The sequence below is a fragment of the Zingiber officinale genome, chromosome 1B (genome assembly GCF_018446385.1).
Source record: "Zingiber officinale cultivar Zhangliang chromosome 1B, Zo_v1.1, whole genome shotgun sequence".
In the NCBI taxonomy this organism is placed as follows: domain Eukaryota; kingdom Viridiplantae; phylum Streptophyta; class Magnoliopsida; order Zingiberales; family Zingiberaceae; genus Zingiber; species Zingiber officinale.
In genome coordinates this window covers 52,238,068-52,310,156 of record NC_055986.1, presented here as the reverse complement: position 1 = coordinate 52,310,156, position 72,089 = coordinate 52,238,068, and positions in this window count along the sequence as shown.

Sequence of the window (72,089 nt, the reverse complement as noted above, 5' to 3'; positions counted from 1 at the left end):
ATCTATAGATCTACTCTATAGCAAAGGGATTTACAATTAAAGATGATAAGTAAAGCAATCTATAACTCAATACATGAAGATAGAGAGAAGAGAAAGCTTATCCTTGAACCATGACATCTTTAGAGGCGTTCCCTTACTCCGGAGGTGGACGGATCGGCAAATATAAGGCTTCTAGGGTTCCCCCAAGGGGAAGAACCCTTCTCCAAGGAATGAGGATCAACCCCAAGCTAAAGATCCATGAAAAGAGGAGAAAAACTCCTATAGCACTTAGCACAACCCTCGCACTGGTCGTAACATGGCCATGTGAATCTACACGACCTCCTTCTTTCTACTATCTGCTAGGGTGACACGACCGTGTGGGTCACACGGTCGTATTCTGCTTTGGCTCTGGATGGGATACACGACCGTGTAAATTCACATGGTCATGCTCTTCTTCTCTTCTGCTTTGGTCACACGACCGTGTGGGTCACACGGCCGAGGTCTTCTTACTTTTGGAAATGTTGCACGACCATGTGGATCTACATGACTATGCTCCAGATGCTGCTGATGGGGGTGACATGACCGTGTGGGTCACACGACCAAAGTCTTCTTTTTCTCTGGAAATGTGACATGGTCGTGTGGTCCACATGGCCATGACTCGACCCTTGCTTCATTTTCGCTCCAAATCACGTCCTATCAATCAAAAACAAGCAAAGAGCAGATCTCCAAATAAAAGAAGTAGAAATATGACATTACAATGGAATATGGTGCAATAAATATAGATTATGCTCATGAAATACAGGTAGATGTGTGTCAAAACATGCATAAAAGTGTATATAATCTACGCACATTATGTCCACACACAACATGCAAATAGACAGTCAACAAGGCGACTGCTATAATTCATACCCAACAAGATATGCATAAACAACATGTTAATATAGTCAACAAAATATCCCCTACTATACATACTCTACATGTATAAACACAACAGAGTATAGACATCCAAAAGTCAAGACTGTATGTGAAATAACTAGATCATCTCTAAGATCAAGTAGATAAGTCTTAAGCAGGATAATAAAATGAAAAGATTTAAGGTAAAGCAACCTAATCAATCAAACAAATTAACCATGTACTAAGTTTAATAAACTAAAGAGGCCAAGGAAAAAATGTTGGGACCGAAATGTAGCTAGGGGGGGTGAATAGCTCGTCGCGTGCTAGGTGCTCGTTGTAGCTTGTTTCTTCAGAAATACGCAGCGGAAAATACAGAAACAAACTACACAATGCTAACAAGGAGAGTTTACTTGGTATCCACCTCACAAGAGGTGACTAGTCCAAGAATCCACACCCACTCACGCACCCTCCACTAAGAAATCACTCCTTTTCGGTAACTACCGAAGGTGGAGAAGCCCTACAAGACTCTCAATACAGAAAGAAAGGAAAGGGAACAAACGTATAAGCAACGCTTACAATGAATACAAGAAACCCTAACCCTAGCTTTCTTCTTCTTGCTTTTGATCCGCCTCTTGACTTGGAAGAGCCTCCAAGAACCTTCAAGAACTGGCGATCTGGAGCTTAGAGAGAGCTATGGAGTTGCTGTCAAGGAGCTGAGATGAATCGGTGAAGTTCTTACCGAAGGAATCGAACACCTGCGGCTTAAATCGACGCTAACGGTCGGATCCCGATCGATTGGATTGCTCCCAATCGATCGGGGAGGCTTTGGATCGATCGACTGATCAATCCAGAGCGCCTCTGTGCTCTCTGGTATAGCCTGGATCGATCGGCTGATCGATCTAGCCTTTATCGCGTAAAAACGCGCCACCCCAATCGATCCACTCATCAATTGGGGTCTCTGGATCGATCCACTGATCAATTGGGGTCTCTGGATCGATCCACTGATCGATCCAGAGGCGTTCTGTGTGCTCTACGACTTACCCACTCAAGGCTTGTCATGGGGACCTTCCCAATCGATCGGTCGATCGATTGGGCATCAGCCAATCGATCGGCTGATCGATCCAGACATTGGTTTTTGCCCAAAACCAAGTCCCAAGCCCCCAAACCAACATCCAGTCAATCCATGACCTGTTGGTTCATCATGCCTATCATCCGGTCACCCTTGACCTGCTAGGACTCCCTCACCAAGTGTCCGGTCAATCCCTTTGACCCACTTGGACTTTTCCTCATCATGCCAAGTATCCGATCACTCCCTTGACCTACTTGGACTTTTCTTCCTCGTGCCAAGTATCTGGTCAATCCCTTTGACCTACTTGGACTTTTGCCAGATGTCTGGTCAACCTTGACCCATCTGGATTTCCCCGTGCCTGGCTTCACTCACCAGGACTTTCACTTGGCTTCACTCACCAAGATTTCCAACTGCTTAGCTTCACTCATTAGAACTTTCACCTGACTTCACTCACCAGGATTTTCTCACTGCCTAGCTTCACTCACTAGGTCTTTCACCTGGCTTCACTCACCAGGATTTCCTTCTGCCTAGCTTCACTCACTAGGACTTTCCATCTGCCTGGCTTCACTCACCAGGGCTTTCACTTGGCTTCACTCACCAAGATTTTCATACTGCCTAGCTTCACTTACTAGGACTTTCACCTGGCTTCACTCACCAGGATTTTCTCTCTGCCTAGCTTCACTCACTAGGATTTTCTCTCTGCCTAGCTTCACTCACTAGGTCTTTCACCTGACTTCACTCACTAGGAGTTTCTCTCTGCCTAGCTTCACTCACTAAGTCTTTCACCTGGCTTCACTCACCAGGATTTTCCTTCTGCCCAACATCCCAGTTAGGACTTCCCAGTCAAGTATCCGGTCAACCTTGACCTACTTGACTCTTCTTCAACCAACCTGATCAGACCCTGATCAGTGGAGAGTTGCATCAACAATCTCCCCACATGAACAACTGCACCTGCATTGTTCATGTGTCGTCTGCATGTATTGGCAAACATCGAAACCATGACCAAGACTCAAGCTTGGTCAACCAGGTCAACCTTGACCTAAGGGATATTGCTCCAACAATCTCTCCCTTTTTGATGTTTGACAATACCTTTAAGTTAGGCTAGTCCCATAGCCTCAAACTTCTTTCTCATGCCACTAGGTACTGAGGGCGTAAGTTACAACCTACATTCTCCCTCTAAGAATGTAGACTCCCTCTTAGATAATGAAGGCCTAACTTAAATCCTACATTCTCCCCCTATTGGCACACGTCAACAAATTTACTTGTTGAAAAACTCTCCCCTTTGGGACTCTCCCCTTGAAGAGTTGCTCATTGCTGTTCACAACTTCACTCGTTGTGATCAACATGATAATGAAGGTCCCATACCCTTCATTTATCCTTAACCCTACATTCTCCCCCAATGTAGACAAATGCCCAACCTTGAGCATTTACAACTTAAACAATGAAGACATCCACTCTCCATTGTAATCCAATGCTCAACCTTGAGCATTTTTACTAAAGAAGGTTAACCACCTTCCAAGGTGTATGAAAAATAGTTTTCATGTCTTTAAAGAGTACCTCTCCCTAAAGACATGGTCGTACCTTCTGTCATTGCACCAACAATGACTTGGAATCCCTAAACCTTTAGGAAACCTAGATTTATAAGTTTTGAGGTTCAAAAGTTCAAAATTTGAATCAAACCTCAACCTAAACTTCAATTTAGTCTTCCTTAACCAATTCATCCTTGTTTTCAACATGAAAACACCTTTTTTATGTATACAGATGTATTTTGAGGGATTGTGAATGGTTACCTAGATTAAAATAGGTTCAAAATGCTGAAAATAAGCTTTCCCAGCCAAAATCAGCATCTTCGATCGATTGGAGTTGGGTTCCAATCGATTGAACCAGCTTGAATCGATCCACTGATCGATTCAGAAGGGCTGGATCGATCGGTGGATCGATCCAAAAGGCTTCTATTCGCGAGAAGCCTACTCTCAATCGATCGCCCGATCGATTGAGACCCTTCAATCGATCGAGTGATCGATTGAAGTATGATAGTTGCTGAAATTTCATTTCAGTCAACTTCAGAAACCCCTAGAAAATTCTATAAAATTTCAAAAATCATGAAAATCATTGTAGACATTATTTAGGGCATATATTATCATAGAAAAATAGTTTTCTATGAAAATACATCATATTTTCAAAGATTGACACAAACTTGAAAACTTGTAAAATTTTTTAGTGTTTTCTTCCAAGTTTGTGCTCAACTATTCAATGATGATTACTATCAAAAGATAGTCTTCATCAAGGTTTTCCAAAGGCATTTTAAAAACATTTTCAAAACCAATATCCCACCATGTTCCTTGGGCTTAATGCACATGACTTGTACATTAGCTTTCCCAATGATGGGAAAACACATAACTATGTGTTTTGATGAACTTAAAACTCAAGGAAATGCACTAAATCAGCATATTAAGTTTTGTTCATCATCCTAACATCCCACTTGTATCTAATGTACACTAAAACACATACAAGTCACCTTATGGGTCTTTGTGAGATGTAAAATTTTATTTTGCCCTAATTTAGGGATTATGCATATCTATCTAGACATTTTGTGGATATTGAACATCCACCTAAGATGCCACTTGTTGATAGTTGTTGATAAATGTCATTTGTCCTTAATTTTAAGGAAATAAACATAATGCATGATAATGTTATGACATACATCAAAAAGAAATAATTTTCAAAAGAAAATTTCCTATAACTACATTATGCATGTATGTCATGACATGGTATTTTTTGTGTTTTTCATCATAAGGTATGAATGCAAAAATAATCATGATGTCATGGCATATAATGAGCAAACAATCATGACAAAGTTTAGCATAAGTAAAATACCTAGATTACCTATCTAAGTGTCCTTAAACCTTAGCTAAATTAAAAATTAAACCTAAATTGCCCTCTAAACATTCCAAGAAAATGCCAAAACCTAAATTGGCATTTCTAGTTCTCTTGATTAACTTATGCCAATTTAAATTAAACTCATTCCTCAAATGTTGGCATATTTCGTTCTTCCACAAGAGTATCACTAAGAAAATACTAAAATCCTAACTTGGTATTTCCTTATGTTTTTCCCAATATGTGCCATTTTAAAATAAAATCAATACTTCTCAAATTTGGCACATTTTACTCTTTCAAAGAGTAAATCATAAATCTATTTCATTTTCAAAGGTTAATAATAACCTTGAAAATGCTCCTTGAGTGTCAATTTCTTCAAAGTTGGGTTAACTACCCTTTTTCTTAGAGTTGACGCTCTCTAACCCATCTATGGGGTAGAGAAAATGCTCCTAGGAACCCAAAACCTATTGGTGCTCCTTGGATGCTCTAGGTATTATTCACTAGGGATAACTTCCCTAGATACCTTTCTAGTGACCTTGTTTGGCTTATTAGAAGCCTTGGTCATATTTTCTAGGTCAACCCTAGGGATTGCTTCCCTTGTGATCTTCTTTGTGGCTTTCTTGGACTTCTTAGAAGTCTTAGTCACATTTGTTGTAAAAATACTCTTAGGGATGACCTCCCTAGTATTTTTGCCTTGCCCACTAGGCCTAGTGTTAGTTCCATAGCTATATGGAACTCTATGATAAGAAATTACATCCTTCTTGGTTTTAGGTTTGTATCCCAAACCCTTATGACCATTGGATGACCTTGATACTTCTAGACCTAGGTTTTGACTCTTGGACCCTTGTGTCATATTTGTGATTTTTCTAAGAGTCCTCTCTAATTTATCAAGTCTTGACCTCAAGACTTGATTTTCCTTCCATAATTCTTCAACCTTAGGTTTTTCACTAAAATCTTGATTTTTCTTCTTCTTAGGCAAATACCTAGAATCCTTAGGGTTCTTGCCTAAATTCCTATCTACCTTTCTAAACCTAGGTTGAGAGGTTTTAGCATGATAAGCTACATGATTTTCCTTAACTTTATCATGCCTCCTATTTCCATGGTAAATAGCATTGAAATGATATAAATTAGAATTATCATGCTTTTTACCATAATTTAAAGGGATAGGCTCAATGAATGATACCTTCCTTTCTACCTTGGAGGCTCCCCCTTGAGTTGTGCTTCCTCCTTTGGCTTTGACCACCTTCTTCCCCTTAGGGCATTGACTTCGGTAATGCCCCTTTTGATTGCAAGAGAAACACACAATGTGCTCCTTGCTCTTCTTTGTTCCGGGGATGATCTCCTTGGGCTTCTCCTTGCCCTTGGGTGCCACTTGGCCCTTCTTCTTGGCCAAGTTGGAACACTTGCTCTTGTAGTGCCCATTCTCCCTACACTCAAAACATATAATATGATTTTTATTATTAATTGAGATATTTTTACCTTCACATGTAGGGATGACACTTGGTCCTCCATGTGATGTGGATGTAGAGGCTTCCTCTTGATCCAATAGTGATGCTCCTCCATTTGATTTAGCTTGACTTGTGGAGGTGGAAGCTTCTTCATCCTCTTCTTCTTTTGACCCAGATGTGGAGACTTCTTCTTGCTCCAGGGTCAATGATCTACACTCCCCCTCAATCCTAGAGGTGGAGGCTTCATCATCTTGTACATGGAACAAGGAGTATGATCCCTTCTTGTTCCCTTCATTGCATTCCCTCGAAGATGAAGCTTCTTCTTGAACTTCTTCTTCGGAAGTTGAGCATCTCTCAACTTCGGAGTCCTCCTCTTGGTCTTTCTCCAATGATTCGCCCTCTTTGGATTCCTCTTGATTTGGTACAGTGGAGGGTTCTTCATGGAGCTTAGCCAACTTGCTCCAAAGCTCCTTGGCATCTTCATATTGTCCAATTTTACATAGAATTGTGCTAGGCAATAAATTAACCAATAATTTGGTTACCTTGTCATTTGCTTCGCACCTTTGGACTTGCTCCGGGCTCCATTTACTTTTCTTGAGAACTTTGCCCTTTGAATTCGTTGGAGCTTCGAAGCCTTCCATAAGAGCAAACCATTACTCTATCTCCATCATTAAGAAGTTTTCGATCCTTGATTTCCAAAGATCGAAGCTTGTAGATGTGTACGGTGGAGCCACCCTTGTGTCAAATCCAAGTCCATCTTGGAATTGCATCTTGAAGTTGAGCTTCTTGAATTCTTTGACTTTGGTAATTTTGCTCCAACTTCTTCACCCTCTAGCTCTTCTTATTATGTTTGCCCCTTCCGGCGATGATTCCGGTGAAGAGTGACCTCACTCTGATACCACTTGTTGGGACCGAAATGTAGCTAGAGGGGGGGGGGGGTGAATAGCTCGTCGCATGCTAGGTGCTCGTTGTAGCTTGTTTCTTCAGAAATACGCAGCGGAAAATACAGAAACAAACTACACAATGCTAACAAGGAGGGTTTACTTGGTATCCACCTCACAAGAGGTGACTAGTCCAAGGATCCACACCCACTCACGCACCATCCACTAAGAAATCACTCCTTTTCGGTAACTACCGAATGCGGAGAAGCCCTACAAGACTCTCAATACAGAAAGAAAGGAAAGGGAACAAACGTATAAGCAACGCTTACAATGAATACAAGAAACCCTAACCCTAGCTTTCTTCTTCTTGCTTTTGATCCGCCTCTTGACTTGGAAGAGCCTCCAAGAACCTTCAAGAACTGGCGATCTGGAGCTTAGAGAGAGCTGTGGAGTTGCTGTCAAGGAGCTGAGATGAATCGGTGAAGTTCTTACCGAAGGAATCGAACGCCTGCGGCTTAAATCGACGCTAACGATCGGATCCCGATCGATTGGATTGCTCCCAATCGATCGGGGAGGCTTTAGATTGATCGGCTGATCGATCTAGAGCACCTCTGTGCTCTCTAGTATAGCCTGGATCGATCGGCTGATCGATCCAGCCTTTATCGTGTAAAAACCCGCCACCCCAATCGATCCACTGATCGATTGGGGTCTCTGGATCGATCCACTGATCGATCCAGAGGCGTTCTGTGCGCTTTGCGACTTGCCCACTCGAGGCTTATCGTGGGGACCTTCCCAATCGATCGACCGATCGATTGGGCATCAGCCAATCGATCGGTTGATCGATCCAGACATTGGTTTTTGCCCAAAACCAAGTCTCAAGCCCCCAAACCAACATCCGGTCAATCCATGACTTGTTGGTTCATCATGCCTAGCATCCGGTCACCCTTGACCTACTAGGACTCCCTCACCAAGTGTCCAGTCAATCCCTTTGACCCACTTATAATTTTCCTCATCATGCCAAGTATCCGGTCACTCCCTTGACCTACTTGGACTTTTCTTCCTCGTGCCAAGTATCCGGTCAATCCCTTTGACTTACTTGGACTTTTACCAGATGTCTGGTCAACCTTGACCCATCTGGATTTCCCCGTGCCTGGCTTCACTCACCAGGACTTTCACTTGGCTTCACTCACCAAGATTTCCAACTGCCTAGCTTCATTCACTAGGACTTTCACCTGGCTTCACTTACCAGGATTTTCTCACTGCCTAGCTTCACTCACTAGGTCTTTCACCTGGCTTCACTCACCAAGATTTCCTTCTGCCTAGCTTCACTCACTAGGACTTTCCATCTGCCTGGCTTCACTCACCAGGGCTTTCACTTGGCTTCACTCACCAAGATTTTCATACTGCCTAGCTTCACTCACTAGGTCTTTCACCTGACTTCATTCACCAGGAGTTTCATTCTGCCTAGCTTCACTCACTAAGTCTTTCACCTTGCTTCACTTACCAGGATTTTCCTTCTGCCCAACATCCTAGTTAGGACTTCCCAGTCAAGTATCCAGTCAACCTTGACCTACTTAACTCTTCTTCAACCAACCTGATCAGACCATGATCAGTGGAGAGTTGCACCAACAATCTCCCCACATGAACAACTATACCTACATTGTTCATGTGTCGTCTGCATGTATTGGCAAACATCGAAACCATGACCAAGACTCAAGCTTGGTCAACCAGGTCAACCTTGACCTAAGGGATATTTCTCCAACAAAAAATACCCGTCTTTATCTATCGATCGTCTTAAATAATCCCACGTTGAAACGCTCATCTTGAATCAAAGTTTTGCATCAGGGAAAACCTTAATCGAACAATCAGTGGAGAAGATGAAGATGAAGTAGCAATACCGAGCCTGACGGAGTTGGCGTTGGTGACTGAGTAGTGGAGAAGATGAAGAAAGGTAGCCTAGCTCATCGTCGACGGTGGTTGGCTCGCAATGCCGGTTGCACACACTAGAGGAGGAGAAGTCAACTGCTATAGTGCCGAGCTGGGACAGGGGAGGGACTGCGACGGGCATCGACGAAGGGGTGATGCAATGGTGCTTGTGGCAATCAAAATGATGGAGTGGCAGTGATAGCATCATCAACAATCGGACGTAGGTGATTTCTAGGGCACAATAAAAGTTGCGCGAGAGGGCAGGGAGAGGAGGTGACTCTAGCTGCTTGTTATCAGAGAGTTATGCTGAGAGATGTCGAGGGTGGTGCCTGGGTGCTTGCAAAGGTGGCCCAACTAGTGGCGTAGGTAGAGTCAACGGTGGAGAAGAAAAATTGGGGAGGTGAGGAGAGGGATTGGGGATGGGGATAGGGCTAAGGAGATAAACTTAGGTATTTATATAAATACTTAAGTTGATTAATCACAATCTTAGCTTAATTAAATCAATCAACTCCCAATTTAATGATATTTCAAATAGGCTTTCTTTAAGCCTATTAATTCATCCCTTAAGCGTATCATATGCACTCTATTTATATCCCAATTTTTTAAAAAAAAATTCTCAAAAAAATCCAATAAGGTTATTCATCTAATAACACTTACTATTTAATTTGTCATATCTTACAGACATATCCTGATTCTGACTCCCGAGTCAAAAGTTATGACTTTTTGAAGTTCAAGGGGTCATGATCATGTAAAACAGAGTTAGATAATAATATGAATATGGTGAGTACGACAGTTAGGACTGTCTTAATCTCAACTTAGAAACCTAAGTTGGTTTCTTTAATCAGATCAACGCCTAAAGTTTATCCCAACTGGGACATGACCTCACTATACTCCACTCTACTCTAGGTTTGTACCTTAATTTACCCGCCAAACATTTAGTCCTCCAGACCTATTTGGACTTCATCTGTCCACTTGGTGTCTGATCGACCCAATAAATTAAGACTTTCTTGTAACACTAAATTAGCATGATAGATATAAAATAGTAAAGTAATATTAGCAGCATTCGAGATTCAATGGTCCAGTCGATCGTGCATGATCGACCGGAAGCCTTTTAGTCACACTTGCTTAGAGTTTACTCCTCCAAGACTTTTCATCTGCCTAACCTCTAGTTAGAACTAGTTACTCAGTAGACTTCTCACCACTACCTAACCTTTAGTTAAGACTTTTACTTATCTAACCTCCAGTTATAACTAGTCACTCGATAGACTTCTCACCATTGTCTAACCTCTAGTTAGGACATTCTCTTTTCTAACTTCCAATTAGGATGAATCACTTGTAGACTTCTCACCACTACCAAGCCTTTAGTCACCTTTGTTGGTGCAACCTTAGGTCAAGGTTGACCTGGTTGACCCGACTCGAGTTGACTTGACTCGAGTTGTATTTTGATGTTTGACTTGGGAAGATTGTTGATGCAACCTTAGGTCAAGATTGACCTAGTTGAGTTGCATGCTGATGTTTGACACTCGTAAGAGAGTTCTATTCTTGATATGGGACAAGAATAGATGTTTGGGAGATTATTGGTGCAACCATAGGTCAAGGTTGACCTGGTTGACCTGATTCGGGAAAAAGTCCAAGTATGGAGACTTGGCAACGGAAAAGTCCAAGCAGGGAGCTTGGCACTGGAAAAGTCCAAGTATGGAGACTTGGCACGGGAAAAGTCCAAGTATGGAGACTTGGCAACGGAAAAGTCCAAGCAGGGAGCTTGGCACTGGAAAAGTCCAAGTATGGAGACTTGGCACGGGAAAAGTCCAAGTATGGAGACTTGGCACTGGAAAAGTCCTGGTGAGTGAAGCCAGGCAGTGGAAAGTCCTAACTGGGATGTTAGGCAGTTGGAAAGTCCTGGTGAGTGAAGCCAGGCAGTGGAAAGTCCTAACTAGGATGTTAGGCAGTTGGAAAGTCCTGGTGAGTGAAGCCAGGCAGTGGGAAAGTCCTAACTGGGATGTTAGGCAGTTGGAAAGTCCTGGTGAGTGAAACCAGGCAAGGGAAAATCCAGATGGATCAGGAATGATCGGACTTCTGGTGTTGGAAAGTCCAAGTAGGTCAAGGGAGTGATCGGATACTTGGCACGAAGAAGAAAATCCAGATGGATCAGGGATGATCGGACATCTGGTGTGGAAAAGTCCAAGTAGGTCAGAGGGATTGACCGGACACTTGGTGGAGAGTCTTAGCAGGTCAAGGGAGTGACCGGATGCTAAGCATGATATACCAACAGGTCAAGGTTGACCGGATGTTAGCTTGGGAGACTTGGGACTTGGTTTGGGCAAAAACCAAGCTCTGGATCGGTCTGCAGACCGATCCAAAGATTAGTATCGATCGGTGACCGATCGATAACCAAGGGACGATCATGCAGGAAGCTCGATCGGTCCCCGGGACCGATCGGACGCTGAGGTGGGATCGGTCCAGGACCGATCAGATTCCACGCAGAGTTGGGCAACTCTGGAAGCCTTTGGGACCGATCAGCATAGAGCCCGATCGGTCCCCACGACCGATCAGAGCACGATAGCGGAGTTCGGGAGAAAGCGCTGATCGATCTGTGGACCGATCAGGCACACTCCTGATCGGTCCACAGACCGATCGGTGACGATCCACTTCCTCCCTGACCGATCAGGGTTCTAGCCGTTGCATCGCAACGGCTAGTTTCCTCGCTGTCCTCTTCGCAGGTATAAAAGGATCGAGGGCTGCGATAAGAGTTTTGTTGAGTTCCTTCCAAAGCTTCGCGTGAGCTTCCCCGACTGGAACAGCTGCTGCTGTTAGAGTTTTTGAAGCTGCTGCTTCATCCGGACTCCAGTCGACGAGAAAGCAAGATTGGTAGAGTGCTTGTGTATTCTTATTGTATTTCTTGCTTACTCTTTGTTCTTGTACTCTTTGTTTGCTGTTGCAAACGTTTGTGGCGAGGTTTCTCCACCCACAAGGAGTATATTGTATTAGCCGGTTCTCCGGGGACTCATCCACCGACGGATTGACTGGACTCGTCCACCTTACGGACACGCCGAGGAGTAGGAGCCCTAATCTCCGAACCTCGTTACATCCTTGTGTTAAGGTTTGGTTTTCTTCTCTTTCGTTTCTTTGTTGTATTTTCCGCTGCGCTAACTTTGATTTGCTATTCACACCCCCTCTCTAGCCGGTCTGAAGGATCCCAACAAGTGGTATCGGAGCGAGGCCGCTCTTCATCGGATCAACACCCGTGGGAGCAAAGCTAGAGAATGGATCTCTATGGAGAAGATGTCACCATTCCACCCTTCTACGAATGCGGCGACTTCGCGTATTGGAAGGTAAGGATGAAGTATTTTCTTATGACTAACATAATGAATTGGTTTTGTGTACAAGAAGGATTTACTCCTCCGGTGGATAAGGAAGGAAAACCACTTGAGAAGAAGGAGTGGACAAGAGAACAAATTCACAAATCCGAAATCAACAAAGAGGTAACGAAAATAATTGAATTTTCATTGCCTACTAACATCTTGTGTAAGATAGGTTACAACAATGCCAAGGAATTATGGGATAACTTGGCCAAGTACCATGAAGAGAGCTCCACTTCAAGCCATGAAGAGGAGCCTAGTGAGCCAAGTAGCTCACATCATGAAGAGAGCAAATTGGAAGTTGAGGGTTACTCAACATCTAAAGAAGAAGAGGAAGTGAGTTCTTCTTCTTCAAGATCGGAGCACGAAGAAGAAGCTTCTACCTCCGGGAGGGATGAAGAAGAGAGCATCCATTCATCCTCAACCCTAGGTAACTCAAACACTTTAAGTTCAAGTAAATTACATATAATGTGTTTTGAGTGTAGGGAATTTGGGCACTACAAGAGTAAGTGTCCAAAGAGGGTAAGGAAGACTCCACCGGCGCCAAAGGTCAAGGTAGCCGGAGTCCCGACACGCAAGGGCAAGGAGCACGTGGTGTGCTTCCAATGCAAGCAAAGGGGACATTATCGGAGTCATTGTCCGAGGGGGAGGCAACCTCACAAGGGCAAGAGACCGAGCATTTCTATAAGGGGAGCTAAGGCAAACCCTAAGGTATCATTTAAGTCTCATTCGTGCAATACTAGTAAGATGCATGCTAGAAATTTTATTGCACTAGTCAATAATGATAAGCATGATAACATTAGAAATCGATACACATGCTTAGGTGCCAAACATGTGAGCCTAGATAAGGATAACACTAGGAAAGCCAACCCTAGAATTACCTCATCTAAGGTTAAGGAGAACCTAGGTAGGAATCCCAAATCAACTAGACACATGCCTAGGAATGCCTCAAAGAAAAATGACAAATCAAAAATTGAGGTACTAGAGAAGGAGAATCAAGTCTTGAGGTCAAGACTTGATACTTTGGAAAATGCTCTTAAGAACTTGGAGAAGTCATCTCTAGGGTTTAAGGGTCAAAAACCAATGTCCAAGGACAAAAAGGGTTTGGGTCACAAACTTAAGTCCCAAGTGGTCAAGCCCACTTATCATAATGTTCCATTCGATTATGGAACAAAACCTAGGGCTAGGAAGACCACTACCAAGGTCACAAGGAGTCGCCCCTATAGTTGACCTTGATGAGACCCAAATGACCAAGGCTTCAAAGCCTAAGAGGGTCATTAGGAGGGTTGCTAGGGAAGTTATCCCTAGTGAATATTTAGTGAACCCAATGAGCTCTAATAGGTATTGGGTTCCTAGGAGCATCTTCTCTACCCTATAGATGGGTTAGAGAGTGTCAACTCCAATTAGAAGGGTAGTTAACCCAACTTTGAGGAAATTGACACTCAAGGAGCATTTTCAAGGTTTTGATAACCTTTGAAAATGAAAAAGAATTATTATTTACTCCTTAAAGAGTAAATTGTGCCATATTTGAAAAATATCGATTTCAATCTTATTTGGCACAATTTAAGAAAACTTAGAGAAATACCATAATTGGGATTTTGGTTTTCTCTTAGGGATATATGGGCAATCTGGGGTTAGATTTTAAGTTAGCAAAGTGGTTAAGGATACTTAGATAGGTAATCTAGGTATATTTATCTATGCTAAATCTTGCCATGATTGTTTGCCCTCACATGTCATGACATCATATTTAGTCTTATTATCATTTGAAATGTCATGATAATACTTAGGCTAGTTTATATGTCATGTGTTAGTTTAGTTTCAAACTTTATGCCATGACATCATGACATTGGCACATGTTCTCATTTATGATACCATTTTATGCCATGTCATCATCTCTTGCATTAATAATCAATTGAATTGATTTAAGGATGAAAAACACATTTTGATATTGAGATCAAATTTGTGTTTAGAAAATGCATGAGACCTTAGCCTAAGATACCTAAACTCATATCTCACATCAAAATTGACATGGATGTGCTTGATACACTCTAGATGTGTGTGAGATATTAGGATCATGAATTAGGATCAAGGTGCATAGCTCTTGTACCTAGATGAGCCTAATTCAAGATACGGGGGATCATAGGGAAAGCTTGTGTACAAGTCATGTACATATAGCCCTAAGATTGTGGTCCCAAATTAAAGGGTTTGAAATCATTTCAAAATTATTTTGAAAAACCTTGATGAAGCTTTCCTAGTGATAGCATTCATCATTGAACATTGTGATACAAAGTTGACTTAATTTTGAACTATTTCAAAGTTTTTGAATTTTGTATCAAGATTTGAAAATGGAAGTTATTCTCATAGAAAACTATTTTTCCATGATAGTATATGTTATGAGGAATGTATCCTCAAAATTTCACATTTTTTCGAATTTTCTGGAATTTTTTAGGAGTTTCTGAATTTCCGGGAAGGGAAATCAGAAATCTCTGATTTCAGAGTGTGGATCGGTCACCGGACCGATCCAGGGAAGTTCTGATCGGTCTGGTGACCGATCAGTGACGATCCAGTGCGATCAGTGAAGCGTGGATCGGTCTGGGGACCGATCCAGGGGGATTCTGATCGGTTTGGGGACCGATCAGTGCGTGCCAGTTTCTGATTTTTCAGCTGTTGGTCTGAAATTTCAGCTGGAAGTTGGGTTTTGTGGATTTCTAAAGGTTTGAAACTCTCCAAGACATTGTTGGTGCAATGGTCAAGGGGGAGTTGACCTTTAGGGGGAGTTTTTACCTAATTGTCAAGGGGAGTTGACTTTTAGGGGGAGTTTTTACTCCTAAAGACTTGAGTGATATGGAATTATCACTAAGTTGGTTGTTGAGTTTAGTATCAAGGGGGAAATTAAGAGTTTCAATGAAAGGTATGGGACTTTCATTAGGAAGAAACTCTTGACCTTGATATCCTCCTTTTTCTTTTTGATGTGTGTCAAAAAGGGGAGAGTGTTCATTGGAGAATTATTGGAGAACCCAAGTTAGGTTATCGGGTTAACCTAAGCTAAGGGAAGAATGTCAAGGAATGTTCGAGGAAGAACATTGGAATACTTTTTGATGTGTGTCAAAAAGGGGGAGAATTATTGGAGAACCCAAGTTAGGTTATCGGGTTAACCTAAGGGGAGAATGTCCAGAGAATGTTCAAGGAAAGAACATTGGACATTGGAAGATGGTTGGAAAACCTAAGTTAGGTTATCGGGTTAACCTAACTTGATTATGGTTTTGTCAAACATCAAAAAGGGGGAGATTGTTGGTGCAACCTTAGGTCAAGGTTGACCTGGTTGACCCGACTCGAGTTGACTTGACTCGAGTTGTATTTTGATGTTTGACTTGGGAAGATTGTTGATGCAACCTTAGGTCAAGATTGACCTAGTTGAGTTGCATGCTGATGTTTGACACTCGTAAGAGAGTTCTATTCTTGATATGGGACAAGAATAGATGTTTGGGAGATTATTGGTGCAACCATAGGTCAAGGTTGACCTGGTTGACCTGATACGGGAAAAGTCCAAGTATGGAGACTTGGCAACGGAAAAGTCCAAGCAGGGAGCTTGGCACTGGAAAAGTCCAAGTATGGAGACTTGGCACGGGAAAAGTCCAAGTATGGAGACTTGGCAACGGAAAAGTCCAAGCAGGGAGCTTGGCACTGGAAAAGTCCAAGTATGGAGACTTGGCACGGGAAAAGTCCAAGTATGGAGACTTGGCACCGGAAAAGTCCCAGTGAGTGGAGGGGAAAGTCCTAACTGGGATGTTAGGCAGTCGGAAAGTCCTGGTGAGTGAAGCCAGGCAGTGGAAAGTCCTAACTAGGATGTTAGGCAGTTGGAAAGTCCTGGTGAGTGAAGCCAGGCAGTGGGAAAGTCCTAACTGGGATGTTAGGCAGTTGGAAAGTCCTGGTGAGTGAAACCAGGCAAGGGAAAATCCAGATGGATCAGGAATGATCGGACTTCTGGTGTTGGAAAGTCCAAGTAGGTCAAGGGAGTGATCGGATACTTGGCACGAAGAAGAAAATCCAGATGGATCAGGGATGATCGGACATCTGGTGTGGAAAAGTCCAAGTAGGTCAGAGGGATTGACCGGACACTTGGTGGAGAGTCTTAGCAGGTCAAGGGAGTGACCGGATGCTAAGCATGATATACCAACAGGTCAAGGTTGACCGGATGTTGGCTTGGGAGACTTGGGACTTGGTTTGGGCAAAATCCAAGCTCTGGATCGATCGATCTGATTGGTATCCGATCGGTCCGGTGACCGATCGATAACCAACGAAGGCGATCATGCAGGTAGCCCGATCGGTCCGGGACCGATCAGGACGCTGAGGTGGGATCGGTCCAGGACCGATCAGATTCCACAGAGTTGGGCAACTCGTGAAGCCTTCGATCGGCGGGACCGATCGGCCTCGATCGGTCCCCGACCGATCGAGCACGATAGCGGAGTTCGGGAGAAAGCGCCGATCGATCGTGGACCGATCAGACACTCTGATCGGTCCACGCACCCATCGACGATCCATTTCCTCCGATCGGTCCGCATCGATCAGGGTTCTAGCTGCGACGCAACGGCTAGTTTCTTCGCCGTCTTCGCAGGTATAAAAGGATCGAGGGCATCTTCGGTGCAACCTCTCTTTCCTGTTCTAAGTGCTGCTGTGCTTGAGTTTTGTTGAGCTCGTCCAAAGCTTCGCGTGAGCTTCCTGCTGTTAGAGTTTTTGAAGCTGCTGCTTCATCCGGACTCCAGTCGACGAGAAAGCAAGATTGGTAGAGTGCTTGTGTATTCTTATTGTATTTCTTGCTTACTCTTTGTTCTTGTACTCTTTGTTTGCTGTTGCAAATGTTTGTGGCGAGGTTTCTCCACCCACAAGGAGTATATTGTATTAGCCGGTTCTCCGGGGACTCATCCACCGACGGATTGACTGGACTCGTCCACCTTACGGACACGCCGAGGAGTAGGAGCCCTAATCTCCGAACCTCGTTACATCCTCGTGTTAAGGTTTGGTTTTCTTCTCTTTCGTTTCTTTGTATTTTCCGCTGCGCTAACGAATTGTAGGAAGAAACGCGAGAGATTTGGGGTCGGCTATTCACACCCCCCTCTCTAGCCGTACGAAGGATCCCAACAAGTGGTATCAGAGCGAGGCCGCTCTTCATCGGATCAACACCCGTGGGAGCAAAGCTAGAGAATGGATCTCTATGGAGAAGATGTCACCATTCCACCCTTCTACGAATGCGGCGACTTCGCGTATTGGAAGGTAAGGATGAAGTATTTTCTTATGACTAACATAATGAATTGGTTTTGTGTACAAGAAGGATTTACTCCTCCGGTGGATAAGGAAGGAAAACCACTTGAGAAGAAGGAGTGGACAAGAGAACAAATTCACAAATCCGAAATCAACAAAGAGGTAACGAAAATAATTGAATCTTCATTGCCTACTAACATCTTGTGTAAGATAGGTTACAACAATGCCAAGGAATTATGGGATAACTTGGCCAAGTACCATGAAGAGAGCTCCACTTCAAGCCATGAAGAGGAGCCTAGTGAGCCAAGTAGCTCACATCATGAAGAGAGCAAATTGGAAGTTGAGGGTTACTCAACATCTAAAGAAGAAGAGGAAGTGAGTTCTTCTTCTTCAAGATCGGAGCACGAAGAAGAAGCTTCTACCTCCGGGAGGGATGAAGAAGAGAGCATCCATTCATCCTCAACCCTAGGTAACTCAAACACTTTAAGTTCAAGTAAATTACATATAATGTGTTTTGAGTGTAGGGAATTTGGGCACTACAAGAGTAAGTGTCCAAAGAGGGTAAGGAAGACTCCACCGGCGCCAAAGGTCAAGGTAGCCGGAGTCCCGACACGCAAGGGCAAGGAGCACGTGGTGTGCTTCCAATGCAAGCAAAGGGGACATTATCGGAGTCATTGTCCGAGGGGGAGGCAACCTCACAAGGGCAAGAGACCGAGCATTTCTATAGGGGGAGCTAAGGCAAACCCTAAGGTATCATTTAAGTCTCATTCGTGCAATACTAGTAAGATGCATGCTAGAAATTTTATTGCACTAGTCAATAATGATAAGCATGATAACATTAGAAATCGATACACATGCTTAGGTGCCAAACATGTGAGCCTAGATAAGGATAACACTAGGAAAGCCAACCCTAGAATTACCTCATCTAAGGTTAAGGAGAACCTAGGTAGGAATCCCAAATCAACTAGACACATGCCTAGGAATGCCTCAAAGAAAAATGACAAATCAAAAATTGAGGTACTAGAGAGGAGAATCAAGTCTTGAGGTCAAGACTTGATACTTTGGAAAATGCTCTTAAGAACTTGGAGAAGTCATCTCTAGGGTTTAAGGGTCAAAAACCAATGTCCAAGGACAAAAAGGGTTTGGGTCACAAACTTAAGTCCCAAGTGGTCAAGCCCACTTATTATAATGTTCCATTCGATTATGGAACAAAACCTAGGGCTAGGAAGACCACTACCAAGGTCACAAGGGGAGTCGCCCCTATAGTTGACCTTGATGAGACCCAAATGACCAAGGCTTCAAAGCCTAAGAGGGTCATTAGGAGGGTTGCTAGGGAAGTTATCCCTAGTGAATATTTAGTGAACCCAATGAGCTCTAATAGGTATTGGGTTCCTAGGAGCATCTTCTCTACCCTATAGATGGGTTAGAGAGTGTCAACTCCAATTAGAAGGGTAGTTAACCCAACTTTGAGGAAATTGACACTCAAGGAGCATTTTCAAGGTTTTGATAACCTTTGAAAATGAAAAAGAATTATTATTTACTCCTTAAAGAGTAAATTGTGCCATATTTGAAAAATATCGATTTCAATCTTATTTGGCACAATTTAAGAAAACTTAGAGAAATACCATAATTGGGATTTTGGTTTTCTCTTAGGGATATATGGGCAATCTGGGGTTAGATTTTAAGTTAGCAAAGTGGTTAAGGATACTTAGATAGGTAATCTAGGTATATTTATCTATGCTAAATCTTGCCATGATTGTTTGCCCTCACATGTCATGACATCATATTTAGTCTTATTATCATTTGAAATGTCATGATAATACTTAGGCTAGTTTATATGTCATGTGTTAGTTTAGTTTCAAACTTTATGCCATGACATCATGACATTGGCACATGTTCTCATTTATGATACCATTTTATGCCATGTCATCATCTCTTGCATTAATAATCAATTGAATTGATTTAAGGATGAAAAACACATTTTGATATTGAGATCAAATTTGTGTTTAGAAAATGCATGAGACCTTAGCCTAAGATACCTAAACTCATATCTCACATCAAAATTGACATGGATGTGCTTGATACACTCTAGATGTGTGTGAGATATTAGGATCATGAATTAGGATCAAGGTGCATAGCTCTTGTACCTAGATGAGCCTAATTCAAGATATGGGGGATCATAGGGAAAGCTTGTGTACAAGTCATGTACATATAGCCCTAAGATTGTGGTCCCAAATTAAAGGGTTTGAAATCATTTCAAAATTGTTTTGAAAAACCTTGATGAAGCTTTCCTAGTGATAGCATTCATCATTGAACATTGTGATACAAAGTTGACTTAATTTTGAACTATTTCAAAGTTTTTGAATTTTGTATCAAGATTTGAAAATGGAAGTTATTCTCATAGAAAACTATTTTTCCATGATAGTATATGTTATGAGGAATGTATCCTCAAAATTTCACAATTTTTCGAATTTTCTGGAATTTTCTAGGAGTTTCTGAATTTCCGGGAAGGAAATCTAAATCTCTGATTTCAGAGTGGATCGGTCACCGGACCGATCCAGGGAAGTTCTGATCGGTCCGGTGACCAGTAGCACGAGTGCGATCGGTGAAGGGATGATCGGTTTGGGGACCGATCAGTGCGTGCCAGTTTCTGATTTTTCAGCTGTTGGTCTGAAATTTCAGCTGGAAGTTGGGTTTTGTGGATTTCTAAAGGTTTGAAACTCTCCAAGACATTGTTGGTGCAATGGTCAAGGGGGAGTTGACCTTTAGGGGGAGTTTTTACCTAATTGTCAAGGGGAGTTGACTTTTAGGGGGAGTTTTTACTCCTAAAGACTTGAGTGATATGGAATTATCACTAAGTTGGTTGTTGAGTTTAGTATCAAGGGGGAAATTAAGAGTTTCAATGAAAGGTATGGGACTTTCATTAGGAAGAAACTCTTGACCTTGATATCCTCCTTTTCTTTTTGATGTGTGTCAAAAAGGGGAGAGTGTTCATTGGAGAATTATTGGAGAACCCAAGTTAGGTTATCGGGTTAACCTAAGCTAAGGGAAGAATGTCAAGGAATGTTCGAGGAAGAACATTGGAATACTTTTTGATGTGTGTCAAAAAGGGGGAGAATTATTGGAGAACCCAAGTTAGGTTATCGGGTTAACCTAAGGGGAGAATGTCCAGAGAATGTTCAAGGAAAGAACATTGGACATTGGAAGATGGTTGAAAACCTAAGTTAGGTTATCGGGTTAACCTAACTTGATTATGGTTTTGTCAAACATCAAAAAGGGGGAGATTGTTGGTGCAACCTTAGGTCAAGGTTGACCTGGTTGACCCGACTCGAGTTGACTTGACTCGAGTTGTATTTTGATGTTTGACTTGGGAAGATTGTTGATGCAACCTTAGGTCAAGATTGACCTAGTTGAGTTGCATATTGATGTTTGACACTCGTGAGAGAGTTCTATTCTTGATATGGGACGAGAATAGATGTTTGGGAGATTATTGGTGCAACCATAGGTCAAGGTTGACCTGGTTGACCTGATTCGGGAAAAAGTCCAAGTATGGAGACTTGGCACTAGAAAAGTCCAAGCAGGGAGCTTGGCACTGGAAAAGTCCAAGTATGGAGACTTGGCACGGGAAAAGTCCAAGTATGGAGACTTGGCACGGAAAATTGACAAGCGAAAAGTCCAAGTATGGAGACTTGGCACGGAAAAGTCCAAGTATGGAGACTTGGCACTGAAAAGTCCAAGCAGTGAGGCAAAGGGAAAGTCCTAACTGGATGTTAGGCGTTTGGAAAGTCCCGTGAGGCAGTGGGAAAGTCCTAACTAGGATGTTAGGCGATTTGAAAGTCCCTTGGCACGTGGGAAAGTCCTAACTGGGATGTTAGGCAGTTGGAAAGTCCTGGTGAGTGAAACCAGGCAAGGGAAAATCCAGATGGATCAGGAATGATCGGACTTCTGGTGTTGGAAAGTCCAAGTAGGTCAAGGGAGTGATCGGATACTTGGCACGAAGAAGAAAATCCAGATGGATCAGGGATGATCGGACATCTGGTGTGGAAAAGTCCAAGTAGGTCAGAGGGATTGACCGGACACTTGGTGGAGAGTCTTAGCAGGTCAAGGGAGTGACCGGATGCTAAGCATGATATACCAACAGGTCAAGGTTGACCGGATGTTGGCTTGGGAGACTTGGGACTTGGTTTGGGCAAAAACCAAGCTCTGGATCGGTCTGCAGACCGATCCAGTGATACGGTTGGGTATCTGATCGGTCTGGTGACCGATCAGATAACCAACAGAAGGCGATCATGGTTCTGTGGGCTTACTGATCGGTCCCCGGGACCGATCAGGGACGCTGAGGTGGGATCGGTCCAGGGACCGATCAGATTCCACACAGAGAGTTGGGCAACTCTCTGTGAAGCCTTCTGATCGGTCTGGGGACCGATCAGCACAGGGCCTGATCGGTCCCCACGACCGATCAGAGCACGATAGCGGAGTTCGGGAGAAAGCGCTGATCGATCTGTGGACCGATCAGGCACACTCCTGATCGGTCCACAGACCGATCAGGGCACTATCCGTTGCGACGCATCGGTTCTAGCCGTTGCGACGCAACGGCTAGTTTCTTCGCTGTCCTCTTCGCAGGTATAAAAGGATCGAGGGCATCTTCTGTGGCACAACACTTCTTCCTCTTTCCTGTTGCTAAGTGCTGCTGTGCTTGAGTTTTGTTGAGCTCGTCCAAAGCTTCGCGTGAGCTTCCCCGACTGGAACAGCTGCTGCTGTTAGAGTTTTTGAAGCTGCTGCTTCATCCGGACTCCAGTCGACGAGAAAGCAAGATTGGTAGAGTGCTTGTGTATTCTTATTGTATTTCTTGCTTACTCTTTGTTCTTGTACTCTTTGTTTGCTGTTGCAAACGTTTGTGGCGAGGTTTCTCCACCCACAAGGAGTATATTGTATTAGCCGGTTCTCCGGGGACTCATCCACCGACGGATTGACTGGACTCGTCCACCTTACGGACACGCCGAGGAGTAGGAGCCCTAATCTCCGAACCTCGTTACATCCTCGTGTTAAGGTTTGGTTTTCTTCTCTTTCGTTTCTTTGTATTTTCCGCTGCGCTAACGAATTGTAGGAAGAAACGCGAGAGATTTGGGGTCGGCTATTCACACCCCCCTCTCTAGCCGTACGAAGGATCCCAACAACCTTGACCACTTGGACTTGCTAGTCACTCGGTAGACTATTCACCGCTGCGAAGTCTCTAATTACCTTGACCACATGGACTTTTCCCTTTTCTAGTAATTCGGTCAAATTTGACCAAACTAGACTCCATTAAATATATTGTTAAATAAATATTAAAATTTTAGAGGTTGATTGCACTAACATAAATAAGTCTTACAGTTGCCTAACTATCCGATCTCAACTTCAAAATTTGAGTGAAACCCTTAGTCAGATCGTCGCCTAAGGCTATTGATAACGATGTCTGTCACACTCATAAATCAAATTAACAATGTATATTCCATGAACCCCTTAACTACACAATTATGTTGTAATAATGAGTCCAGGATCGATCTCTCGAGGAACTACGGTAGGATGTAATCTAGGATTGTCATTTATTCCTATTTTTGGGGTTTTTAATATGAAAATGGGGGGTTTAACTTAAATTTAAATCTAACAAAAGTAAAGCACAACAATAAAGAAATTAATCTAAAGTAATAGTGAAACCTAACTAGGTGCCAATGATCAAACCATAACGCATTGTCACCCTACGTCATAATTAAACCATCAACACACTTAAACTAAATATGAAATGACGATACACAATTAAATCTGATCTAAAGCAAGATGTAAACCCAAACTTAGAACTTAAACACTAAACAATTAACCAAGCATCAAACAAGAATTAAATTAAATTGTTTCAACAAAATTACAACTACTAAACATGAATTAAACTTCAACAAAACAAAGAAATGCTAAATTACTTGCATAAAAACATAATAAACATAAAAGGAATCTATTCTAAGCTATAAAATAGTAATAAAAGGAAATAAAATGGTAAACCAATCCATTCTCACAATCAATCCAACAATCCTCACACTCTTGTCGTCACACAAGAGTGTCGAAGTCGAGAACACCCAACTCCGGTCCTCAATGGAGAACCTCAGCTGCGTCTCAGTTCGAGGTATGCTCAACAATGCCGGCGGACCACCTCCAACGAGCTAGAACAACCCTAAACCCAAGAATGGCCCGAAAATCTGCAAATCTAAGCTCTGGATCTGGGATGAAGTTGCGGATGATGGTTTGCTGTCGGATGGAGCTTAGGAACACCGGAGGACCACCTCCAAATGTCATTGATGGGAATCAGAGTCGCTGATTGGAGGAACACCTCCAAATCTGCGCTGGAACAGGGGATTGCCGAGAGCCAAATTCCACCGAAGGGAACACCCTTCGATGGCTCCAGAAGATCGGGATGAGCTACCGTGAAACTCTCCACCGAGGTTGAAGCTTGAGAGGATGATCGGAGAAAGAATCAGGATCGAAATCCACTGGAAGAAGAACGTGAGATGCCAAGAACAGTGGAGGAGATCGACGAAGAGAAGTCTACTGTAGCTTCTGGGTTTAAATCTGACCCAGATCTGAACGGACGGCTATGAGCGATTTAGAGCTTGATTTACGGTGAAAATCTCTAAAAATCCAATATGAAGGTGCTGAACTTGATCAAGGGTCTGGATCTACTCTCCCTTAGGTCGGATCGACCAGATCTTTACTGGATGGTTCAGATCTGTCCAATCTTCGATGAATGGTCCATAATGCTCCACAGCTTGATCTTCACGTTTCAACTTCGATTCGAGCACAAATTCGGTCCAAATAGATCCAAATCTAAGATCCTTTGATACCTACAAAATAAGAATCAATTATTAGCATCAAATAACACGAAAATAAAATAATTTGTAATTAAGTCCAAAATCGATACAATGCATAAAATGTGATGTAATCATGATTTAAACCTATGAAATCAACATCAAACCATGCATATATGAATCAAAATAATACAGTAAAACCATGGTTATCAAATCCCCACACTTAATCTTGAGCTTCCCGTGAAAGTAAAGAAAACTAAAAATCATCTCCATAAAAATTCCCTAGCAATACCTAGAAGATAGCAAAAGGAATTTAATTAAGACCATCTAAAGATCACAAACAATCATGAATACAATCCAAACAATAATCAGTAGGTATGGTAGTTTCAATCCAATCGAAAAATTAAGCAAGTTGCAATCTCACAAGGGATTTACCTAATCTATCTCTCACACTCAAACATGTGTATAAGTGGAGCTCACTCAATGCAACTCACAACATTTCACTACCATAAGCTTGCTTATTTTCTAATTCTCCACCACCATAGAACATAGCATACATGAATCAAAAGGATTTATCAACAAGAATTGAAATGCAAGCAAGAAGAACAATAAAAGTGAATGAAATAGGCAAAAGAAAAGAATTTAGTGAAAAATTGAGAAGATGAAAGAATTGGAGGAATATACTTGATGAGTTGACCAATTTTGATGTGTAAAAGATGAATACCATTTGTCATTACCAATTCAAAGTATCAAGCTAACCTCTCCTTCAATTTGATGGCTAACATAGAATCTTGATATACTTGATATACTCTTGATTTGCCATTTTTCTCTTTTCTATTTTTTTTTCACACTTCAATTTCAGAATCTTGAAATTCAAATACTCTCACTTCAATTAATGAAGAAGAGTCCCCTCCCCCACACTTGAAACATTGGCCGTCTCGGACAATGAAACATCTCCAATCCAAGTTTATACCTCTAGCCATTTCTTTCCCTTTTCATTTTGCAAGGTTTTTTTTTTCCTTCTCCGTTTCTTTGTCAATCTAAACATATCCTGCAGTTAACTTTTCTTGCTCTGTACTCATGAATAATAGCTTCATTGATCATCTACAGCAATCACTTTTAAGGAATCATTAATTCTTATTTATCAGAAATGAATTTGATGGCTAATTCTAGTTTTCAAATTCCAGCTGTTCCTAACTGTCTCTATGCTTCTTTCACCAGTGCAGAATTCAGCAGCAGATTTATACATGATCCATTATATTTTTTAACAGATTTACATAGATTATACAGCTGTGAGCAAAACTATGTGAAGAATTAACATGCAATAGATTAGCTCCAGTTATTTCATTTTCTTCAACCAATCAGATGTGCAGCTACACATTTAAGAATTAAGTTCACTAAGTTTACAGAAATCTGATACATGCTTTAACAAATAAAAGTCCTGCTCAAATAACTAACCCGAAACATGGCATGCTTAAACATACACTCGATACACTATCTTTGTGCCACTGCTTCAGTAATCAAAACTGAGCTGAATTTGATTTCTAAGTTTCCAAACCAGAAAACCAGGATTTCTAAAATTCTTGCTTCTAAAATTCGATTCAGGAAATCATGGTTATAATTCCAATCAAATTCCAACTTCTTCCAATTCTTTGAGATCCCTCTATTGTCATACTGATACAAAGGTTATAATTCAAACTGCATACAACTGCTGTACTTCAATTTTCGAAATCAACTCCTATTCTGTGCAAATTGATTTCTATCCAGATAATGTATCAGTTCTTTTAGAAGATTCCTAAAAAATGTTGCAATTCAGCAACTGTTTTCAATTTCTGCAGCTTTGTCCATCTATGAAGTCAAATTTCATAGTGCAGCTGTAAGGGCTGTTGGTTGCTACTCGGAAAACCTAGAGGTTCCACTGTACAAAAATTTTGTACAAAGATCTGAACCTTTTCCTAGCTACCATGTGTTCTTTTAAATTAAATTTTGGATCGCCTGCGGAACTTAACACGTTTGATCCAAAACTTAATCTATTTGTTCTTTTAGGTTTTGACTTGGATCTCCTGCGGAACTTAACACGTTCGACCCAAATCACCTTAAGTTATTAATTCCATTAAATATTAATTTCCATAATTGGTTCCCAGTACTGACGTGGCGAGGCACACAGCCTTCTTGGATATGGGAGCAACCACCACCGACTAGACAAAACCTTTTATAGAAATCTAATATTTAATTTCCTAAAATAACTTTAGGTTAACCAAAAAGAACAATCAAATCACAAGGAAAAGAAAAAAAATAAAAGAACACAACATCGAAAAATATATTCGAAATTCTAGAACGTAAGCCTCTTGTATTTGGTATTATTTCCATAAATAACTAGCATGATGCGGAAAGAAAAATTACTAGTTATACCTTGTAGAAAAACCTCTTGATCTTCTATCGTATTCCTCTTCTAACCTCAGACGTTGTGTGGGCAACGATCTTCCGAGATGAGAAATCACCAACCACCTTCTTCTCCTCCTAGCTAGGTTCGGCCACAAAGAAAGAAGCTTCACCAAGGAAGAAAATCAAAACACTAACCAAGCTCCAAGAGATGCTAGCTTCCTCTCCTTCTTCTTCTTCTTCTCCAAGTAGTATCCGGCCACCACAAGAGCTCCAAGCCTTTGAAAGAGGTTCGGCCACCACAAGAGGAAGAGAGGGAGATGATGATGATAGCCGGCCACACCAAGGAACAAAAGAGGGAGAGAAAATAATATAGGTTGTGTCTCATGAAGGCACCTCTACCCCTTCTTTTATATTCCTTGGCCTAGGCAAATTAGGAAATTTAATTATAATAAAATTTCCTTAATTTCCTTGACATGATTTAATTGAGAAAAATAAAATAAAATTTCCCAAATCAAACTTCAATGGCCGGCCACATCAATGAAGGAAAAAATTAGACAAGTTTTAATCAACAATTAAAACTTCCTAATTTGTTTCCGGAAATTTTAAAAAATAAAATTTCTCTTTAAAAATCTCTTCATGGTTGATAAAAGGAAATTTCTATAATTTTAATTTTATCAACATATGGATAATTTTAAAGAGAAAATAAAATATCTCACCAATCTACAAATAAGGAAAGAGATCTAATCTCTTTCTTTAATCTTTTGTAGATCTTTTACAAGAGAGATATTTTAATTTTAATTCTCTTTAATAAATTATTTCTTCCACCTAATAAAAATTAAAATTAAAATCCCTTTTTAATTTAATTTGGCCGGCCCCCACTAGCTTGGGTTCAAGCTAGGGCCGGCCACACAATTTTATACCTAGGCCGGCCCTAGCTTGGTTCCCAAGGTAGCTTGGCCGGCCCCCAATTGGTGGGTATAGAAGGTGGGTATAGTACTCTATAAATAAGAGGCTACGATAGGGACCGAGAGGAGGAATTGATTTTGGTCTCCTGATAAAATTAAGCATCCCGTGTTCGCCCCGAACACACAACTTAATTTTATCAATAATAATTCATTCCATTAGAGAACTATTATTGAACCACCGCACCAATCCCAAATTACATTTTTGGGCTCCTTCTTATTATGAGTGTGTTAGTCTCCCTGTGTTTAAGATATCGAATGTCCACTAATTAAGTGAGTTACTGACAACTCATTTAATTAATATCTAAATCCAAGAGTAGTACCACTAAACCTTATCATCATGTCGGACTAAGTCCACCTGCAGGGTTTAACATGACAATCCTTATGAGCTCCTCTTGGGGACATTATCAACCTAGTATCTCTAGGACACAGTTTCCTTCTATAATCAACAACGCACACTATAAGTGATATCATTTCCCAACTTATCGGGCTTATTGATTCATCGAACTAAATCTCACCCATTGATAAATTAAAGAAATAAATATCAAATATATATGCTTGTTATTATATTAGGATTAAGAGTACACACTTCCATAATAACCGAGGTCTTTGTTCCTTTATAAAGTCAGTATAAAAGAAACGACCTCAAATGGTCTTACTCAATACACTCTGAGTGTACTAGTGTAATTATATAGTCAAGATAAACTAATACCTAATTACACTACGACCTTCTAATGGTTTGTTCCTTTCCATTTTGGTCGTGAGCTACTGTTTATAATTTATAAGGTACTGATAACATTATCTTCTGCATGTGACACCACATGCTATGTTATCTACAATATAAATTAATTGAACAACTACAAACAAATGTAGATAATTTGACCAAATGTGATTCTTTATTCAAAACAAATGTTCACAAAAGCTTAGACTTTCAGTATACACTCCAACAATCTCCCACTTATACTAATGACTATGCTGCCATATCTTCTACCATACATCTGATTCCCATTCCTTCCACATGCCGATCGAAAGCTTTCGCCGAAAGGGCCTTAGTGAAACGATCTGCCAGGTTATCCGCTGATGCAATCTTGGCGATGACAACTTCTCCTCGCTTCACGATATCTCGTATCAGGTGGTACTTGCGCTCTATATGTTTACTTGCCTTATGAGTTAGTGGTTCCTTCGAGTTTGCAACTGTACCGCTATTATCACAATAAATTGTGATGATTTTGGGCAAACCAGGAATCACATCTAAGTCCATTAGAAAGTTCCTGAGCCATACTGCTTCTTTAGCTGCCTCAGAGGCTGCTACATACTCAGCTTCCATGGTTGAGTCCGAAACGCATTTCTGCTTAACACTCCTCCATGAAATGGCTCCACCTCCTAAAGTAAACACATAGCCTGATGTAGACTTACTGTTATCCTTATCTGATTGGAAATCTGAATCCGTGTAACCCACAGGGAGCAGATCGTCTGCTTGGTAAACTAGCATATAATCTCTAGTCCTTCTTAGGTACTTTAATATATGCTTTACCGCAGTCCAATGTCCTTGTCCAGGGTTACTCTGATATCTGCTGACCATGTCCACGGCAAAACAGATATCAGGTCTCGTACATAGCATTGCATACATTAGGCTTCCTACAGCCGAAGCATAAGGAACTGCTTTCATGTCCTCTATCACTTTCGATGTCTTTGGAGACATCTCTTTAGATAGAGCTACTTGTTCGCTCTCCGCAAGTGTACGGAAATGTCGCAAGTAATATAAAAGATTATCGTATCCACAGGGACTGGAATAAGCACTAGAAATGTCTCAATGCGAATTAGCCAAACAACTATCCAATCGTTTCAAAAGCAAAGTAAGGTAAACAAATCTAATCTTAAAGATCAACAAACAAGAGTTTAGTGTTTTGGGTTATGATAAAGGGAGATTCTAGGAGTTTCGGTTTCTTTGTAGGATTTCTCGAATGTAAATGGTTCACCAATTCTTATCCCTCAATTGCCAAACATGTAGAAAGTTGCCGGTTCTCTCTTTCAATAGACAACCGGCTAAGGACTGAGAAATGTATCTAAATAGGATTAATTAGACATGAACCTATGTTGTCCTTACACAGAAGTGCACCTATTACTATGCCTTCCTCGGATATCAACGTAGAAGCCCACGACTTATCAATCTATCAAGATACAAGAAACTAATCAAAAAATCCATCCTACTCTCTTGAATATTCCTATTTCCTCTTCAAGATTGTCTCTCAAACGTCCTTACACGGGCTTGCACCTGTCACGTGGATCCCTCGGATGATCGAGTGAGAGTTTATCTTTACCAAGTCCATAAGAAATTCAAACAATTAATCAAGAATGAGAATTAAGCACGAATCATCTTTAATCATTCAAGATCTAATTGATACAAGCAAGATAATGTCATTGAAACAAGAGAATGGCAAATCCATAAGAGATTACATCAATCCATCATACAAATACTCCCTTCATCCTAGAATACAAGATCTACTCCATGAATCGAGGAAGAAAACCCGAAGAAATAGAGAATACAAGCATTCTTTAAATCCCCAATCCAAGAAACCAAGAAAAGGGGGAAAGAGAAAACTTATCTACGTAGATCCACACGGCCATGTAAGGCTTCTTCTCTGGTTGGCTTCAAATCTTGACACGGCCGTGTGAAGTTCACACGACCATGTCATTCTCCACTTCTGTTGGTGCCAAACTCCACACGGCCCGAGCCGTGTGAGGTACACGGCCCGGTGCTTTCTCCCTTTGTTTCCTCCAATGCTTGCCCAAGGATGTAGATTCTTCACCAAATCGACTCCTGTGTACAGAAAATGCACAAAAAGCAGATCTCCGAACCAAAAGAGTAAATATGCTAAAAGGAAAGCTGGAAGTATAAAAATGCATAGATCAAGCATGCTCAAAGTATGTAAATGTGTGTAAAAACATGCATAAAAGAGTATATAATCTACGCACATCACACCCCCAGACTTAAACCTTTGCTTGTCCTCAAGCAAAATGCCGCAGTCTAAATTCATATGTTCTACAACACATTCATAAAACCTAGTGCACTTTCCTAACTCTATCAAAAAGTTTCATTAGAAAGCATGATCATAGAAACAAGTAAAGTATGGTTCAAGCATAAGAATCTTGTGCACAGAGTAAAAGTAACTCAACACTCTTCAAGTTTCAATCCATGTCCTAGTCAAGTCGTCATCAAATTTGAATTCCTAGTGTTTCCAGTGAAAGACAAGTAACCAGTGATAGACACTTACTCACCATTCACTTGGTTCATATTTCTCAACTAACCCAAGGTCTCAAAGGTGTGCTCAATCTCAAGAGAAGCTAAACAGTCATTTCCCCAGTAACCTAACTCGGTCTCAAAGGGGTGACTTGCTAGATTCCACTCATGACAACTATTTTTTATATCCCTTATTTTTTTTTTAATAAGTGTTTGCATTGTGCAAAACTTATTCACAAATATAATTTTTAGCACACATGTTGGGATATTTTGATTTTTCCAAATGAGCTTTAATGATTTGAGCCTCATCCAGTAACCAAAATGAAAGTTGAGAAATCACCATGGAAACCAAGTACTAAGCAAACAAGATGAATCATGACTATTTCAATGACATCAACTATTCAAGCATCAAGCACAAGTGTAATGAAGATAAAATCCTTAAGGTTGAACCAAAACTAAAACTCATCACCATAAGATTCTTAGCTTGTTTCATGCTACCCAAGATAGAGAAAAGAAGTACATAAAGTTTACTACTAGCATCATTCGAACATAATGAATCAAGACAATAATCGTGCTAACATTTCACTTGAATCCAAGAAAGCATATAAGTGAAAATTTGATGTTCTCAAAATTTTTTTTGCCATGATTATTTCAAAAACAAGAAAAATAAAGCAACAAGCAATGAAAATAAGAACCAACATGAAAAACTAACAAAAACAAAAAGAAACTGAAAACCAAACTAAACAGTACATAACCCCCCCCCCCCCCCCCCCAGACTTAAACTTTTCATCGTCCCGATGAAATCAATATGGTGGAGGAGGTGGAAAATCAGGAAAGTCAGGGAAGAGAAATGCAAAATCTTCAACAAACCATCTAACTTCATTTCTGAAAAAATTATGATACTCAAGCAATTTATCAATATCATCCTGCACAAATCTCATAAAACCTCTAAGATCTTCATGAAATTCCATTTTAGCCTTATAAGCATTCATCATTTTAGAAATCTTATCACACAATTCCCTCTCACTCTTAAAACAATCTTGTAACTTTTTAAATAGTTCCTCCTCCATAAACTTCTTATTCTCAAGAAATTCATAAGTTGAATCTAAATCACTATGAATATTCTTTAAAGCAGAATTAAGTTCTTGAAACATAAAACTATGAATCTCTTGGTTACCCCTAGGAACATTTCTTGGAGTAAAAGATGACAAAGCTCTAGATTGTTGCCTAGCCAACTTCAAACACCAATTCTCTTTATTATGAATTGTAGTAAAATCATGATTTGGCAATTTTAAAGGGAAACCATTTTTAATGACTAAACTAAATCCATGCTCTTCACGCTTAATCATTTTCATTGCTAAACATGAATTCAAATCCAATGTACAAGAACTCTCCACCACCTCTAATTCACTCAAATCACATCCTAATACTAAGGCCAATTGAGTAAGTAATCCCCCTAAAATAATAGGTGTGGTAGAATTCGATTTCCCTAATTTTGCCAAATGTTTAAGAAAGAAATAACCAGAATTAATTTGAACATTTCCGACCATTGCCCACAAACAATACAAATCTACGAGTCTTACTAATCCCTCTTTGTCCTCCCTTCCAAATACAGTGTTTTTCATGAATAAGTAAGCAATATTTAAAAATAGGATTGATAATTTGGGAAACTCTAGAATTATGAGGATCAAATAGCGGTTGTTCAGAAATTTGTTGCCAAAAATGTGAATTCTCAAATTGGGGCAAAATCACACACAGCTCATTCTTTGGCAATTCATAACAAGTATTAAAATCTTCCAACGTCCATTCATAACTTTCATTAAACAAACGAAATTTACACTTCCCCCCACCTTGAACATTATCAACCTCTATTGAGCTTAAAAATTCAAAAACAATTCTAGGATAAGTAGGATATTTCATATTCACTAAACCACTCCATCCTATCCTTTCAAATAACCAAACTAAATCATCCTTAAACCCCAAAGTTTCTAAAGTTTCAACATCAAGAAACCTAGTGTCTAAAAGAGGTCGTTTACATAAAGAAGAATATCTATACCGTTGCTCATCACTAGAGAAAACAATACCTAAGTCATTAGAAATACCTTTAAAACAAATATTCCTCTCCTTTCTTGCAACCACCTTCTCCTTCCCTTTTCTTTTGGCCGAAGTCTCCTCAATCACGTTTTCCATGGAAGAAAATCAAATCTCCTAAAGAAGAATGAGAAGGAAAAATTGGAAGAAGTAATTCAATCCTTTAGAAATGGGGAGATAGGGAAAAGGAGCAAGCGGCGGTACACGGCCGTGTGCCGCCCCCCACCCCGTGCCCTAATTCCTTAAGAAGATGTGGATCAGGCCGTGTGATATCACACGGCCATGGTCATTTCTCATCGCACGGTCGTGTCTGTGACACGGCCCCCTTCCCTTTCTTCTCTGGATTCTAGACACGGCCTAAACCTCTTCTTTCACAGGTTTCTTCGCACGGCCGTGTCTGGGACACGACCTCTTCATCTTTCCTCTCGGGATTCTTTACACGGCCAGACACGGCCTATACCTTTTTCTCCTCGGGAGATCCCACACGGCCGTGTCTGGATGACACGGCCCAAGCACTTCCCTTCTCTGCAACCTTTGCCTGGCCGTGTATAGCACACGGCCTGACTTTGTTTTGCACCTAACCTGAAAACAAAATCAAAAACAAGTAAAAACCAACAAAATGAATTTATACTAGCTAAAAGAATTCAATCTGGAGGGCGAGGTTCAGAAAAATACAACCTTTGTACCTCTTCTATTTTCGTGCCGTGAATATATTTTTTCAGTCGTTGACCATTTACCTTAATTATCCCAAAATCTTTGTTCCAAATATCTACAGCTCCAAAAGGATAAACCTTCTTTATCTCATATGGACCCGTCCACCTTGACTTAAGCTTCCCAGGAAAAAGTTTTAATTTTGAATTGAACAACAAAACCAAATCTCCCACATTAAAGTCTTTACGAAGAATGTGTTGATCGTGCCATTTCTTTGTCCTTTCTTTGTAGGATTTAGCATGCTCATATGCATCCATCCTTAATTCATCAAGTTCGTTCAACTGAAGCTTCCTTTTCTCCCCTGCTTCTTTTAAATGCATATTCAAATTTACAATTGCCCAATAAGCCTTATGTTCTAGTTCAACTGGAAGATGGCAGGGCTTACCATAAACTAATCGAAATGGAGTCATCCCAATAGGAGTTTTATAAGCAGTTCGATATGCCCATAAAGCATCATCTAGTTTCAACGCCCAATCCTTCCTTGAAGTAGATACAGTCTTTTCCAATATGGACTTAATTTCTCGATTAGATATCTCAGCTTGCCCATTAGTTTGAGGATGATAAGGTGTTGCTACTTTATGCTTCACCCCATATCTTCTAAGTAAGTTTTCAAACTGTTTCTCTATAAAATGTGATCCTCCATCACTAATGACTGCCCTCGGCACCCCAAATCTTGGAAAGATAATACTCCTAAATAATTTGATAACTGTTCTTGCATCGCACGTAGGAGATGCCACAACTTCTACCCATTTGGACACATAATCTACTGCCACAAGAATATACCTATTCCCATATGAAAGAGGGAAAGGTCCCATGAAATCAATTCCCCAAACATCAAATAACTCAACCTCAAGAATGTAATTTAACATCGTTTCATTTCTTCTAGTTATATTCCCAGTTCTCTGACATTGGTCACAAGATTGAACAAACAACTTAGCATCCTTGAATATGGTTGGCCAATAAAATCCTGCTTGAAGAATTTTCGTAATCATTTTTGAACTACCCAAATGTCCTCCATAGGACGAAGAATGGCAATGAAACAAGATATCTCTAACCTCTTCTTCAGGAATACATCTTCGATAAATCACATAATTGCATTTCTTGTACAGGAGAGGTTCATCCCAAACATAGTTCCTAACTTCTGAAAAAAACTTTTTCCTTTGTTGATGAGAAAAATCCGGAGGTAGCACTCCACTAGCAAGGAAATTCACAAAATCTGCGTACCAAGGAGTTTTCACACTTGATAAGGCTAGTAAGTGTTCATCCGGGAATATGTCATCAATGGGCAAATCAACATCCACCTCATTTTCTGACTTTTGAGATATTCTAGACAAATGATCCGCTACTACATTTTCAGCTCCTTTCTTATCCCTAATCTCAAGGTTGAACTCTTGCAAAAGTAAAATCCACCTGATTAACCTAGGTTTAGCGTCCTTCTTTCCAAGTAGATACCGGATAGCTGCATGATCAGTATATACTATTACTCTTGATCCCACTAGATAAGATCTAAATTTATCAATAGCAAATACCACTGCCAATAATTCTTTTTCTGTAGTAGAATAGTTTACTTGGGCTGCATCAAGTGTTTTACTTGCATAATGGATCGCGTGCAAAATCTTATTTCTTCGCTGTCCCAAAACTGCTCCTACAGCAAAATCACTAGCATCACACATTATTTTAAAAGGAAGATCCCAATCAGGTGCTTGAATGACTGGAGCTGTTGTAAGAGCACTCTTGATTTTATTAAAAGCTTCAATACATTCGCTATCAAAACAAAACTCAACATCTTTAATCAACAGATTAGTTAATGGCTTGGAAATCTTTGAAAAGTCCTTAATAAAGCGTCTATAGAAGCCAGCATGTCCTAAAAAACTCCTAACTCCTTTTATATTGATGGGTGGGAGTAATTTGTCTATTACTTCCACTTTTGCTGGATCTACCTCAATACCATGCTCTGAAATTTTATGCCCCAAAACTATTCCTTCCTTAACCATAAAATGACATTTTTCCCAGTTCAACACTAGGTTTGTATCTTCACACCTTTTTAAAACAGTGGAAAGATTTGACAAACAAGAATCAAAGTCATTCCCATAAACTGAGAAGTCATCCATGAAAACCTCCATAATTTTTTCTATTAAATCTGAAAAAACTGCCATCATGCACCTCTGAAAAGTGGCTGGAGCATTACAAAGCCCAAATGGCATCCGATGATAGGCAAAGGTACCATAAGGACAAGTAAAAGTAGTCTTCTCCTGGTCTTGAGGATGAATCGGAATTTGAAAAAATCCAGAATATCCGTCCAAGTAACAAAAGTAAGAATGTTTAGCCAATCTTTCAAGCATTTCATCAATAAATGGTAAGGGGAAATGATCCTTCCTTGTTTCTTTATTCAACTTCCGATAATCAATGCACATTCGCCACCCCGTCACTGTTCGTGTTGAAATTAGCTTATCTTCTTCATTCTTGATAACAGTCATTCCTCCCTTTTTTGGAACCACGTGGACTGGACTCACCCATGCACTATCCGAAATTGGGTAAATAATCCCCGCATCAAGTAGTTTAATCACTTCCTTCTTTACTACCTCTTTTAAATTTGGATTTAGTCTCCTTTGATGCTCAATTGAGTTCTTGTACCCCTCTTCAAGTAAAATTCTATGCATACAGAGAGATGGACTAATCCCTTTTATATCATCTATTGTATATCCAATGGCCTTTCTATGCAACCTTAACTCATCCAACAGTCTCTTTGTTTCAAACTCATTTAACTGAGCATTAATTATAACTGGATAAGTAGAATTCGGCCCAAGAAATTCATACTTAAGATTTGGGGGTAGTGGTTTAAGTTCAAGTTGAGGTGGTACTATTTCTGGAAAAACTGGCTCTTGTTCTATCAACATAGTTTCCTCCTCAGCCAAGCTTTCTTCTAACAACTCTTCATTGTCTAAAGACAGATCTTCCTCCTTATGATCACCAAGACATACCCCCTTTTCTGTTGAAAATGCTTTTTCGCCAAACATTTTTAATAATGATGCACAACATCAAGGAAATAATGTTTGGAAATCACTTTGATTTAAGATAAGCCCTTTTTCAACATCATCCTTTTCTCTAATGATATCCATTGTCAAGAATGAACTATCTTGCTCTGCCCAATCATTGGAATTTTGCGTAATTCTGCCAACTATCTCAAAAGTTTCTTCTAGACTTTTTTTCAAAAATGATCCTCCAGATGCTAAATCCAGTTGATTCTTATTTGAGAAAGAAAACCCAACATAGAACAAATGCATAATTAACCATTTCTCAATTCCATGATGTGGACATAACTGCAGAAGAGAAGAATATCTTTCCCAAGCTTGGTACAATTTTTCTCCGTCCAATTGCTTAAAATTTAAAATTTGACTTCTCAAATAAGTAGTTTTCCTTGGAGGGAAATATTGGTCAAGGAATTTTTGCTCTAACTCATCCCATGTTCTGATACTTTGAGACTTTAGAGAATTGTACCATCTTTTTGCAGCACCCTTCAGACTAAAAGGAAAAGCAAGCAGCTGAATAATGTCAGATGAAACTTCTTCATATTTCAAAGTACAACAATATCTGTAAAACTCCATCAAATGGGAATAAGGATTTTCAATCTCCAATCCTCCAAACTGAGTTTTCTGAACCATGGAAACAAAAGATGGTTTGAGTATAAAATTTCTTGCTTGTATGTTAGGGTAAACAATTGCTCCCATTTGCTTTGCAGACTTCGGAGCTCCATAATCTCCTAGTGGCTTGCACACCATGTTTAGATATTCTTGTTCTTCGATTCGCCTTTGCAGAATTCTTCTTTTATAGAAAGTTCTACCAATTTCAGGGTCAAAGGAAAGAATTCCCCTGCAAAATTAGATCTTCACATACACAAGAACAAGATAGCAAATGACAATTCAACAAAAAAAAAGAAAAATAAAAGAATAAAAAATGCAGAATTGAATTTGTACAAAAAGTACTAACAAGAAGTGAAAGTTATACAAGAAGGTAAAAACAGAAATCTAACGATTAGTTACAACTATGCAATATGAAAGGAAAACAAATGTTATGTTTAGTCTAACTCAATTGATAATTCCTAATGTTATAGCGCAGTCCCCGGCAACGGCGCCAAAAACTTGTTCGCTCTCCGCAAGTGTACGGAAATGTCGCAAGTAATATAAAAGATTATCGTATCCACAGGGACTGGAATAAGCACTAGAAATGTCTCAATGCGAATTAGCCAAACAACTATCCAATCGTTTCAAAAGCAAAGTAAGGTAAACAAATCTAATCTTAAAGATCAACAAACAAGAGTTTAGTGTTTTGGGTTATGATAAAGGGAGATTCTAGGAGTTTCGGTTTCTTTGTAGGATTTCTCGAATGTAAATGGTTCACCAATTCTTATCCCTCAATTGCCAAACATGTAGAAAGTTGCCGGTTCTCTCTTGCAATAGACAACCGGCTAAGGACTGAGAAATGTATCTAAATAGGATTAATTAGACATGAACCTATGTTGTCCTTACACAGAAGTGCACCTATTACTATGCCTTCCTCGGATATCAACGTAGAAGCCCACGACTTATCAATCTATCAAGATACAAGAAACTAATCACAAAATCCATCCTACTCTCTTGAATATTCCTATTTCCTCTTCAAGATTGTCTCTCAAACGTCCTTACACGGGCTTGCACCTGTCACGTGGATCCCTCGGATGATCGAGTGAGAGTTTATCTTTACCAAGTCCATAAGAAATTCAAACAATTAATCAAGAATGAGAATTAAGCACGAATCATCTTTAATCATTCAAGATCTAATTGATACAAGCAAGATAATGTCATTGAAACAAGAGAATGGCAAATCCATAAGAGATTACATCAATCCATCATACAAATACTCCCTTCATCCTAGAATACAAGATCTACTCCATGAATCGAGGAAGAAAACCCGAAGAAATAGAGAATACAAGCATTCTTTAAATCCCCAATCCAAGAAACCAAGAAAAGGGGGAAAGAGAAAACTTATCTACGAAGAAACTTCGTCTTCGGATCCAATCCTCGCTCCGGAGCCGGAATCGCCAAGAACTCCCTTGAATCGCGAAATCCTCCCAAGAATGGGAAGAAACCACCAAATCTTGCCTTCTCCCAAAGGGGAGAGATCCCTTTCAATTCATGAAGGAGAGTTTAAATAGAGGAGGGAATCGGGCGCCACACGGCACCGTGTGAGATTCACACGCCATGTCCAGCCTTCCTTCTCCAAACCGCACTGTGGTTCACACGGCCACACCGCTTAGTCTCGGAATGCTACACGTGGTGCACACGCCACACCGCTTAGTCTCTGGAAACCTCACACGGCCGTGTAGATCCACACGGCCATGTAAGGCTTCTTCTCTGGTTGGCTTCAAATCTTGACACGACCGTGTGAAGTTCACACGACCATGTCATTCTCCACTTCTGTTGGTGCCAAACTCCACACGGCCCGAGCTCCATACCAGTGCAGGGCCCGGTGCTTTCTCCCTTTGTTTCCTCCAATGCTTGCCCAAGGATGTAGATTCTTCACCAAATCGACTCCTGTGTACAGAAAATGCACAAAAAGCAGATCTCCGAACCAAAAGAGTAAATATGCTAAAAGGAAAGCTGGAAGTATAAAAATGCATAGATCAAGCATGCTCAAAGTATGTAAATGTGCGTAAAAACATGCATAAAAGAGTATATAATCTACGCACATCACTACTCCATGTCTAAAAGGTAAGAAACCTTTCTTGAAATCCTGCATGCTAAAACGAGCAAGGATTGTATCTATATATGAAGCTTGGGACAGACACAACATTCTTTTCTTACGATCCCTTATAACTTTGATCCCAAGAATGTGTGCACAATCTCCTAAGTCCTTCATATCAAATTGTTTGGACAGTCATACCCTTACGTCTGATAATACCTTGACATTGTTGCCAATTAACAAAATATCATCTACGTATAGTACAAGAAATACCACCACGTTTTCGTTACACTTCTTATATACACAAGATTCATCCGGACTTTGAATAAATCCATATGACTGGATTACTTAATTAAATCGGATGTTCCAAGATCTTGAAGCTTGCTTTAGTCCATAAATGGACCGATTGAGCTTGCACACTAGATGCTCTTTGCCTTTTTCAATGAACCCTTCTGGTTGCTTCATATGGATGTTCTCTTCAAGACTTCCATTAAGGAAAGCTGTCTTGACATCCATTTGCCAAATCTCATAATCCATATGAGCAGCAATGGATAAGAGTATCCGGATAGACTTAAGAATGGCCACCGGTGAAAAGGTCTCCTCATAATCGATTCCCTCTTTCTGAGTGTACCCTTTTGCAACAAGCCTAGCTTTGAAGGTTTCTACCTTCCCGTCTGTCCCTCTTTTCCTTTTGTAGATCCACTTGCATCCAACGGATTTTACACAATCAGGTGGTTCTACAAGCTCCCAGACCTTATTAGAGTACATAGACTCTATTTCAGAATTCATTGCCTTTTGCCAAGATGCTGCATCTATATCTTGGAGTGCTTCATCATATGTTCGTGGATTAGGTTCATGTTTACCCGGGATCAAGTCCGAAGACTCACCCAAAAACATGAATCTTTCAGGCTACCTTACAACCCTCCCACTACGACGAGGCACTGTCTGTGGTTGTGTATCATGTGTGACACGTGTTGCAGTCTCTTGTGGTACTTCATCTTGTACTTTTGGTACTGAAGTAGACGTGTCCTCTCTAAGTTCTTCTAAAACAACTTTGCTACTGGGCTTGTGATCCATTATATAGTCTTCTTCTAAAAACTGGGCATTGGTGCTAACAATGACCTTCTGGTCTTTAGGACTATAAAATAAACCACCTTTTGTTCCTTTGGGATATCCTACAAACACGCGAACTTCTGTACAAGATTCTAACTTATCAGCATCTGGTTTCAGCACATGTGCTGGACTACCCCAAATCCGAATATGTCTTAGACTGGGTTTTCGCCCATTCCATAATTCTATGGGAGTAGAAGAAACTGATTTAGAAGGTACTAAGTTCGGAATGTCGTTTCCCGAGCATATCCCCAAAACGAATTTGGTAATTCAATAACTCATCATCGATCTAACCATCTCCATAAGAGTCCTATTCTTTCATTCGCTACACTATTCATGGGGTGTTCCAGTGCATAATTGAGATTGAATCCCAGCCTCTGATAAGTAATTCCTAAACTCTCCTAAGAGGTATTCGCCACCACGATCAGATCGTAGTGTCTTGATATTTTTACCTAATCGTTTCTCTACATCAGCCTTATATTCTTTGAACTTATCAAAGCACTCGGACTTGCGGCGCATTAGGTAAATGTATCCGTATCTTGAATAATCATCTATGAAAGAGACAAAATATTCAAAACCTCCTCTTGCTTGGACAGACATAGGACCACACAAATCAGAGTGAACCAATTCTAACACTTCTTTGGCTCTATACCCCTTGGCCTTGAACGACCTCTTGGTCATTTTTCCTTCTAAGCAGGATTCACAAGTTGGAAAATTTTCCAACTCTAATGAACTCAAAAGTCCATCGGCTATAAGCCTCTGAATCCTACTCAAGTTAATATGACCAAGCCTTAGATGCCAAAGATATGCTTGGTTCATTTCCGAAGGTTCTTTTCTCTTATTAGAATTAGAAGATGAGTTATAAATTTCTATGTTATGCTTTGTGGAAGAAATTGGATTTAAAGTATATAAATTGCCAACTAATGCACCAGAACAGATAATCACTTTATTTCGTTTAATAACTACATCGTTACTAAAGGAAACTGAATATCCATCTAAAAACAGTTTAGAAACTAAAATTAAATTCTTTCTAAAACTGGGTACATAAAGACAATTTCTTAAAATCAAATTTCTATTTCTACTAAAAGATAAGTAGACGTCTCTCACTGCAACAGCTGCCACTTTAGTAGCATTGCCCATGTAGACGGTAATCTCTCCTTCAGATAGTCGTCGGGTTTCCTGGAACCCCTGCAGGGAATTGCAGACATGATCAGTGGCTCCCGTATCTACACACCAGGTGCTGGTAGATAACACCGCTAAACATGTTTCAACAACTAGAGCATGAGATATACCTTTGTTTTGGTTCCTACGAGGACAGTCCGCCTTCCAATGTCCTGCTGCTTGTAGATGAAGCACTTGCCCTTCGGCTTCTTCACTCCAGCTTTAAATCCTCTGAGATTTATTCACTTTCTTTGCTGAGCCAGCTTGTTTCTTCTTCTTCTTTCCTTTCGGTTTAGAAGTAGAACCATTTTCCGCATAGTGAATTTGAGAATTGTGACGAAATAATCTTTCTGCTGCTTGAAGTTCTGTCAGTAGTTCCCCTAATGAATAAATCCTTTTATTTATATTATAAAACTTCTAGGTAGCGTTTGGAGGATCATATCGATCTGGGTTTCCCCATCAATTTCTCCTCCAAGGATCTGTATCTCGTTCAGATAAGCCATCATCTTTAGGATATGATCCCTTACAGGAGTACCCTCTTGCATGGTGGCTGTCATTATCTTTCTCATAGCTTCTTGTCTAGAAGCCCTATCCTGATGACCAAAGAGTTCCTTGAGATTGTTCATAATATCATAAGCTGTTGGTAAATCTTGATGCTGATGTTGCAATACATTTAACATTGAAGCCAAAATGTAACACCGCGCCATCTCATCTACCTTTACCCATCTCTTATGATATTCAATCTCCTCTTGGGTAGATTCACCAGTGGGTGCATCAGGACAAGGTTCAGTCAGTACAAATTTATAGCTTTCAGCAGTCAGAACAATGTCCAGGTTCCTTTTCCAATCTATGTAATTAGGTCCAGTAAGTCTATTTTGTTGAAGTATGATGGACAGTGGGTTGAAAGTCATCCTAAGAATCACAAATAACTTTTGGTCAGAACTCTAAATTTAGAATAATATTGATTCCTCAAACAATACTATTTTAAATTAACCAACACCTCATAACACCGTGAATTTTGTATGCCACGTTAGTGTGGACGTATACAAATTCAACATTTGTAAAAGGAGGGTTTTAACCCATTAATTTTATTATCTTGTCAACCTAACTTTTGACAAATAAAATTAATAGTTGGTATTATTTGGTCACACAAATAATAGCAGTGACTCCGATGGGGAGGATACTATTAGATGTGTCTAAGTGTATAAAATTACTTGACACTAAGTCCATTAATAAGATTATGCCCCTTCCGTTGGGGAAGATCACACGCTCTTAATTAACTTCCTATAGTCATCCAAAAATGGAAGTCTGTTCTAGTGATCCGCAAACAAGCTCATCCGTTATGGAGGAAGGCACTCAGAGCCAACGCGCAAGCTTGTTTGCATCACTTACAAACCAGTAATGGAGACCATGGGATTTACTTAAAAATCCCTCTCCCACTTAGTTATTTATAAATGAGGAATTTTAACTATGCTAGCCTACTAAACATGTAAACTATCATGCACACATAGCACAATATAAAAGCAATAAATAGAAAATCTAATTTTCAACTATTATGACTTTTATCTCTAGTTGTCCTCCGTGTGTTGTCATCCCAAGCTGCTGCCATATTTGGCCACCGCCACCGGGTCTAGCTGTCGCATCCATCTTGCTCCTTGTTCCGCTGCGCCTCTGGTCCTTAGAAGGTTCCACGCTTTGCAAGATTCGATCCGCGACATAAATAGAATTTTACATTTTTGATCCTATATTCCATAAAAGGAATGTACATGTATCTAGATCAAAAATAAAATCCTAATAAAACTAAATACAGCTCCTGCTGTATTTTAATACAATCATGCACACACATATAAATGCCCTTGACATGTCCAAGGGTCCAATCACACACATAATAACTAAAAGCCATAATAGTTGGATCCTGCATCCACAAAGTTAGCACATCCTACTATTAACCTGCCTAAATTATGTATGACATGTGCATAATTAACCTAATACCAAATACACAGAGGCAAAACCCTAGCTGTGATAACAATTGTTGGTTGCTACTCAGAAAACCTAGAGGTTCCACTGTACAAAAATTTTGTACAAAGATCTGAACCTTTTCCTAGCAACCATGTGTTCTTTTAAATTAAATTTTGGATCGCCTGTGGAACTTAACACGTTTGATCCAAAACTTAATCTATTTGTTCTTTTAGGTTTTGACTTGGATCTCCTGCGGAATTTAACACGTTTGACCCAAATCACCTTAAGTTATTAATTCCATTAAATATTAATTTCCATAATTGGTTCCCAGTACTGACGTGGCGAGGCACACGACCTTCTTGGATATGGGAGCAACCACCACCGACTAGACAAAACCTTTTATAGAAATCTAATATTTAATTTCCTAAAATAACTTTAGGTTAACCAAAAAGAACAATCAAATCACAAGGAAAAGAAAAAAGAAACAAAAGAACACAACATCGAAAAACATATTCGAAATTCTAGAATGTAAGCCTCTTGTATTTGGTATTATTTCCATAAATAACTAGCATGATGCGGAAAGAAAAATTACTAGTTATACCTTGTAGAAAAACCTCTTGATCTTCTATCGTATTCCTCTTCTAACCTCAGACGTTGTGTGGGCAACGATCTTCCGAGACGAGAAATCACCAACCACCTTCTTCTCCTCCTAGCTAGGTTCGGGCACAAAGAAAGAAGCTTCACCAAGGAAGAAAATCAAAACACTAACCAAGCTCCAAGAGATGCTAGCTTCCTCTCCTCCTTCTTCTTCTTCTCCAAGTAGTATCCGGCCACCACAAGAGCTCCAAGCCTTTGAAAGAGGTTCGGCCACCACAAGAGGAAGAGAGGGAGATGATGATGATAGCCGGCCACACCAAGGAACAAAAGAGGGAGAGAAAATAATATAGGTTGTGTCTCATGAAGGCACCCCTACCCCTTCTTTTATATTCCTTGGCCTAGGCAAATTAGGAAATTTAATTATAATAAAATTTCCTTAATTTCCTTGACATGATTTAATTGAGAAAAATAAAATAAAATTTCCCAAATCAAACTTCAATGGCCGGCCACATCAATGAAGGAAAAAATTAGACAAGTTTTAATCAACAATTAAAACTTCCTAATTTGTTTCCGGAAATTTTAAAAAATAAAATTTCTCTTTAAAAATCTCTTCATGGTTGATAAAAGGAAATTTCTATAATTTTAATTTTATCAACATGTGGATAATTTTAAAGAGAAAATAAAATATCTCACCAATCTACAAATAAGGAAAGAGATCTAATCTCTTTCTTTAATCTTTTGTAGATCTTTTACAAGAGAGATATTTTAATTTTAATTCTCTTTAATCAATTATTTCTTCCACATAATAAAAATTAAAATTAAAATCTCTTTTTAATTTAATTTGGCCGGCCCCCACTAGCTTGGGTTCAAGCTAGGGCCGGCCACCCAATTTTATACCTAGGCCGGCCCTAGCTTGGTTCCCAAGCTAGCTTGGTCGGCCCCCAATTGGTGGGTATAGAAGGTGGGTATAGGTGGGTATAGTACTCTATAAATAAGAGGCTACGATAGGGACCGAGAGAAGGAATTGGTTTTGGTCTCCCGATAAAATTAAGCATCCCGTGTTCGCCCCGAACACACAACTTAATTTTATCAATAATAATTCAATCCACTAGAGAACTATTATTGAACTACCGCACCAATCCCAAATTACATTTTTGGGCTCCTTCTTATTATGAGTGTGTTAGTCTCCCTGTGTTTAAGATATCGAATGTCCACTAATTAAGTGAGTTACTGACAACTCATTTAATTAATATCTAAATCCAAGAGTAGTACCACTCAACCTTATCATCATGTCGGACTAAGTCCACCTGCAGGGTTTAACATGACAATCCTTATAAGCTCCTCTTGGGGACATTATCAACCTAGTATCTCTAGGACACAGTTTCCTTCTATAATCAACAACACACACTATAAGTGATATCATTTCCCAACTTATCGGGCTTATTGATTCATCGAACTAAATCTCACCCATTGATAAATTAAAGAAATAAATATCAAATATATATGCTTGTTATTATATTAGGATTAAGAGTACACACTTCCATAATAACCGAGGTCTTTGTTCCTTTATAAAGTCAGTATAAAAGAAACGACCTCAAATGGTCCTACTCAATACACTCTGAGTGTACTAGTGTAATTATATAGTCAAGATAAACTAATACCTAATTACACTATGACCTTCTAATGGTTTGTTCCTTTCCATTTTGGTCGTGAGCTACTGTTTATAATTTATAAGGTACTGATAACATTATCTTCTGCATGTGACACCACATGCTATGTTATCTACAATATAAATTAATTGAATAACTACAAACAAATGTAGATAATTTGACCAAATGTGATTCTTTATTCAAAACAAATGTTTACAAAAGCTTAGGCTTTCAGTATACACTCCAACAATCTCCCACTTATACTAATGACTAAGCTGTCATATCTTCTATCATACATCTGATTCCCATTCCTTCCACATGCCGATCGAAAGCTTTCGCCGGAAGGGCCTTAGTGAAACGATCTGCCAGGTTATCCGCTGATGCAATCTTGGCGATGACAACTTCTCCTCGCTTCACGATATCTCGTATCAGGTGGTACTTGCGCTCTATATGTTTACTTGCCTTATGAGCTCGTGGTTCCTTCGAGTTTGCAACTGCACCGCTATTATCACAATAAAATATGATGATTTTGGGCAAACCAGGAATCACATCTAAGTCCATTAGAAAGTTCCTGAGCCATACTGCTTCTTTAGCTGCCTCAGAGACTGCTACATACTCAGCTTCCATGGTTGAGTCCGAAACGCATTTCTGCTTAACACTCCTCCATGAAATGGCTCCACCTCCTAAAGTAAACACATAGCCTGATGTAGACTTACTGTTATCCCTATCTGATTGGAAATCTGAATCCGTGTAACCCACAGGGAGCAGATCGTCTGCTTGGTAAACTAGCATATAATCTCTAGTCCTTCTTAGGTACTTTAATATATGCTTTACCGCAGTCCAATGTCCTTGTCCAGGGTTACTCTGATATCTGCTGACCATACCCACGGTAAAATAGATATCAGGTCTCGTACATAGCATTGCATACATTAGGCTTCCTACAGCCGAAGCATAAGGAACTGCTTTCATGTCCTCTATCTCTTTCGATGTCTTTGGAGACATCTCTTTAGATAGAGCTACTCCATGTCTAAAAGGTAAGAAACCTTTCTTGGAATCCTGCATGCTAAAACGAGCAAGGATTGTATCTATATATGAAGCTTGGGATAGACACAACATTCTTTTCTTACGATCCCTTATAACTTTGATCCCAAGAATGTGTGCACAATCTCCTAAGTCCTTCATATCAAATTGTTTGGACAACCATACCCTTACGTCTGATAATACCTTGACATTGTTGCCAATTAACAAAATATCATCTACGTATAGTACAAGAAATACCACCACGTTTCCGTTACACTTCTTGTATACACAAGACTCATCCGGACACTGAATAAATCCATATGACTGGATTACTTCATTAAACCGGATGTTCCAAGATCTTGAAGCTTGCTTTAGTCCATAAATGGACCGATTGAGCTTGCACACTAGATGCTCTTTGCCTTTTTCAATGAACCCTTCTGGTTGCTTCATATGGATGTTCTCTTCAAGACTTCCATTAAGGAAAGTTGTCTTGACATCCATTTGCCAAATCTCATAATCCATATGAGCAGCAATGGATAAGAGTATCCGGATAGACTTAAGCATGACTACCGGTGAAAAGGTCTCCTCATAATCGATTCTCTCTTTCTGAGTGTACCCTTTCGCAACAAGCCTAGGTTTGAAGGTTTCTACCTTCCCGTCTGTCCCTCTTTTCCTTTTGTAGATCCACTTGCATCCAACAGCTTTTACACCATCAGGTGGTTCTACAAGCTCCCAGACCTTATTAGAGTACATAGACTCTATTTCAGAATTCATTGCCTTTTGCCAAGATGCTGCATCTATATCTTGGAGTGCTTCGTCATATGTTCGTGGATCAGGTTCATGTTTACCCGGGATCAAGTCCGAAGACTCCCCCAAAAACATGAATCTTTCAGGCTGCCTTACAACCCTCCCACTACGACGAGGCACTGTCTGTGGTTGTGTATCATGTGTGACACGTGTTGCAGTCTCTTGTGGTACTTCATCTTGTACTTTTGGTACTGAAGTAGACGTGTCCTCTCTAAGTTCTTCTAAAACAACTTTGCTACTGGGCTTGTGATCCATTATATAGTCTTCTTCTAAAAACTGGGCATTGGCGCTAACAATGACCTTCTGGTCTTTAGGACTATAAAATAAACCACCTTTTGTTCCTTTGGGATATCCTACAAACACGCGAACTTCTGTACGAGATTCTAACTTATCAGCATCTGGTTTCAGCACATGTGCTGGACTACCCCAAATCCGAATATGTCTTAGACTGGGTTTTCGCTCATTCTACAATTCTATGGGAGTAGAAGAAACTGATTTAGAAGGTACTAAGTTCAGAACGTATACTGCTGTTTCCAGAGCATATCCCCAAAACGAATTTGGTAATTCTGAATAACTCATCATCGATCTAACCATCTCCATAAGAGTCATATTCCTTCATTCTGCTACACCATTTTGTTGGGGTGTTCCAGGTGCAGACAATTGAGATTGAATCCCAGCCTCTGATAAGTAATTCCTAAACTCTCCTAAGAGGTATTCGCCACCACGATCAGATCGTAGTGTCTTGATATTTTTACCTAATCGTTTCTCCACATCAGCCTTGTATTCTTTGAACTCATCAAAGCACTCGGACTTGCGGCGCATTAGGTAAATGTATCCGTATCTTGATTAATCATCTATGAAAGAGACAAAATATTCAAAACCTCCTCTTGCTTGGAAAGACATAGGACCACACAAATCAGAGTGAACCAATTCTAATACTTCTTTGGCTCTATACCCCTTGGCCTTGAACGGCCTCTTGGTCATTTTTCCTTCTAAGCAGGATTCACAAGTTGGAAAATTTTTCAACTCTAATGAACTCAAAAGTCCATTGGCTATAAGCCTCTGAATCCTACTCAAGTTAATATGACCAAGCCTTAGATGCCAAAGATATGCTTGGTTCATTTCAGAAGGTTCTTTTCTCTTATTAGAATTAGAAGATGAGTTATAAATTTCCATGTTATGCTTTATGGAAGAAATTGGATTTAAAGTATATAAATTGCCAACTAATGCACCAGAACAGATAATCACTTTATTTCGTTTAATAACTACATCGTTACTAAAGGAAACTGAATATCCATCTAAAACAGTTTAGAAACTAAAATTAAATTCTTTCTAAAACTGGGTACATAAAGACAATTTCTTAAAATCAAATTTCTATTTCTACTAAAAGATAAGTAGACGTCTCTCACTGCAACAGCTGTCACTTTAGTAGCATTGCCCATGTAGACGATAATCTCTCCTTCAGATAGTCGTCGGGTTTCCCTGCCAGGAATTACAGACATGATCAGTGGCTCCCGTATCTACACACCAGGTGTTGGTAGATAACACCGCTAAACATGTTTCAACAACTAGAGCATGAGATATACCTTTGTTTTGGTTCCTACGAGGACAGTCCGCCTTCCAATGTCCTGCCTGATTGCAGATGAAGCACTTGCCCTTGGGCTTCTTTTAAATCCCGTACTCTGAGATTTATTCACTTTCTTTCTTGAGCCAGCTTGTTTCTTCTTCTTCTTTCCTCTCGGTTTAGAAGTAGAACCATTTTCAGCATAGTGAATTTGAGAATTGTGATGAAATAATCCTTCTGCTGCTTGAAGTTCTGTCAGTAGTTCCGCTAATGAATAAATCCTCTTATTCATATTATAGTTCAGGCGGAACTGCTCAAAACTTCTAGGTAGCGTTTGGAGGATCATATCGATCTGGGTTTCCCCATCAATTTCTCCTCCATAAGCCATCATCTTTAGGATATGATCCCTTACAGGAGTACCCTCTTGCATGGTGGCTGTCATTATCTTTCTCATAGCTTCTTGTCTAGAAGCCCTATCCTGATGACCAAAGAGTTCCTTGAAATTGTTCATAATATCATAAGCTGTTGGTAAATCTTGATGCTGATGTTGCAATACATTTAACATTGAAGTCAAAATGTAACACCGCGTCATCTCATCTACCTTTACCCATCTCTTATGATATTCAATCTCCTCTTGGGTAGATTCACCAGTGGGTGCATCAGGACAAGGTTCAGTCAGTACAAATTTATAGCTTTCAGCAGTCAGAACAATGTCCAGGTTCCTTTTCCAATCTATGTAATTAGGTCCAGTAAGTCTATTTTGTTGAAGTATGATGGACAGTGGGTTGAAAGTCATCCTAAGAATCACAAATAACTTTTGGTCAGAACTCTAAATTTAGAATAATATTGATTCCTCAAACAATACTATTTTAAATTAACCAACACCTCATAACACCGTGAATTTTGTATGCCACGTTAGTGTGGACGTATACAAATTCAACATTTGTAAAAGGAGGGTTTTAACCCATTAATTTTATTATCTTGTCAACCTAACTTTTGACAAATAAAATTAATAGTTGGTATTATTTGGTCACACAAATAATAGCAGTGACTCCGATGGGGAGGATACTATTAGATGTGTCTAAGTGTATACCATTACTTGACACTAAGTCCATTAATAAGATTATGCCCCTTCCGTTGGGGAAGATCACAAGCTCTTAATTAACTTCCTATAGTCATCCAAAAATGGAAGTCTGTTCTAGTGATCCGCAAACAAGCTCATCCGTTATGGAGGAAGGCACTCAGAGCCAACGCGCAAGCTTGTTTGCATCACTTACAAACCAGTAATGGAGACCATGGGATTTACTTAAAAATCCCTCTCCCACTTAGTTATTTATAAATGAGGAATTTTAACTATGCTAGCCTACTAAACCTGTAAACTATCATGCACACATAGCACAATATAAAAGCAATAAATAGAAAATCTAATTTTCAACTATTATGGCTTTTATCTCTAGTTGTCCTCCGTGTGTTGTCATTCCAAGCTGCTGCCATATTTGGCCACCGCTACCGGGTCTAGCTGTCGTATCCATCTTGCTCCTTGTTCCGCTGCGCCTCTGGTCCTTAGAAGGTTCCACGCTTTGCAAGATTCGATCCGCGACATAAATAGAATTTTACATTTTTGATCCTATATTCCATAAAAGGAATGTACATGTATCTAGATCAAAAATAAAATCCTAATAAAACTAAATACAGCTCCTGTTGTATTTTAATACAATCATGCACACACATATAAATGCCCTTGACATGTCCAAGGGTCCAATCACACACATAATAACTAAAAGCCATAATAGTTGGATCCTGCATCCACAAAGTTAGCACATCTTACTATTAACCTGCCTAAATTATGTATGACATGTGCATAATTAACCTAATACCAAATACACAGAGGCAAAACCCTAGCTGTGATACCAATTGTTGGTTGCTACTCGGAAAACCTAGAGGTTCCACTGTACAAAAATTTTGTACAAAGATCTGAATCTTTTCTTAGCTACCATGTGTTCTTTTAAATTAAATTTTGGATCGCCTGCGGAACTTAACACGTTTGATCCAAAACTTAATCTATTTGTTCTTTTAGGTTTTGACTTGGATCTCCTGCGGAACTTAACACGTTCGACCCAAATCACCTTAAGTTATTAATTCCATTAAATATTAATTTGCATAATTGGTTCCCAGTACTGACGTGGCGAGGCACACGACCTTCTTGGATATGGGAGCAACCACCACCGACTAGACAAAACCTTTTATAGAAATCTAATATTTAATTTCCTAAAATAACTTTAGGTTAACCAAAAAGAACAATCAAATCACAAGGAAAAGAAAAAAAATAAAAGAACACAACATCGAAAAACATATTCGAAATTCTAGAACGTAAGCCTCTTGTATTTGGTATTATTTCCATAAATAACTAGCATGATGCGGAAAGAAAAATTACTAGTTATACCTTGTAGAAAAACCTCTTGATCTTCTATCGTATTCCTCTTCTAACCTCAGACGTTGTGTGGGCAATGATCTTCCGAGATGAGAAATCACCAACCACCTTCTTCTCCTCCTAGCTAGGTTCGGCCACAAAGAAAGAAGCTTCACCAAGGAAGAAAATCAAAACACTAACCAAGCTCCAAGAGATGCTAGCTTCCTCTCCTTCTTCTTCTTCTTCTCCAAGTAGTATCCGGCCACCACAAGAGCTCCAAGCCTTTGAAAGAGGTTCGGCCACCACAAGAGGAAGAGAGGGAGATGATGATGATAGCCGGCCACACCAAGGAACAAAAGAGGGAGAGAAAATAATATAGGTTGTGTCTCATGAAGGCACCCCTACCCCTTCTTTTATATTCCTTGGCCTAGGCAAATTAGGAAATTTAATTACAATAAAATTTCCTTAATTTCCTTGACATGATTTAATTGAGAAAAATAAAATAAAATTTCCCAAATCAAACTTCAATGGTCGGCCACATCAATGAAGGAAATAATTAGACAAGTTTTAATCAACAATTAAAACTTCCTAATTTGTTTCCGAAAATTTTAAAAAATAAAATTTCTCTTTAAAAATCTCTTCATGGTTGATAAAAGGAAATTTCTATAATTTTAATTTTATCAACATGTGGATAATTTTAAAGAGAAAATAAAATATCTCACCAATCTACAAATAAGGAAAGAGATCTAATCTCTTTCTTTAATCTTTTGTAGATCTTTTACAAGAGAGATATTTTAATTTTAATTGTCTTTAATAAATTATTTCTTCCATATAATAAAAATTGAAATTAAAATCCCTTTTTAATTTAATTTGGCTGGCCCCCACTAGCTTGGGTTCAAGCTAGGGCCGGCCACCCAATTTTATACCTAGGCCGGCCCTAGCTTGGTTCCCAAGCTACCTTGGCCGGCCCCCAATTGGTGGGTATAGAAGGTGGGTATAGTACTCTATAAATAAGAGGCTACGATAGGGACCGAGAGGAGGAATTGGTTTTGGTCTCCCGATAAAATTAAGCATCCCGTGTTCGCCCCGAACACACAACTTAATTTTATCAATAATAATTCATTCCATTAGAGAACTATTATTGAACTACCGCACCAATCCCAAATTACATTTTTGGGCTCCTTCTTATTATGAGTGTGTTAGTCTCCCTGTGTTTAAGATATCGAATGTCCACTAATTAAGTGAGTTACTGATAACTCATTTAATTAATATCTAAATCCAAGAGTAGTACCACTCATCCTTATCATCATGTCGAACTAAGTCCACCTGCAGAGTTTAACATGACAATCCTTATGAGCTCCTCTTGGGGACATTATCAACCTAGTATCTCTAGGACACAGTTTCCTTCTATAATCAACAACACACACTATAAGTGATATCATTTCCCAACTTATCGGGCTTATTGATTCATCGAACTAAATCTCACCCATTGATAAATTAAAGAAATAAATATCAAATATATATGCTTGTTATTATATTAGGATTAAGAGTACACACTTCCATAATAACCGAGGTCTTTGTTCCTTTATAAAGTCAGTATAAAAGAAACGACCTCAAATGGTCCTACTCAATACACTCTGAGTGTACTAGTGTAATTATATAGTCAAGATAAACTAATACCTAATTACACTACGACCTTCTAATGGTTTGTTCCTTTCCATTTTGGTCGTGAGCTACTGTTTATAATTTATAAGGTACTGATAACATTATCTTCTGCATGTGACACCACATGCTATGTTATCTACAATATAAATTAATTGAACAACTACAAACAAATATAGATAATTTGACCAAATGTAATTCTTTATTCAAAACAAATGTTTACAAAAGCTTAGGCTTTCAGTATACACTCCAACAAGGGCCAGGGGGAGTCATTGTCCGAAGAAATTTTGGCAGCATCTCCCCTGTACAGGTGACCATCTGAAACTTTTCTACCATAGTCATACACAGCCGGAACATATGTATATAACAACATATAAATAAGCAAACAATCACACCATCCACACAGTTAAATAGTGAACTAAAACAAATGATAAGTAAACATCTCAAATCATCCTACTCAACTACACTCATAAAAGCACAAAACCGATATCCTATTCAACTACACTCATAAAGCACAAAAACTCAACAACGCAAATAAAGTCAACTTACCTCTTTTGCCGTCCAGGCAGGCATGAAGAAGATCATATTGAATAAAAATCCATCGACAAGTAAAAATCCATACAAGATCCAAAGTATCAAAATAGAACAAGTCTAAACATAGTCTAATAAAGATAAACCAAAAGACCAACAAACGTCCTCGTGGACTGCAGGGGACTAGCGACTGGAACTCTCCGGACAACATCAACTTGAAAATAGCAACAGAGGAGGGTGTGAGTCCAACACTCAGCGGGTAACAACTGATATGCATAATAAAGAAAATAACAACCAGCACTAATCATGCGTACAGTCTCCTAATACAAGAAGGATAAATGCAATTGAAACAAGCAGGAGAAAACTGTACTAACCAGGACCAAGGTATAAGTATAACAGGGTCATCAGACCAAGAGGTATCAAAATCCTGTATGCATGTCAAACATATGCATCCATCCAAATGCAACATATAAGTGCAGCAAACACAATTAGAAAATATATAAATGCATATGATGCCAATTATAGGTCCTGGTCACCCCTGACGCCAGTCAGCCATCTCACACACGATGGTGAGACCGAGTGGGTAGGGTTGTGACAACCGTGAACTTTGATATCACTACTTCTGATGAGTGACTGAGTGGACAGGATGATGTCGGAGTACACCTATTCTCCTACTCCAAATCATAAATGGAGGAGCTCAATGCTCTCATCTCTCGGTACACAATGACGGGGAGGAATCTCTGCCAGCGACCACGCTGCGTCACACTACCCATGAGCAGACCAACGGAGCCCAACAAAGTCTAACCGTCTGTCGGCTACCACGCTGCTACACTAAACCAGCGAAACCTAATAGAGCAGAACTGTTTGCCGGCTACCACGCTGAGTCACTAGACCAGCGGAGCCTGACAGCAAAACTGCCACACACTCTGCTTGATAAAAACCACTAACCCATGAGTGGTGGTGTGTGCACACTACAACAAAAATGTTAAACAACAACACCACAAAGACAACGGTTTTAGATGAAACTGTTGTAAATTTAGTAAAAGACAACGGTTTTATCTAAAATAGTTGTCTTTGAGCTCCCATAAAATACAAAAGGCAACAATTTTGTGAAAACCATTGTCGTTGAGCAATTTTTTTAAAGTCAACAACGCATTTTACAGCGGTTATCTAAAACCGTTGTCTTTAAGCGCTTTTTTAGGGGCTACGACAATGGTTTTGATAAACCGTTGTCTTTGACTTTATTTGTTTCATCATTTCCCCTCGCAGTTTTACTTTCCCTCTCTCCGCAAATCTTTTTGGTGCCTTGTTTTCCCCTTCGCGCTCCCAAACCTAGCTAAGTAATTTTTCTTTCCCTTTCCTCATACAATCTCTTCACTCCATCCTGTTGGATCTTCCTCCACAACGAAGCGAGCACCTCCCATGGCTCGCTTTCTTGTTCCCGTCAGAATCGAATGGTTGCATCTGACCAAACAAACCACATCCATCGCAAGGTCAAGGTACAGGTTTTTTTCCCTCTCTCTTGAAGCAAAAGTCCATTTACGACTAACCCCACCCTCTACCCAGAGGAATCTTCCCTTCTCCTCATGTAACGCTTGCTCCTTTCTTCAATCTTGTCACCCTTCTCTCTGCGAGAGCATATTTGAGGAATCTTCCCTAGCGTCTCCTATGCCTTTCCAGTCGTGACCTCCTCCCTCGTCGCCGCCCGCAACCCTCGGTCTATCTCTTTCCTCTACGTCGCCCAGGTCACCTCCTCATTCCTTGTATACGATTTTTGTCTCCGCTTGCTGTTCTCGCTCTGGATTGTAGCTTGAGGATCTCCTGCCCCCTTTTGGAGTATATTTATTTTGCTACACAATCCTCGTTTGCGCGGCATAATTGCAACTCCCTCTAGATGTTTTTTTTTTTGCGATTATGTTAAAATCGTGGTTTTGCGCGCTTGCTTGGCTGTGTGTTGCTTCCTAGTGAATGGAAGTTGAGTTACCCAAAAATAAGAGCAAGTTACATATTCTGAGCTAATTTTTGAAATGGAACGCATTTTCCACATAATTTTGCAAAATTTTTTCCATTATCCTTCCAAGATTTAACAAGGGATCTAAGCAATTTGACCTTTTTTTTTGGTATATTTATCGAACTTACTTCTTTTCCTACCATTATGATACTATAAGGATTTGGAAGACACTTAGAAATGATAAATAATCTAAGTTCACCTATATATATATATATATATATATATATATATATATATATATATATTTGTGTCACAGAAGTTTATTTCTCGTTTAAATTTTTACTGCACTTTAATTGTTTGAACACTTTTACCTAATTCCAAATACTAATTATTGTACTATGCCTTTCAGGATTTTGCCCGCAGTCGTATGGTTAAATATCATAATTTTGATGTCTCTTGCTTTGCAAAGAAAACATGCTCAGGTGTTAGTCTTAGTAGGTGAGGTTACTTGTTGAAAATATCCAATCATTCTATTGTAAGAAATTGAGCATTTATTACACTCTACTTGCAAAATTTTTGAGGATGAGCTGTTGGATGAGTCTCCTTGATTACCATGTTTTGGCTACCTTGTTGGCTACATTTGATTCTCGATATCTAGGGTGAAGAATTGAAGATTTACTATGCGATGTGTTTCCATTGAGTTTTGAGCTTATCTCGGGCTTTAAATCACGGACATCATGAGGTATGTTCGATTCAATGCGCTGCTTTATGCTAATCCAAAGGCTTAGGGAAAATCTAATTGTGTGAGCAATTGTATTGGCTGGAAGGATAATCAAACAGTGATATTTTTTCTACAAATTTTGATTCGCAAGAACCTTGTCATTTTGTAACTACAAATGTTGTAACTTTGTGAGCTCAAGTTCATCGAATTTGTTATTGTTGTATTCTGTGCAATCAAAACGGTCCTTATTTATCAATCATGTTTTAATCACTTTCAACATGCCAGGTAGCGTGTGTTCTAATGTTCAAGATTCAGTGAGATGATTTCCCAGTTTTTATCTAATCTCAAATTCTAGCAAAGTATCAACTAATATATGCAGAACCATGGTGCTTTTGCAGGTTTTTAGGATAATGAGGGGCATTGGTTGGATCCCCATTAAAGCAAACAGAGAGCAAGCATATATCCACCTCAATAATAGAATACCTAATCATTTGAAGTTTGACCTGAATTGTCTTCTTGTAACTCATGGAAGACTTTTGTCACAGGTGTTCTGTAAGAAGAGGTAATCAGAACACGGGAGATGGGAGCATGCGGTAATCAAAACACGCTTGTCCTTATCCTAATTTTCTAGAATAATCCTTCTTTATACTTTACAGCCAATGTATTAATCCTTAAGGAATTTAATGTTGTTTTTCTTCTGCTGAAACAGGAATAAGATGCTTTGATGCTATCTAATTTTGCACTTGAGAATCAATTACACACAGCTAGGTAAGAGTTAAGTCATGCTCTGTATCAGGTATGAAAACTCTTAGACAAGTGCATGTTTTGTTGACCAGCTGCTTTATGCATCAGAATATGTTATTTTTTTCCTTTTGCGCATGTAGTTATAACATATTTTTATCTTTAATTTGGTCATTTACTTTTCTCATTAAAGTTTGTTGTATGGATTAAAGCTTGAGGATATAGAAGTTTTGTCCAACTTAAACATAACGTCATAGATTTTGCCAACACATTAAAACGAGTCCAACTCAAGTACAACTACATCAACAACTTCCCTTTCAGTTTCTGAAAAATGATTGTACCATAACTAGAGATGATACTATAGGAAGGTTCAAATCTATCTAAGTACTCACTAGAATTCATGACCTTGCTTGCCTTTCATGTAGTCATGTTGGCTTCTAGGAGATGATACCATAACTAGAGATCTCAGCATCCAAGTTGTTACAAAGAAAATAACCTACAATCCAAACCTCTAAGAACAAAGAATCCGATGCTGATGATTCCTCCTTGGCATGCAGGCTGCAGAGAATTACCCTTATTTTCCTGGCCAGGAGCCTTCCATCCCTGGGGACGCTGATTTCTTGCTCAAGGTACTTGGATTTTTTTTTGGATAGGAGTTTCAAATAATCTCTGGGGTTAAGGAAGTCGGTTTGAAGCAATAAGAGGCGAAAAATTTAGCTGCCCTAAGTTGGAGTTCTGTTTTAGGTTAGTACGATGGGTTGTGCGCCTGACATTTGACGTATGAATCTATGGTCTTTCACCAACTATGTTGGACGTTTGAGATTTGGTCTTTTAGAATTTTATTGCTGGAAATCAGTCATTCCTATATTGTTCCAAACTCAAACAATCTAACTGTCTCATATTATCTATTTATCCTTGTGCACATTATTGGAATTATTGATCAAGTGTCATGGTTGATAAATTGGCGGTATAATAGCATTTTATGCATTATTAAAAGGAACTGTATTTTGTTGATACTTGTTTGATACTTTGCCTAATAGTAGTGTATTGTTGTTATCTTCACATTCCAATTTTTTCACAGTTAGATTTTCTATGTATTCAGTAAAAGAACTATTTGTAATACTTGTTTAGGACCCCCAGCCTACCAGTAATCGTGAGTTTACTGATACATTACTTTTTTTTGTTTGAGAATGATTATATATCACATTGTGGAGTAATTTATTGAATATACTCTTCATCTTTGCTAAGAATAAAGTGATAAAAGGAAGAACTACCATTTCTTACAATACCATCTGGTGGTCAAACTCCAAGTTGTCTTGCTGCAATCAATCATATGTGATTTTTTGTAACTTATTTAATGCTCTTAAATGAAAAAAAAAAATCCTTGACATATTTGCCTTTTCTTCCAGTGCATGTCAGAGGCAGGAATTGATGGTGCCCTTATTGTGCAACCAATAGACCATATGTTTGATCATTCTTTAGTAACTAGGTTGTATTTCTTTTTTTTTTGCTTTATATGAAACACAAACAAACTAGTATTCTACTTTGTACATTCATTTGATGAAGTGTAGTTATGTAAACGTTAGGTTAAGATTTTTGGATCAGGAAAAAAGTTGATTTTCTTTTGTATTTTAATGCAATAGTGTTTTGAGTCGTCATCCATCCAAATTTGTTGGTTGCATTACGAAGGAGGAGAAGAAGGTGACTACGGTCGAGGAAAATGGGGAGGATTGGGATTGGGAAAGGTGGAAGCAGCATTTTACGGAGATTGAAGAACACGAGAAACTTGTTTCCGTCTTAAAGGTAAAATCTTCTAGTCTTCGATTAATGTTTTCAGATTAGGGGTGGAGTTGGGTCGGTTAATATTTATTTATAAAGAAAACTGTTTTACTTTTATGTTCAATTACATGATTATTTCATTGTCAGTTGTCTTGTGCATCCACTTGTGATTAATCAATTAAGAGAATCAGCCATTTGAGTGGAATATTGTAAAGAGCGAGGGAATCAGATAAGAAATGTTTGGGTTTAGAAGTATAAAATAACTTAAACAGTGTAAAAAAAACCCTCAAAGAGTCCTTGTGACGAGTTGAAATGATATCAGCTGGTCTAACAGTTATACTGATCCATAAAATTGGTATAGTTAGCACAATTTGGTTTATGCCAATGTTAGTTCAGATCTTATTATAGGTTTGTAAAGGTTATATGAAAATGATTCACATGGTATAGGCCATCAACTGGCTGGTAAAATTAGTCTTGTTCAAAGTTTTGGACCATGGTCACTCTGGCTTGTTATGCCCAAAGAGAGTAGCACAAACAACACCACTAAATTAGAAGTTGAAGCTTAACTGAATATACCAAACTTGATTTCCTCTTGTTAGAGTCAAGTTTATTATGTTCTAGTGTACAATTTTGTTCATACCATTGTGGATTTAGTTTTGCTGATAGTTTCATGATATGTGATGGCCTTATTTCAGTCACAATTGAATGAGTCTATTTTAAGAGAGGATTATGGAGAAGCTGCAAAGCTGAAGTTGGCCATAACTGGTGCTACAAAAAAGGATATTGTTGGAGCAGCATTGACTATTATGAATGTATAAAACTTGTCTTATGCACTTATTGTATTTAATTTATATTCTAAGCACTCTTGTTGCCACAGAGAGCTATAGAGGAAGAGCGATACAGCGATGCAACTTTCATTCGTGATCATGTTGGGGCAAGACTGGTCAGTTTATTGGAATTAACTTGTTGCCAATTCTTACATCATCTTCATTAAGCTATGCTTGTCCCAATTTTTTGGTTTCAGCTACATGAAGCTATTCACTCCATTGAGCTTTATTCATTTTGCTATATGCAAGGCTATAACAATGGCTGCCAATTCTTATATACTGATTGAAAAAGAATCAGCAAGTGAGAAAAAAGAGTTCAATGAAATCCTAAAAGTTGAAGATTGTGATGAAACTTGTTCATTAGTTGGCTATTGTTCATTAGTTATAAATGGAACTTATTTGTTTATTTGTATTGAGATAAATTTTATTTAAACATGAGACATGTTTCTTCTTTTGTGATTGTAATTATTGTATAAGTAACATTTTGAATGATATTGATGTGAGGAATATTCTTTCTTTTGTGATTATGATTCTTTATGATATATTTATATTGAAATATAATATATTGGTATTAAAAGATAATAATTTAAAAGACAACGGTTTAAAACAGTTGTTGTTGTCCATCACCCTTAAAGACAACGGTTAAAAATCATTGTCGTAGCCCCAAAAATGATTGTAACGGGCAATGTTATTAAAAAAATACTCTAAACAACAACGGTTTAAAACCGTTGTCTTTTCATTCAAAGACAACGGTTTTAAACCGTTGCAAAACTGTTATCTTTTCAGTCAAAGACAACGATTTAAAATCGTTGTCATAGCCCCCCACTTTTAATAACACTGTCAATTACAACGGTTTTAAAGGCTTACTACAACGATTTTTAACCGTTGTCTTTTAATGTTTTTGTTGTAGTGGCAGATCCATGTAACTGCCGATGTGCTCAACAATAATGGAGTCGACTATCGCACAGCATGCAATCATGCAAGATGGTGCATGACACTAAACGTGGAAATATCCTGAACCTATCCATAGATATAAAATGTGTACCCTAGCATCAATGGATCAATATGAAGATCTAAGGTACATAGGTCAGATAAGGTATCAAAACCCTAGGTCGTGAACATAATAAATAACCTGGTTGTGTCACTACCCTTATATGCATGTATAACCAGGTAGGTACTAACATGAAGTGCATAACTAGTAAACAAATAAGCATGTAATAGATCAGGTAGTGACCAACTAAAGCAGATAAGAAACACAATCATTGCTATTTGTTAAAAACATTACTATGCATATCAAATGACATAAAGTCAAAGTACCCGCCTCCAATCGAAAAGATCAATCCAATCCAACTCGGACGTCGAGATGCTCGTCTCGCGTCAAAACCCTGAGTCACCAATATATATACATTTTATTTAGCTAAAATTCAAAGGAACGACTAAATAAAATCCTTAAGGCTAAATTAGGGTAAAACCCTAATCAACCTAACCATCGAGTATAATTCACCTACAATAAAAATGATCATACCTAACGAATATCAAGTTCGAAACATGAACTATAATTTACCATGTATCAAGAGCGTGCCAACTCAATCCACACACCAAACCCTTACCTTACGGCTGCTGGAGTAAGATTCTGTTGGAGAACTTCTCTGTTGGAAACAGAGGTTATTGTTGGAACACTTCTCTGCTGGAAACAATAGTTGATGCTTGAGCAGGAATCCACTGACTGGTCCAAGCAAGATCATGAACTGAGATCAATAACAGAGATCAAGCCACAACCCTAATTCCACACCACACATCTTACCTCCAAAACCAACTAAGGCTCGGCTAAACCTGGTGGCCGGCGACAATGAGGTGCAGAGGTGCGGCGGTGGCTGTGAACCCAAAACTATGGCACGAAAGAAGACAGATCAGGAGAGGCCAGTGAGGGGTGCTCTGCCGGGATGCGTCCGTGCGGAGGTGGCCGAGGAAGAGAGGGGAAATGAGCGGCACCGTCAAGTGGAGGACGAAGGGATCCGGAGAAGGGCTCGGCCGGTGGTGGCTCGAGCGTTGCAGAGGGTAGAGGGAAGGTGGAACCCGGCGACAAGGTGGCGATCAGCGCTGGGGTTCTTGTGGTCGGTGATCTGTGTCAACGCGCAGATCCAAAGAGGGGAAGGGCAAGCAAGAGCTTGGCCGGCGTCGCGAGAGAGTGAGGGAGGAAGGATCGGGAGTACGAAGAAGAGAAGGAAGGGGATCGACAAACCCTTGGTCGCGACTTTAATCGCGAGGAAACCGTCGCGTGCGGCGGTTAGGGTAGATCTGCATCGGGGACGGCTCAGCGCGAGTAGGCGTCGAGTGAGGGGCTCGGGCACGCGGGGAGGAAAGGAAATGGAGGAAAGAAATAAAGGAAATAAAAAGAAAAGAAAAAGAAAATAGAAAAATAAAAAATAAAACTTTTCCTCGTTAAGTGGGGTAGCCTAAACAGGCTTTTCTGGGACCCAAATTTTATCCCCGTAAACTCGTCCATACGGTCTCTGAAAAAAATTCTAGAAAAATTTCCAAAAATTCTGGAAATTTCCCCTTATTATTATCTGTCCTTTTCGGTATTTTACATTCTCCCCCACTAATAAAAATTTGGTCCCCAAATTTTGTTATCTACCATCAACAAGCACTAACAACAAATAGAAAGTATAAATGCTGAAGGGTAAATTAAATCACATACCTCAAGTGAAAAGATGGGGATATCGAGCTCAGATCGTATCCTCGAGCTCCCAAGTAGCCTCCTCATCCGAATGATGCTGCCATCCGACTTTAACCAGCCGGATAGACTTGTTCCGCAGCTGACGCTCTTTCCGGTCCAAAATCCATACCGGAACCACCTCGTAGGTAACATCAGGCTGTATAGGAACTGAGATATTTGTTAGCACATGTGTCGGGTCGGGTATGTATCTCTTCAGCATGAATATGTGGAATACATCGTGGACGCCTGCCAGGGACGGTGGTAGTGCAAGCCGGTAAGCTACTGCTCCAATCCTCTCCAGGATCTAGAAAGGGCCAATGTATCGCGGAGCTAGCTTACCTCCGAGGTCAAATCTCTTCACCACTTTCGTGGGTGATACTCGTAGAAAAACATGGTCGCCAATAGAGAACTCCAGGGGTCTGCGTCTCCGATCAGCATAACTCTTCTGGCGGTCCTGCGCCTCTGACATCCTCCGTCTAATAGTACAAACCAACTCTGCCTCCTGCTGAGCTCTATGAGGTCCCAACAGCTGGGCCTCCCCAACCTCATCCCAGAGGGTGGGTGTCCGACAAGGCCTACCATACAACGCTTCAAATAGTGCCATCTGGATAGCCGAATGAAAGCTTTTGTTGTAGGCGAACTCTACCAATGGCAAATGGTCCTCCCAACAAGACCTCAGCAAGTCCTCTAGAGTTTGAATAGTCCGCTTTGACTGTCCATCTGTCTGCGGATGGAAAGTTGTACTAAAATGGAGCTGAGTGCCCAAGACCTGCTGCAGACTCTGACAGAATCGAGATGTGAACCAGGGGTCTCTGTCCGAAATAATACTCAAAGGGACACCATGCAATCTGATGATCTCCCGGCAATACAGATCTGCCAATCTATCCAGGGAATCTGTCCTCGGGATCGCTAAGAAGTGCGCGGATTTGGTTAATCGATCAACGATTACCCAAATCGCGTCATGGCCTCGTCGTGTCCTCGGCAAACCCACCACAAAGTCCATAGTAACGTGTTCCCATTTCCACTCAGGAATAGGAATCCGCTGAAATAAATCGGCAGGTCTCTGGTGCTCATCCTTCACCTGCTGACAGACAAGACATCTAGCTACGAATTCTGCGATATCTTTCTTCATACCGTTCCACTAGTAGGAACGCCTCAAATCTCGATACATGCGGGTCCCACCTGGATGGATCATAAAACGAGAGCGATGAGCCTCCTAAAGTAGCTCCTGTAAGACCGGGTGAGACTGAGGTATGCATAATCTGCCTCGGAAGTATATAATACTCTCCTCATCTCGTGTGAACTCGGTCTATTGCCCGGAAGCTATCTGACTGCTAATAAACTGAAAATGTTGATCACTAGCTTGGGCCTCTCGGATACTCGTCCTGATCGATGACTGAGCAACCATGGTAACCAGAATACCCTGCTCTGTCGGTCCCTGCTCCTCAAGGAGTAACTCAGAGAAACCCTGAATCAAGTCTATGACTGAAGTTCGGTGGCAAGCCAAAGTCCCTCTGGACTTCTTGCTGAGCGCATCGACAACCACATTAGCTTTCCCCGGGTGGTAGCTAATGGTACAATCATAATCCTTCAGGAACTCCATCCATCTCCTCTATCGGAGATTAAGCTCCTTATGGGTAAAAATATATTTGAGACTCTTATGATCAATGAGAATCTCAAATGTAATGCCGTACAAATGATGCCACCAAAGCTTCAGAGCAAAGATGATGGCAGCTAGCTCTAGATCATGAACTGGGTAGTTCTTCTCATGCTCCTTCAACTGTCGAGAAGCATAGGAGACTACCTTGTCGTGCTGCATCAGAACAACGCTCAAACCCTGAAGAGACGCATCAGTGTAGAGTACAAATCCATCCTCTCCAGAAGGTAAAACCAAAACTAGAGCCGACACTAATCTCCGCTTCAGCTCCTCAGAGCTGGTCTCGTAATCCTCAAACCACGTGAACTTCACGCCTTTCCTAGTAAGGCGTGTCAGTGACATAGCAATACGCGAGAAACCCTTGACAAAATATCGGTAATATCCGGCCAGTCCCAGAAAACTACGGATCTCCTGCACGGACTTCGGTTGCTCCCAGCTGGTGACAACCTCGATCTTCTGAGGGTCTACTGAAATACCTCTGCTAGAGACCATGTGTCCCAGAAAACTGACTGAAGGTAGCCAGAAGGCACACTTGCTAAACTTCGCATATAGCTGATGTCGTCGAAGAGTCTCCAAGACTATGCGAAGATGTTGTGCATGTTCCTCCTCGGAACGCGAGTAGATCAATATGTTATCGATGAAAACGACAACAAACTGATCTAGATACTCCAGAAAGATGCGGTTTATCAAGTCCATAAACACCGCTGGTGCATTGGTAAGCCCAAATGACATTACCAAAAAACTCATAATGTTTGTATCTGGTGCAAAATGCTGTCTTTTGGATATCAAAATCTCGTACTCTCAGCTGATGATATCCGAACCGCAGATCAATCTTAGAATACACTAATGTACCTCTGAGCTGATCAAATAAATCTTCGATCCGGGGTAAAGGATACTTATTTTGGATAGTCACTACATTTAGCTATCTGTAGTCAATACACAACCTCAATGTACCATTCTTTTTCTTGACAAACAGTACCGGAGAACCCCATGGTGAAACACTAGGGTGAATAAATCCCCTGTCCAAAAGCTCCGGGAGTTGAACCTTCAGCTCGTTCAACTCTTTTCGTGTCATACGATAAGGAGGTTCCGATGCCGGCGCGGTCCCCGGAATCAGCTCAATAGCGAACTCCACTTGCCTTCTGGGAGGCAAGCCTGGTAGCTCCTCTGGAAATACATCTGGGTACTCTCAGACTATTGGCACATCAGAGAGCTGCGAACTACTGCTATCGTCAGTACTAATCAAAGATAGTAGAAAACCTTGACAACCATGCAACAGCAGTTTCTGAGTCTGAATTGCCGAAATAGTCGATATGTCGTCATCTCTGATGCCAGTGAAATTCCACGAGGGCTGGTTCGGAGGCCAGAATGTGACCACCCTCGTTTAGCAATCAATAGTAGCATGATATGCTGACAGCCAATCCATGCCTAGAATGATATCGTTTCTGAGTCTGAATTGCCGAAATAGTTGATATGTCGTCGTCTCTGATGCAGTGAAATTCCACGAGGGCTGGTTCGGAGGCTGGAATGTGACCACCCTCGTCTGGCAATCAACAGTAGCATGATATGCTGACATCCAATCCATGCCCAGAATGATATCGAACTCAACCATCTCCAGTACTAGAAGATCTACCGTAAGTATCATGTTGCCAAAGTCTAATGGGCAACCTCTGACCTCCTGGGTGACATCCAATGTATCACCGGACGGTAGAGAGACGGTTAGTCGCTGCAGTCTAATAGTGGGTAATATACCAATCTCCTACATTAAAGTACGAGATGTAAAAGAATGTGAGCTACCAATATCTATCAGTATATCTGCAGATAAGGCATAAATAGAAATCGTACCGCGGAAAATAGATCCGTCGGCTCACTGCGCATCCTCTTTGGTGACCGTATGAATACGCCCAGTCTCTAGCGGAGGAAGAGGTGGTAACGCTGCCTGCGACTGCTGCATCTGGGTAGGAGCCTGCCACTGAGGCGGTGCTGGATACTGTGCCAGAGAAGTCTGAGAGGGCAGCGACTGATACTATACCGATGGATGGGACTGCGTCTGATACTAAGCCTGTGGCTGGGGCTGCGATAGGTACTGGAATAGGGGTTGAGGCTGCAGCTGATACTACCCCTGAGTCAGGTAATGAGGTCCCGAAACGGAGCTCTGGGGTACTATGGGAGTACTGGGGTACTCCTGTCTGAGCATGCCAAATGCAGCTGTAGGGGGGTCGGACATCTGCTGACTCTACGAAGATTTGGCTCTCCACCCTCCTCGATAAGTTCTGGACTGACTGAGCTATTCTCCATGACCAGACCCTCTGGAAGCCATATGCTAAGTTTTCAGCGGACAATCTCGGCTCTGGTGCCCAAGCAATTTGCAATAAAAGCAAACTGACTGTCCCAGAGAGCAGGCTAGGGTGATGTGATCTCCGGACCCACATCTGAAACAGCGAATGTCGCTGGCGAGTTGTTTCCGGTTCGGCTGAGGAGACCGAAAATGTCCTGAGGAAGACTGCCCTAACTTCTGAGGCCTATGAAATACCCCAGACGCACCCTGACCAGGCCGACTACAACCACTCTGCTGCTGTCCGGTCGTCTGTGCCTGCTAGGTCTGTCCTGATGTCTGACCCGTCTGCTTCCTTTTTCTGTCCGGAAACGCTCTCTGCTGAGCTGACTCAATCATGAGGGCTCTGTCCAAGGTCTCTAAATAAGATGCGCTACCAAGACCGGCAAGCCTTACTTGCAATTATCCATCCAGCCCCTGAATGAACTGCTGCATACGTGAACTGTCTTCAACAACCAGTTCTGGACAAAATCTGGCAAATCTGTTAAACTTTACATTATACTCTGTCACCGACCGGTTGTTCTGTCGTAGACTCAGGAAATCCTACCGGCGGGTCATATGATATGCTCGTGGGAAGAAGCGGCTCTCAAAAGCCTCTCTGAACCTGGCCCAAGTGATGTTCCACTCGCCTGTGATAGAACGCTGAGTAACCCACCAGGTGTCGGCCTCGTCCCGTAAGTGAAAAGCAGCCAGCTCCGCTTTCTCCCACTCGGAGCAAGCTATGTAGAAGAATGTCCGCTCCATAGTCTCTAACCGGGACTGGGCCACACTCGGATCAGTCTCTCCTCGGAAGAGTGTGAATCGACTCTTCATCGATTCTGCCAATGCTAGAATCCGAGCTCGTGCCGCGACAATGTCAGTGAGGTGGGTAGGGATGGCTGCAGGAGCTGGCGGAAATACTAGAGCTGGTGCTACAGGTGGTACCGCTGAATAGACCGGGGGAGGTACTCCGGGTGCTGCTGCATAAACTGGGGCATATGTCGCCGGTGGCACTGCAGGGTCAGCATAGGTGGCCGCGACTGGATGAATGGTAGGTAGTGGCACCGGATGTGGAGCAACCGGTACCGCTGATGTAGGTGCTGCTGGGTACACTGTAGGTACTAGGGGCATAGGTGCCGCTGGTGTCGGGTACACGGTAGGTCCAGGTGGTGGTGGTGCCGGGTATGCCGTAGGCTCGGCTGGAGCAGGTGCGGGGTATGCCGGTGGTACTCCTGGTGGTACCATAAATACAGTAGGGGTGGGTACAGCCGGTGCAACCGAGGTAGGTACCTCTAAAGGAGCCATCGGGGTGTGAGAGCCTGACGCGCCCACAGTTGTTAGAGTGTATACTAAAAGCCTAGCTTTTATAAACAATTATTTGTTAAAGTAAAAGAATCACATTGGTCAATATCTGCATTTATTTATTAAATGTAATTGTTCAATTAATTTATATAGTAGACAACATGGAGTGTGGTGTCACACTTAGAAGATCATGTTGTCGGTTCTCTATAAATTATAAACAGTTGCTCGCAACTAAGATAGAAAGCAACAAACTATCAGTATAGTCGTAGTGTAATTAAGTATTAGTTTATCTTGACTAATAAATTACACTAATACACTTTAAGTGTATTGAGTAGAATCATTTAGGTATGTTCTTTTTGTACTGACTTAGTAAAAGAACTAAACCTTAGTTATTATGGAAGTGTGTGCTCTTAATCCTAATATAATAACAAGCACATATATTTAATATTTATTTCTTTGATTTATCAAAGGGTGAGGTTTAGCTCGATAAATCAATATGCCCGATAAGTTGGGAAATGATATTACTTATAGTGTGTGTTGTTGATTATAGAAGGAATCTGTGTCCTAGTTATCTAGGTTGAGAATGTCCCCAAGAGGAGCTCATAAGGATTGCCATGTTAAACCCTGCAGGTGGACCTAGTCCAACATGATAATAAAGTTGAGTGGTACTACTCTTGGAGCTAGATATTAATTAAGTGAGTTGTCAGTAACTTACTTAATTAGTGGACATTCATAATCTTAAACACAGGGAGACTAACACACTCATGATAAGAAGGAGCCCATAATGTAATTTGGGATTGGTGCGGTAGTGCGGTAATAACTCTCTAGTGGAATGAGTTATTATCGATGAACTTGAGTTGTGTGTTCGGGGCGAACACGGGATACTCAAGCTAATCAGAAGGCCAAAACCAATTTCTCCTCTAGGTCCTTGTCGTAGCCTCATTATAGCCTCAAGTCCATCCAAATGTAAGACTCTTCTTGGTGTCCAAGAAGGGAGCCGGACCATTGCTTGGTGACCAAGCAATGGCCGGCCACATCCTCTTGAAGGGGCCGACCCTATAGCTTGGTGACCAAGTGATAATGAGCATTTTTATTGGTTATTTTGGCTCTTAGATTTAGCATTTTTTACCTTCTCACATGCTTAATTTGGTGTTTATATTATATTTTGTGAGTAAGAATTCATTTTGGACTTAAATGTAAATTTCCTATAATTATGGAATTTAATCTCATGTTTTTATGTGGTTTTGTAGGAAATATAAAGAGCCATTGATTAGGGTCGAGGCGGATCAAATTTGGCTTGATTTGGAGGTCAAACGGAGGAGATCAAGCTGAATTAATGTGGACCGTTGATCAAGATCTAGTGAGATCCTGCCCTTCAGTCAGATCAAGTGATCCAGTCCTTCATCATGATTTAAAGTGATCTGGACCGTTAATCTAGAGCTTAAGGCATCCAAGGGTTCATCCAAGAAGTGGAGCTCCAATTCAAACCCAATCCAAAAGTCCACTCTTCAAGGCCAATTTCAAAAGCCTAATTTCATCCTCTTAATGGATTCGGATCCCATTGACCCAAACCATCAACTTCTCAACCCAATATCCAAAATCCAAAAGCCCACTTTTAATCTATTGGTTATTGGATTCGGATTCACCTCCTTTACCCGACCCGACCCATTAAGAAAACCCCTCCTCCTTACCTTCTCACACGACACAGTAGCGAAAAACTCTCTTCTTCACTGTTCGCGTCTCTTCTGCAGCAGCTAGGGTACGCGCGACTTCTCCACACCGCCGGCCTTCTTCTTCCTTTCTTTCTCCGGCCGGCGGCTCTCTTGTCTTCCCTTGCCGCCGGCCGGCCATCCACAGCCCATCACCTCATCTTCTAGATCCCAATCGGCGACGGCAGCGGCACTCTTCCAGGCGGTTGCAAGCGACGACGACGATTCCACCTCACCGGAGGAGTTCTCCGGTGAGACCTCCACCTTCCGGCCTTCTTCCTTCAGTTCTTCACCACCTGGGGTTCAGTTGGCAGGAAGAAGAAGGCAGCACCGGCAGCCCATTCACAGCACCTTCATTTCCAGCCACTTCCATTCGAGGGGGTTCCTTGGTGGAAGATTCGTTCATCCCATCATCATCGTAGAAGCTAGCAGCAATTTCGGCAGTGGGCAACTATTCACCGGCTTTGGGGGTTCCGAGCCGGGTCCTTGTGTGATGGCAAGGGTAGTCATTGGTAATCGGAAGCGAAGTGTGAATTGTGGTTGGATTAGTTTAGTTTTCTTAGTTTAATTCTGCGTTGTGTTAATTTACTTGTGTTGAAGTTTGTTTCATTGAATATTTGTATTGAACTAGATTTCCATGTTTAAATTGCACTTACTATGCTTGATTAGTTTCACGCACACAACGTGTTCGATGAAATGCTTCAACCAATAGTTAGGTTCAATTTAATACATTTTAGTTTATTGAATTCTTGCTTTGTCTTGTACTTTCAATTTTGTTAGGTTTTAGCTTTGATTTAATGTAATTAGGTTAGATTAGTTTAGACTTTCATTACATGCTTTAGGTTTCATTGCATTCTTAGTTTCGTTAATGCTTTACTTCATGTTATGCCCATTGATAGATAATCTTGTATCGTAGTGTGACAATGCGATGTAGGAAAATCGTCAATGGTTAGATAGGGATTTCTTTACTTGTAATGTATTTTATTCATTAGGGTTAGTTTCATTACTTGTATTGTCTTTCATTATTTAGGTTAGATTTTATTTGATGCTTCGCTATTTCATTCCCTAGATTAATCGTGTTGATAATTAACCCATAGCATAGAGTGACAATGCGTTGTGGATTAATTATTTGCAGCTAGTTAGATTTCGTTCCGCATTAATGTAATTTCTTACTTGTCTTGCTTTTAATTTATTAAATTTAGAATTAAAATCCAAAACCCCAATTCTATATTGAAAACCCCAAAAAATAGAAATAACATACGATCCTAAGTTTATCATCCTATCGTTACTTTCGTTGGCGGACGACCCGAGTCATTCCTATGCTGCATTAGTGTAGGAGGGGTTTGGTATACATCATTTGATGCCCAATTCGCGACAAAATTGGGTCTAATCAAATTTGGCGCCGTTGCCGGGGAACAAGTAGCGGTGTTTGGTAATCTTAGGATTGTTTCTCTATTTTCTCTCTTTTCTTGTTTCTATTTTTTTGTGGTTGCAAAAATTCAAAAACATTGTTAGGGGCTTAATTGTTTCATCTCTTGTATGCATGTGTGTTATCTTGTATATTTTCTGGTGTCTTTTGATGATATTTGCATGAGTGTTTCAGGATAGACCAGGAAATCTTTGTGTTATCAGCAGTTTCAGAATTTCAGTGTGTTCAGAATCTCATATTTGTCAAGCAAAATGAAGAACGACACTGAAATGACTCTCAGAGAGTTTTGGGTTCCAGATTTGTCAGTTGATTCATTTTGCATTCATTATCCTGATTTAGATGCAGACTTTGAGCTATGTAAAATTGTTCATTTATTACCGAAGTTTCATGGACTTTCTGGTGAAGATCCCAACAGACATCTGCATGATTTGGAGATGGTTTGTTTTTCATGGAACCCACTTGGCATATCCGAAGAAGATATTAGACTTAGAACATTTCCATTTTCAGTAGCAGATTCAGCAAAAGATTGGTTGTATTGTCTCCCACCCAATTCAATTTCCAGTTGGACCGAGATGAAGAAATTATTTTTAGCCAGGTTCTTTCCTGCTTCTAGGATTGCAACTATTCGAAGGAGTATTTGTGGAATCCAACAATTTATAGGAGAACCGTTTCAAGAATATTGGGATAGATTTAAAAGACTTGTTGCTAGTTGTCCTCAGCACCAGATTAGCTATCAACTACTGATTATGTACTTCTATGAGGGATTGTGTCCCATGGACAGAAGTATGGTTGATGCAGCTAGTGGAGGGGCTCTAGTTAACAAGACATCTTCTCAAG